This window comes from Cupressus sempervirens, chromosome 3 (assembly GCF_028749045.1).
Source record: "Cupressus sempervirens isolate cs-2001-9-10 chromosome 3, ASM2874904v1, whole genome shotgun sequence".
Classification (NCBI taxonomy): Eukaryota; Viridiplantae; Streptophyta; class Pinopsida; order Cupressales; family Cupressaceae; genus Cupressus; species Cupressus sempervirens.
Genome location: NC_143120.1, coordinates 450,348,565 through 450,420,653, shown reverse-complemented (window position 1 = coordinate 450,420,653; position 72,089 = coordinate 450,348,565).

Genomic DNA, 72,089 nt, shown 5'->3' with positions numbered 1-72,089 from the left:
ATCTATGATAAACTTGGAGTATTTATAACAAAAATATTACAATAATAATATGTTGCTCTAATCCAAGAATCACAAATCAGCAGATAGTGTTAATGATTATTTAGCAATCAGTAAGTAAGAAATTCAATTCAAATGCACCTGAAAACAAAGTCTCAAAATGATTCTGAATAGAAAAATAGATTTTTGAAATATAAAACCATAAATCAAATTCCAAAATGTAAACAATAAAAATAGGTCACAAATATCTTTTGTTTACCTGACAAAGAGCTTTCATTTTTATCTAAAAATGATATGAAAACCACCTATTCACGAACCTCATTTAAAAGTTGGAAACAACAAAAACTGCTATAAATTATTTTATAGTTATATGTTATATCTGTACAGATTGTACAACTTTTGCATATTATCATATGAACAAATGCAAAATAAAAATGTATATAGGCATAAATCAACAACAATTTGAGCTGCAAACTCTTCCCACTTTCTAAATCGCTTCTCTTACAAAAGAAACCTTTTTAAAAATGCAAGTTTTTGTAAAAAAAAATTGTTTCACAAACCTTCCAATATTCAAAACCCATTTTCCTTCAGGCATATCAACCAACAAAGTCACTCAAATTTTCTTCCACAAAACCTCTATGGATTCGAAACTACTTCCTCTTAGCCAAAATTTCCTTTAAAAATCTTAGTGAATTCGCAAATTTTCTTCACAAACCCCCTGGAATTCACAAAACCCTTGGGATTCACAAATTTCTATTTACAAATCCCTCAAAGCTCACAAATTTGCATTTATAAATCACTTGAAATTCAAAAAAAATCTTCACAAACCCCCTATAATTCACAAATTTTCTTCACAAACCCCCTAGAATTCACAAAACCTTTGGGATTCACAAATTTTTGTTTACAAATCCCTTAGAGCTCAAAATTTTTTGTTTACAAATCCCCTGAGATTCACAAATTTTATTTTATGAACCCTTGGCATATCCACCAATAGATCAACCACTATATTCTGGATAGCATGACAAACTAGAACCATCACCATGAACTTGATCCCTTCTAGTAATCCAATGTGGTTGAGGTAGTCGAGAAGCAGGGCTTCAAGAAAAAGACCTCAAAATAGCCAAGGGATTCATACTTACAATTCTGCCTCAGTGCTTAGATCTTGACCACAACTCTTACATACTACACCCTACATCGTGGCCTGATCTGTCATCTCGACCTTTGAGCTTGAAGAAACTTCCTGAGACCTTGAATGGTGCATGCCAACAGAACTGCAACTCTAGTACAGGTCAGGAGTTAATTCGTAGGCCATGGTGATGTATCATTCCATCAACTTCTCTAAATCTTTGCACACACAAACCATAGAATGCCTTGTCAAATGTGATCACTGCACCTTTTCATTTCCTCTTAGATCCTCAACCATCGAGCTCTTGTCTATGTCTATAATCCTAACGACTTGAGCAGATTCATAATTAACTGCGACCAAAGATTCATCATTTTCACGATCTACAATAATGACAACTTTTGGCTTGGGAAAAGATTCAACATTTCCAAATGGAACTCATCCTTCAATAGGGATTAGATCCACTCTGCAGACAAGACAAGTAATGTGAGAACACACCCACATGTCAATGCACTTAGGATGAAAAGCATGACTGCATTTTAGAAGCAGACAAAGCATTTCTTTGTCTTGGAAATCAATTACACATATAGTGCACTCTGATCCTTTAGCTAGAGCATTCAATAATGGCTTTATCTAGTCCATAGGTTACTTCTCTAATCAAACCCTTGACATTATTTTGATCTCCACCAAACCGCACTCGGGCCAACCTTCTTGCACCATCCCTGAGAAGTGATGTATGTAGATCAAGAAGTTTTGTCACAACTATTTTCTTAGTGTGAGTCAATTTTTGATTAGAGGCAACTCTAAAGGGAAATCCTATCAACTAATTATATTTTCTTCTTTATACTAACTTGCAATACCATTATCTTCATGAGCTTCTTTTAATTTTTTGTATGAGGTTGCCAACCTTCTAATTATAATCTTTTGATCTTGTAGCTCCTTGTCATGAAATTCCTCATGTGCTCTCAATTTCCTTTCAAAAAATTCTTCATACTTTTGCCTTTATACCTCATACTATTGTTCCTTCCTAGCAATAAGGTCTCCATAGTGTCTTGTTTCTTTAGCCAATTGATTTCCAAAACTTTTATGCATTTCTTCAACTTCCTGCTCATGAATATGGGCTTGATGAGCTAACTCATCTTGCTCTTGAAGATAAGCTTGATAAGAGCACTCATCTAGTTGTGTTTGAAAGTCCTGCTACCTCTTAAGCCCATTTATCTAATTGTTAAAATCCTGCAACATATCTTTTAATTTGTCATGTTGTTTTTAGTCTCTTTAAATTATTGGATTTCATGTTGAATCTTAGAGTCTTGAGTCTGATAACAACTTTGAGCATTTTGATAAACTGTTGTTGGAGTAAAACCAACATTTTGACTATGTGTATATGATTGATAAGGATCTTGATATACATTTTTGTCATAATATGGAGATGGGTACACTGACTTACCATAATAATTTGACATATCTACTCACAGTGTAAGTTAGAAATATGAATATAAAATTGTTATGAACATACCAACAATTGATCCTATGAAACCAGTGAATTCGTCCTTTGTCAAGTCACCAAGTGTGTGTAGATTATGCCTCCAAAGGCTATAATACTTATCTTCACACCAAAAACCAGTAAAATTATGTGACTCAACAAACTGAGGATTGGTTTGTGTCCCACTAGGTGTACAAGAAAGTATTGTCAATCAAGATTGCACCTGCAATAAGATGAAAAATCTAGCTATCCTATTGAAATATGGAAACTCTATCAGGTGGTGGGTTGTCCTAAAATGAGAGATGAATCTCTAGATCTGACCAGTTCCTAAATAGTGATCACCTAAAAACTTAATTGTCTGTGGGAAAAGGGATGAGAAGAAAATGATAAAATGAATACTAAATCCTAAATGAGGTTATACACCAATGATTTGTATGTAACTTGAATTTAATTAACACTAATTACCAAAGATACTAATGATTCACAATACCTAGACAAGCATGCAACTATAAAAGTGATTCTATGCAAGGACCTGAAATCTTTTGCTTTGAAAGGAATACCTAAGCTTTACCAATTTTATATGAAAAAGAATAAGGACACAAACAAAGACCTCTAATTACAAGTATCAAGATTCTAACATGCAATAAGGAATATAGCTTGAATGAAGGATGAACACAACATTAAAAAAAGAACCCACAATATTGCACAAGAATCAATGAAAAGGAACCATTGAATTAGTATAATCAATGCTGAAAAAATATCTGCTACAAAGTGCTCCTATAATCAACTCAAAAATTTGCAATATGCAAAAAATCTGAGCAAGAGAGAAGAGACCTCATAATGAGGTGAAAATACAATAAATAGAGCTCAAAAACCTAACTTGTGTATGAGAAATGTGCATGAAAATAAGTCTCAAAATTGCTCCAATCTATGAAGAAACCCATTAAATCTGCTCTCTAACTCATGTGCAATTGATTGCTAACTAAAATTTACCTCCATCTACTCAAAAATCCATGCAAAACCATTTTATGCTTGAAATTTGAAACACCTCTATCTAAAATCTCTAATAACCTCTTTATGTTGTTAAACCTTCAACCTTGGCTCCTCCTATTACATTATGCTAAGACAATTTCTCTGTGTAGAAACTTATAATGCATATATGAATATGACTAGTTCCTATAAAACTGTTCCTGTAAAACTATTCATGTAGCAATAAAAAATCTTGTAGCAATTTCAATTGAGCTGAAAGGTTTCATGACAAATTTTCATGTTCCTTAAACAGCTAGTCATCCATTATGTGCTACATTAATTTAGCTGGAACGTCCCATACCTATAGTGTATGTATGCCTCCTCTACAACCTCCTTAATCAATATTTGCCTCTATATGACTCCAGTCAGAAAGTTTCACACCTGTATGTATGTGTGTCCCTTCAACAACCTACTTGGTCTTCATACTCGAATCTGCACATGAAGCAAACAAAAATAACATAAAACAAATTTTCTTTATATTTATTTCTTCTCCTTCTTGCATATGAAAAATGTTGATTGATTGCTCATGTACGAATGATAGTTGTAAATGTAGATCTTTGGCTTTCTTGAGCTTAGTAATTTCTTGTGACTGACATCATTCTTCATTTCTATATAGGTTGTAGTAAGGATGCAGGAACTTGAGTACTTCATCACATTCAACATTACTACTTCTCTACCAGGCAATAACGAAACTGTTGATCTCTTTCAATGTTTTTTGTTCTTTGCTGAATGATCAATGTTCATTGGTCATTTGCAGATTTTTCACTTTTTTGAGTATGTATTCAAAAGAATCTAAAGTTCAAATAGAACTTGTTTTGTTTCAAATAGTTACCACAACTTGTGTGGAATAAACAATATATACTTTCCTTTAATGAAATACAAATATATTTGTACATGTATTCTTTTTTGGATAATTCTGCAAACTTTGAGGCTTTTGAATACTTTGAAATTAACAATGTTCAAAACCATTTAATAATTCAACTCAACATGCAATTGTGATTCGTTAATTTTTTTACTTAACTAGCAGTGGTGTATGAAATCAATCTAAACTTATTTTCACATAGGCAATCAAATTTGGAAAACTTTAGAAAATTTTGCATATGTAGTGAAAATAGTTAGCACTAATTTTTACTTTGGAATCTAGTCTTGCCCATTTTTCCAATCTAACATTGTTTCCACATGGCTAATTCATGTTTCTTTATATTTGGAATACCTCTTACTCTTTTGTTCTTACTTATGGTAACCAGATTATCAAATTTTACATGACACATTCTTTTATGCCATAGCCAACTTTCTTCTATTTGTGCCAAAAAAAAGAAGCTATCAGAAAGATCTAGATAGAATAAATTACCTTTAGTCTGACTGCTAGTCCCAACCAGGTTTCCTTTGCCATCCAGTAATTTAGTTTTTTCATTCATGAATTCTACCTTGTATCCAATGTTGTTTAGATGTGCCACGCTTAGAAGATTGTGTCTTAGTCCTTCAACCCAGTAAGCATTGTCACATTGAGTTCATCAGTTAATGCAATTCATCCTTTTCCTTTCACATAGCATGGTTCATTGTTTCCAAATCTAACACTTCCACCATCATAATGTTCCAAGTGTTCAAACTTAGTTTTGTCACCAATCATGTGATGAGAACAACCACTATCTATTATCCATGTGTCAGTCTTGCTAACATGAGGAATGAGTGCCATCTTTTCATTATCTTTGTCATCTAATTCATCTTTAATAGAAATGTGTACCATTTCCTCTTCGTCATCACTATCCGAATTTTTAGCAATATAACAGGATTTCTTACCTTTTTCTTTGTAGTCTTTGTAGCTCTTGAAATCTTTCTTGCCTTCGAACTTGTTGAATTTTGTGTCATCTTTTTTTTCTTTATTTGGACATCTTGCAACAACGTGACCAACTCCTTCACAAGAGAAACAAATCAAAGGTATTTTACCTTTATATTTACCTTTGTCTTTTGGTAGCTTTCTTGCAAGTGGGGCTTCAATAGCTTCAAGGTCATCATATGAATCTTTATCTTCTTCACTGTTAATCTATTTGCCTTTTGAGTTTCCTCCTATTCTACCAAGAGTTAGTTTGGCTTTGAATTTTGATTCTATGTTGCGAGAGCTGGGAAGATAGTTATCAAAGTTTTCCAACTCAAAAGTTGTTATTCTTCACACTAGTGCATTCAAAATTATATCATTTTTGGGATAACATCTCATTTCTTGAATAGATGAAACTCTAATTGTGTAAATAGGAAGAAGAGTACTTAATACCTTGCTAACTATTGTTATATCATCTATTTTTCCTCTTGTAGTTCTGATTGCACTCACATCACTATATTTAGCAATGTTTTCATCTTCTTTCATCTTCATTTGATCAAACTAGCCTCTTAGATTCTTCACTTTGGCTCTTTCCACATTGTCATCTCATCCATAGGTTTTTGCTATCTTGTTCCACATATCATATGTAGTAGGACAATCTTTGACTTCATCAAATTTAGAATAATTGAAAGCAAAAGCAATATCAATCATCATTGTGTTGTGATTCTTCATGTTCATCATCTGATCCATAGTTAAAGGCTTTGGAGGTGCCACATATTGATTCTCTAAGAAGTGTAGATTTGTTTCTTCAATGGTTCCTAGATGTAGCATTCGGCTCTCGAAAGTCAAGGAGATGGTAAGGTTGGGGATAGGAATTGGGTAGATATGACCTCTCGATCATGAGTTCTTGCCATGCTGTAAAGTTATCTCTATTAAGCTTAGAGATCTCACTTTTGTAAGACATTTTTATCTCTAACTTAAGTATTCAAAACCTATCCTGCAAGCACCAATAACTCTGATACCAATTGTTGGAAATATAAGAGGAATAACTAAGAGGAAAGGGGTGAATGAGTTACCACAAAAATAATCCCAAGTCCCTTGAATGTCTTTAAAAACTTCTTACTAAGTGAAGATCTTACACTACTTGGTTAGAACTTGATATATACTGTAACTCAATTTACAAAGCAATCTTGTGATATTTATGTGTATTAACCTTTACTAACTTCGTTGCAAAAACATAAAGCAATAAAAAAAAAATGTGAACACATGAGACACCAAGATTTAACATCAAAATCAAATTTGGGAAAACCACCAATGCAACTAGTTAAAACTTTTTACTCTCTTAAAATGAGCCCTATTAGGAACCAACCCCATTGAAGGTTACAAAATACACAGTTAAGTGTGACCCTATTAAATGATTTGAATCATCTTATTAGGAGTGGCCTTGTTAGAGGTCTTAAGACAATTCAATCTATAAATGCCACCTTGTTAGAGGATTTACAAAAATGACTATTTAGTCAACTTTGTTAAGGTATTTTTCATTGCTACAATTATTAGAGAGTAACAATGATTGACTTGATTGATGAAACAATTAATTTGTAGATTCAGATCACTATTCTGGTTTATCCTTTGAATCCTCCTTGATCATAATTTTCTTTGTGGATCCCTAGAAACTCTTTCCTTAATCAAATATCCTTCTTAATTCATATCATGTATTTTTCTACAAAGCTACATTCTTTAATCCACAACTTGACCTTCTATATATATGAAATCCCATGTCAAGTCGTCTTGAATAGCCTTATCAAATAAACAATTAACATCCACTAAGTCGGCTTGAATCAACCTTTTAATTAACAAAAGTGTTTTGTTGAAGGTCACTTGATAGTGGACTGAATCACTTAGTTAACACTGAGTTCCTTTCGTAACTAATCTAACTTGGTTTACACTAAGCTCCTGTGGTAACCGATTAGACTTGATTTATACTAAAATCCTTCATTGACTGACTTAACTTGATTAAAATTAGTTCTTCAAACTAGGATCCTTCTTAATTATGCTCATTTGATACTGGAGTCTTCTTCAGTGCCTAACCGAGCTTGGTTATTACTAGTTGTGCTTGGTTAGAGTGTGACATTTGTATAACATCAGTGATAATATAAAATTAAATAATTGTTTTCAATAGGAGTAAGACATCATTTAATTCCTCATCTATCAGGCAAAGAAACTGACAAGGAGATGTGGGATACACTCACAAAACTCTATCAGAGTGACTACCAGAGTCATAAGATGATTCTCAGGGACAAATTGCATAATACCAAGATGTCCAAAGGTGAGAGTGTGACCTCTTATTTGTCCAAGTGGACACAAGTAAAAGATGAGTTGGCTTCTATTGGAGAGACAATTGCTAAAGATGAGTTGGTGCATATAGCCTTAAATGATTTTTCGGTAATGGGAAGTTTTTGTCAAGTGTGTGGTTGGTAGAGATTGACTACCTAATTGGGAAAGACTTGTTGAAGTTGACAAAAGATCAACCTCACAGCTCCCAAGAATCACCTGCATGCAAACACCTATCATAGAAAGAGAGAAGCAAAAGCTATGGAGGCTAGAATTGCTAGATCCATAGATGAGACATTCTTGATGAGAAAAAAGAGAAATTTCTATAATCAAAAGTGAATCAATAAATAATTATAAAGAGAGATCATCCTTATAAAGGAGATCAAACCCTAAAAAGGTCTAACCTAGGTTGCATCATAATAATTAATAAAAGAATTAATTATTAGATGCCTAAATTTTAGCTTAAGTAAACTAGACTTAATTAGGAAATATCTAATTACTTTAACACCCCCCCTTAAGATAAACTTAGGGAGTAGCTAAAAACCTAGAAACTACTACTAAAAGTAATTTTGGGTCTTGGCAAATAAAGGCCTAATGAGGTACCCAAGCAAAACCAAATTTATGAAAATAGGAGAAATAGAGAAGACCACATGGGAAAAACCCTACTCTAAAAACAGATGGAAAACACTCTAAAAGAAAATAGTGAAGGACTAGAGAAAACTCCAAATTAGGAAATGTCCTAGAAGATAAGAACAAAATATGATCATGAAAAACACCACTGAAGCATGTAGAAGCTGCAAAGTTATGTCAAAGTAACTGTTGATTTGAAGAACCTCCATTGAAATAGAACTTGACTAGGTAGAGAAGACTGTAATCTGCATTGAATCAAGAGGCACATGAAGGAAAACAACTAAACTCAAAGATATAGACGGCATGAAAAAGCAAAGCTTGAAGAGCTAATCAATCGATTATGGAAGGTTGCAACTAGAGTAGGAACACAAATAAGAGTGTCTATATGGTAAATGATCCATCTCACTGAAATTCATAGGTACCTAGCCATTGTATCCACCTAGTACATAAGAACAAAAACTAAATACATAGCTCAGTCCATCAAACCAAGGAAGCATGAGAAACAACAAACAATGAAAGAACCTCCCTAATGCAGACAAGGGTGAGGTGACATACAACTAGAAAAGTGGGCCAAAAGAATTACAAGTCAAGAAACCATGATCAATATGCATAAAAGAGTACATGTGTGTGTATTGAGGTGATCAATCTAAAACACACCATGAGGCTAATGTCACTAAAGGGAAGCTCACTAGACAAAGGAAGATGGCAAACAAAGGCAAAAGATCAACCCCCCATGGTATTTTAATCAGAGTAGTGCATGTACAATAAGGCATAAGATATGATGAATTCTAAGAATACTCTAATCTTCATGAGTGTCCTTAGATGTCACTAATTGAATCAGAAGGCAAAACAAGGCAAAACTACTGAAATGCAAATACAGATGGAATATGACACTTTATCTCAGTGTGTTTCCAAGAATGCATCCAAATGATGTCTAAATAGGCCAGAAGAGACATACAACTAATATAATAGATAGTACAAGTCATGATGAGTCATTTGAAGCAACGAAATTGATCCCCTAACCTGAATCAACCAAGATATCCACTAGAATTCAAAAATGCAAAAGACTGAATAAAATGTGTCTAGAGTAGAATCTAGAAAAACAACCAACATTACTAGAAAGATCTTAGAAAGACCTTTCCAATGATATAAATAATTCCCAAATTAGATATTAGATTCTCAAGATATGTCTCACAAAGTGCAAAATTGTACCCCTGACTTTGACAACAAAAAAGCCCATAAAAAACATCAAAATTGAAAACTAACTATACCACTATGACAAGCTTGGAACCATCTTTCTGGTGATATCTCATTTACAAAAAATGGAGTTCATATTCCTAAGATATGATAAAAAATACAAAGGTAGGTCCAAGCAGAGCCTAAAGAGGTGACAAGATATGTTAATGCAGTGTTGACATGATGCTAATGTCAATAAGTGACAAGCCCAAATTTGATAGTCAAATCATCATTGAGGCAAAAAAATTCCTAAAAAATATAATCCCTACTAGAAAAAAAATCTAGTCACTGGAAACAAAATAGGATGTCGAAAAAAGTCATATTCCTTGGATCAAAGAGCTAGTGCCAGAAAAAAATTCAATGGCCAAGATAATAAAAAGACACCAGAGAAAAATAAGATCATTGGAAAAAATCATGTCAGTAGCAAAGAGTCGAAGCCAATGAAAAAATAACTGGTGGCCATGATGATTTATCTCCTTCTAAAAATACTTCTTAAGATATATTACTGTTACCTCACCAATCAACATACAAGAGAAGATTAATTATTAATAATGATATATGTACTGGGTAGTTGCCTGATATATTATTTTTCTTTCTGGCACTTTTTCTGGATAAAAAACTAGAGCTATAATGAAGAAGTTATGCCTCCCGGAAAATAAAAGACATAAATAGATTTCAAGCACAAAAATAGGTACCAAAATAGAAAAAAAATCCTAAAAATACTTGCACCATTATCTCTATCTCTGATCCACCATTATTAGCTTCTTCCTCACTACCAAGTACTTCCTCTACTCCTCCACATGATTATGCATCCTCTGAGGAAAATCTTGATATTGATTCTCCTTCACCACCTCCACTAGTTGTTTAATAGGTACCCAAGTGGGCTTGTGATACTGTTTATGCAACCAGACCTCTGGCAGGTGATCCTATTGATGCTCGTCGTACATGTGCTTAGACTGCAAGTATTGGCCTCTTGGGTTATGCCATTTTAGATGATCCACAATTTTTTTCACAAGTGACATGACACTTAGAATGGGATAGGGCTATGGATGAGGGAGTGCTCTTTTTTGATGAAGAACCACACGTGGGATCTTTGTCCTCTTCTAAAAGGAACAAAGTTGGTTTAGAAGCAAAAGCTATGTAGGTTGGAATTGCCACATCCATAGATGAGACATTCTTGATGAGAAAAGAGAGAAATTGATATAATCAAAAGTGGATCAATTAATAATTACAAAGAGAGATCATCCTTATAAAGGAGATCAAAAATCTAAAAAGGTCTAATCTAGGTTGAATCATTATAATTAATAAAAGAATTAATTATTAGATGCCTAAAGTTTAGCTTAAGTAAACTAGAGTTAATTAGGAAATATCTGATTACTCTATCAAGACTTTGGGATGATTTTGTTCAAGAGGAAATCGAAGAAGGTGCTCATCAAGGAGACCAAACAAAGAAGGGTCAAGATGAAGAAAATCTTGCTCTTGCAAGCAAGGGTAAGAAGAATTCTAATAAAGGGAAAATAAAAATTTCTTCTAAGAGTGGGTAGGGGAAAGATCTGAGTATGATAAAAAAATTTTGCTACCATCAAACGGGTTACTATGCCAGAATATATCTGAATAGGAATAAGAAAATAGGGACAATCAAAAGAACCAAGTTGTTGCTATAGCCGAGGTTAAGGAGTTTGAATCACAATTTGAGAATGAGTTTTCACTCATTGCCTATCTTTGAAGCTTAGTTGCCAACAAGGTTTGGTATATTAACAGTGGGGCTTCTTGTTACATTATGGGACTCAAAGAAGTTGGATTTCTTTATTGAACTTGATGATAATGCCAAGTACCATGCAATTGGTATTGGCGCTATCAAGTTTCAGAAGGTGTCTAGCAAACCATTGTTTGTGGAGGATGTGTTTTATGTTCTTGGCATGACAAAGAATATAATTTCAATTTCTACTTCAGAAGACTAGGGTTATATTGTAACCTTTGAAAGGGGAAAATTTTATATTCGTTCCTAGGTTTCTAAAGTTGCAAAAGTGATTGGAGTTAAACATGGCAGCTTGTTTTAGTTACAGTTTGAGCCTGCACAAGCATTGGTAAGTAGTTGTAAAGGGCAAGGAGAATTGTGGCATAGGAGGATGACTCATCTTCATGATGGAGAACTTAATGTGCTCAAGGAAATAGTGATAGGGTTGCATGAGATGAAGACATAAAACTATGAGGCGTATAAGGGTTGGGCTCTTAGGAAATATGCCAAGACCAATTTCCTAAGTAGTGACAGTAAATTTGAAGGGATTTTTGTTCTCATACACTCAAATGTGTATGAGTATTATGTTACTTTCATTGATGATTTCTCTAAGAAGACATGGATATATTTTATTAAGAACAAGGATGAGGTCTTTGGTAAATTCAAAGTGTTTAAGGCTCTTGTGGAAAACTAGACATGGAAAAAGAGCAAGATATTGAGGTCTGATGATGGAGGCACGTATACCTCGAATGCCTTCAAATATTTTTGTATTTAGGAAGGTGTTAAGAAAGAGTTGATAGTTTCATACAACTCTCAACAAACTAGGGTTGTTGAGCAGAAAAATAGGGCTATAGTTTAAGCAACCAAGGCCATGCTTCAGGATCAAGACTTGCCTTAGTTCTTATGGGTAGAAGCTTGCAATACAACTATGTATTTGTAGAATAGGAGTCCTCACTAAGTGTTGGGAAAATTGACTCCATAAGAGGTGTTTAGTGGTAAGAAACCAAATTTGGGCCATATTTGCATTTTTGGATGCTTTGTGTATTGTCAAGTTCCTATGGAGAAAATAACAAATCTAGAATCAACTGCATAGAAGGGTATCCTTGTTGGCTATAGTAAGTATTTTAAGGCTTATCGGGTTTACATTCCTTCCCTTAGGGGTTTTTTTTTTTCCTGTGAGATGTAATGTTTGAGGAGGAGAAATTTCTTCAAAATTCTAGTAGATTGATAAATAAGGAGAAATCATCCACAGTTGAGGTAGTACAAATTCCTCAAACTTTGGTCACTTAAGCTGGAGAGAAAGACAAGCAAACTGAACGAGATGATTATAAGGTTCAAAGGAATCCTCAAGCTCATATCACCTATTATAGAGAAGAGAAAATTAGGGCACCTGAGTAAACTTTGAGAGAGGCTCAAGAATATGAGGGTGATCCACAAGATTTAGTCAAACAAACAAAGATTCTCATTATATGGAACTTATGATTGAATTAATTGAAGTAGAGTCATCTAGCTTTCAAGAGGCAACCAAGCACCAATTTTGGAAGGATGCTATAGTGAAGAGTATTCTTCCATCATGAAAAATAATGTGTGGGAGATAATACCACAACCAAAAGAGAAGTCTGTGTTGGGCTCAAGATGGTTGTATAAGATTAAGCATGTTGTAGATGGTTGTGTGGAAAAGATCAAAGCTTGTTTTGTGGCTAAGGTGTTTTCTCAAAAGGAAGGAATTGACTATGATGAGACATTTGCTCCAAACCATATACCCTTCCATAAGGCTCCGTTTGGTTGGAGGAATTAGGCAAGAATAAGAAAAGTTGTATGCTCGCATTGACCAATTTCATATTTGTTTACAAAAGTCAAAATTGGAATAAGGATTCACGTCTCCTAATTTTACCCAAAAATAGCATAGTGGGCTTCCTAAAAAAGATGGAATAAGAAAATCCACTTTTTCATAAACCTATTTTGATTCTTTGTCAAGTCTGTGATGCTCATGCATTTTGCCACTCGATTGAAATAGACTATTTCCATCCATTGTTGTTGATCATTTCCTCCATTTCTAGAGTGACACACAAATCTTGTGTAGAGTAAATATCATTCTTTGGTTTTTTCGTTGGTTTATATAGTAGGTATCTATCTTGCTAAGCCATTTCATAATTTCCTGGGTTTGCATTTGATGGATTTAGGGTTTTCTAAATTTTTGTAGGATTTTGCTAACATTTCTAAATGCATCACAATTTTACAGGTATTTTTACATCGATTTTATTAGGGCATCCTGTGTTATTTTCCTCCAGTCTTTTTGACAAGAATTTTCATCAACTAGTAGTAGTGCAGTGTGTTCTTCATCTATTCCAAAAAATACCATTGATAACAATAGTAGCATGGCTGGTGTTGGTGTAGTTATTGGTAGATCAAATGGGTCTTCTTTTGCTTTGTCATTTTGATGCCATTGAAAGAGGGTATTGGCACAACTTGCCGATCTAGAGAAAAACACCTGATAAATTAAACTAATTAGAACACATAATAAAGGAATCTTATGGTTTTATAGCTCTGGAGTTTTCCTTGACAAGGGGATGGACAATATGGGCCAATGCAAAATGAGTTTGAATCTTGCATTGTTACAAATTCTCATAACACCTTGGTCATAAGGTTGGTAGGTGCATGGTATATGAGCCTATGTTAGATACAACAACATAGCCAAAACCACTACCTCGCTACCCCTTAGAATAATAGGGGCATCCCTACCTATTTGAGAAGCAGAGTCAGGAGTTTAAGGTAGTCTTGAACAATTATACCATTTAGTCATGGATCAAGATGGAGATTGAGTGGCATCAAAGCAAGCACCAAATTGACATTTGTGGCCCTTCACACCCACCCCTACATGTGTCTTCACCAACTTCAACAAACTAAGATTTACTGATTTCCAAGACTTTAAATGCCCATCTCCATACTCGCTCACTTCATGTGCTTCTTAATTGCAAGCTAATGGGGAGTAAATGTCTCTGACTATTTTATTCTTGAACAAAGAGTATAAACATATTGGGGGTTTATTATTTCAACTCCATTGACCTCATATCCATATTAGGTTTGTTGGTGAGGGTGGAATGAAGAGAAGCACAATCTTTTTTTTTTTTGGCAAAAGTTGACGAGCCACTGAATATATTTTTATTAAAATTTCAAATAAACTAATTCAAAAAGGCTCAACTGGGAAAGAATCAGGAAGAAAACCCAACATCATCACATAAAATATAAAGATCATTGATATTTACAACTATTTATATCGACAATAAGTTTCTCAATCATTTAAGCAGAGCATATCCTTCCTCCCTTATTTACAAAATTTTGAGCAATTAAGATGAAGAGACGTCAGATTTTAGCTTTGTTTAAACATATTTTAAAAAAAATCAAAATTTTTGTTTTCAATCGTACTCCTCCATATCCTCCATATCTACACATACCTCCCCATGTGCATTGCCTGGATCATTTGATGTACATCCCCAGTCATCAAAAGAAGGAATGATAGGAGATTTCTCCCATCCTAACCTATTCTTTAAACCCAAATTGGGAGGAGACTGACTAGCATTTTCATTTTCCCATTGACATATTTGGTCGATAGGGTGAGTCAGTTCCCAGCCTTTTCCATTGGTCGTCTCCCCACTAGTAGCTGCCTCCCATGTCATGGTCGATACTCCATGCTTGTGCTCCTAGTTAGTAACCACATAATCATCTTGTGAACCATGCCATATCTCTTGAAATAACCCTGAGGAAGGCCCTTCATGATTCTGAGAAACATAGTCAATATTGGACAGGCTCAACATATCCAAAATGGCATAACCAATACACTTAACTCTTTCTTTCGACTGATAACTCAGTGCCCTTGCAGTGGTTTGGAGAAAAAATTCCATAAGGCAAGGATTCTACCTTTCAAAAGCTTTCTGAAGAGCATCAACCATGACCATGTACTCATGTCACCGTAATAGCTAAGACCTTTGAAATAGACCACCAATTAACACATTACCAGACCATAAATCATACTACTACATAGCATTTGCAAGTTTATTTTCATTCCAAAATTGGGGAAGAACAACTTTTCTCACCAAAATTTGTAGCAGGTGGATCGATTGTAACAAATCCATGGCATTCAAAAGAAAATGGATATAACATTTGATGGAAATAGGAAGTGTCTCATAGAAGGGCATAAAATTTCTTCACCAATTACTTGTCAAAGACCCCATCGAATCTTTTGAGAATTAAAAGAGAACGTCTCATCCATGACCCTATCATCAATTTGCAGGGGTAGAACTATTTCATTAACATTCAGATTAATCCATATTCGATAATTTTTGGGCAATAAGGACTAGTGAAATTTATTACAAGATTCACACTTAACACATGACTCCAAAAGCAATGACATTTTTGAATAGGGTATAACCAAGATCACTCTTCTCTGCTGGTATGTGAAAATGGAGAGGCCAATGTCACCATTTATAAAACAATTATTAGAGACCTTATGTAATATACACCACGTGACCATTTTGAGAGCTAATCATATCCAAGTGATGTCAATTGTCATGACGCTTGGCACTAAAAAAGTAAGTTGGCAAGAAATTCACTAACTTCACCAAGTACTGACATAATAATTTTGATTAGGGGCAATAAGTAGTAATTAGTTCTGACGATCCACTAACTCATTGATAATTAATATTTGTAAATCTTTATATTTCTCAATGAGAATTGATGGTTGCATTGTAAAATTGGTAAACCAATTGCAGCTTAAATTGGAAAGATAATCTGCGACTTTATTCTCCTCTTTGCATGCGTGTGATATTGTCACACCAGATAATTGATCAATTAGGGTCCATATTTGCTGCATAACATACTGAAGCTACCAAGAAGACATTTGTCTCTTGATGCAAGCTATTATTATAACTTGAGAGTCACCTTCTATCTGAACATGCTAAAATTTCCCTTTCTTGGCAAGAATTAATCCTAATAGTAATGATTAAGCCTTGGCTATATTGTTAGTTCCTAATGGTAAGGGTGTCATTGTAATTGCAAGAACTTTACCTTTGCAGTCTTTAAGGCATGCCCCTAATCTTGATTGAACTGGGTTTCCTCTGGATGCCCCATCAAAATTGAGCTTGACAAAACCAAACTGAGGAGGTTGCTATTGTACTGTAGACTTGTCTATGCTTGTTTGAATTCTTCTGCTTGGGCTAGATCCTAATGGAATAAATATTGATTTCCATTCCTGAATGATACCTCCATCTCAAGAGGTAATAATTGGATTAAATTTACATCTACTAACACTTTCATTAGTAACTTCTGAAATTGATTTTTCAATATTTTCTTGCACTTTGTCTAGGGATATTCTATAATGGAGTAGGATAATTTAATTGGTTTAGAACAAACATCCAACACTGATATGCAAAATGACACCTTACAAAAAGATGATCTACTAATTCATACTCTTCATCACATAATACACATTTTAATGCAGGAGCAATACATAGCCTTTCCAACCGATCACTTGTTAGAATCCTATGTTTAATTGCTAGCCATGCAAAGCAACCAACCTTAGATAACACTACCTTATTCCAGCAAAACATATAGGCTCGATATGGAGTTTTGTTTGATGCAACTCATTGTAAAAATTTATATCCTTCCTTGATTGAATATTTACCATTCTTAGCTAAAATCCACAGTAGTCAGTCCTCATACTTTGATACAAATGCTTGTCTTTCTGAAAGAATAGATTAAAATCACTCTTTAAACTGGATATTAAAGGGAGTTGATTTGGATTTTTCCATATTACTTTCCTTGAAAAAATACATACTGCATCCATAAAATGAATAAGAAGATTACCCCACTTTGCTTCTAAAACTGACACAATTTCTTGAATATTTGGCATTGTGATTAATAGAGGTTGCCCATTCCAAGAGTCTCTCCAAAAACTAATCTTGTCATCACAATTTAATTCCTAGGAAATGTATTTAAGAACAATGTCTCTGGATGCAATCATAAAATCCCAAGTAACAAAACCCTTAGGAGGATCCAACATGGAGAATATTCTACGTGGATCATTATTATCTAAATATTGCTATTGCATTATTTGAAACCATGTTGATTGTGATTTAGTGTACATTTGCTAGACCAACTTATCACCAAACACTTTGTTTCTTGTTGTCAAATCATGAACTCCAACTCCTCCTAAAGCAGGAATATGTGCCATGTTTTAGAGAGAGATAAGTGGAATTTTCTTTTCATTTTTCATATTTCCTACCCATAGAAAGCCTTTAATAAGTTTCTAAATATGTGATGTGATTGATGATGGGGCTTGCATGACAGCCAAATAATAATTTGGAATTGCTAAAAGTACTGACTTAATAAGTAAGATAAATAGGGATAACCATCTTACTTTCCAAGAGACAACTTTGATCTTAATTCTTTGGAGGACACCATCCCAAAATCTTGTCTTATTGGATCCCATAAAAAAAGGAATCCCAAGATAGGTGGAAGGTAGGAAATCCTCAGAAAATCCCAATATATGCACTATCTTGTTTGATATAACTTTGTTTGTGTTAAATAAGATTTATTTTTATTTTTGAGAATTAATTTTCTGCCCTGAAACATCTAAATATAATTTTAATATTTTCTTGATCTGTTTGGCTTCTGAAATTTGTGAAACACCAAAAAGTAATGTGTCTTCAACAAATAAAGAGTGCGTGATGGAAATTGGCATGCCCTTAATTTTTGCTCCTTTCCACTTGTCAATTAAGTGATGATGCTTAATATTCCTACTAAAAGCTTCAGCCATGATAATGAATAAAGCTAGGGAAAGTGGATCACCTTGCCAGACACCTCGCATGGAAGAGACGAAATCTGATGCTGATCCATTAATAATAATTAAAAACCAAGCCCTAGAAATGCAAGCTTTTATCCACTTACACCAACATTTAGAGAAACCCATTTTCTAGAGAACTTGGAAAAGAAAATTCTAGCATACTCTTTCATATGCCTTTTGCATATCTAGCTTGATTACAAAATTGGAGGACTAACTAATATTAATGGAATGAAGAACTTCATGAGCTACCATTGCTCCCTCCATTATTTCTCTGCCTAAAACAAAGCCACCTTGTTCAAGAGAAATTATGATTGGAAGAATTCGTTGAAGATGCAAATATATAGCTTTAGTGATGATCTTGTATGTCAAATTACAAAGTGAAATTGGGCAGAAGTTTGCGAAAGTTTTAGGCTCCTTAATTTTTAGAATGATTGTAATGTTTGTAGAATTAAAGTACTTGAGCATAGATTTGAATTTTCTGGATTCCTCAATAGCTACTAATAAATCCCAACCAATAAAATCCCAACAACTATGAAAAAAGAGCACAGTAAAACCATCTAGCCTCGGAGCTTTATCTAGGGTAAAGGAGAAGACTACCTTTCTAACTTCTTGAATAATGAAAGGGGCCATGAGCTTATTATTCTTAGTGTGAGATACCATTGTTGGTATATTCTAAATGAAATCCTCCACTTGGGAAGGCAAGGGCATTGGATATTCTGCTGGTGCAAGAAGGTTCTTAAAAAACTTGACACCTTTGTCTCTAATTTGTGTGCATTACTTAAAATAGTACCCAAATTTGAGTCTGTTATTTGAAATATCGATTTAGCTACTCACTTTTGTTGAGTTGAGGCGTGAATTTTTTTTGTGTTTTTATCTCCTTGTTGTAACCATACTTCTCTAGGATTTTGTCTCCAATATTCTTCCTCCCTACTACATAATTCTTCCCACTCCTGCTAAAGATTTTTTTGCTTTACATAAGTATCATTATCCATCCCATGCTGAATTATGTTACTATAAATTTCATCCAATTGTAATTTGACAACTTCTTTCTTCTTAAATACATTCTTAAAAATGTGCTAGTTCCAATTTTTGATTTTCTCTTTAACATGTTTCAATTTCATGGAAAATTGATGCATCTTAGAACCTAGGACAAATGGAGCATTGATCCACCATTGTTTTAGAAGTGGAAGAAAGTGTGGATGTCACAACCACATACTTTCAAATATAAAAGAGAACTTATGCTGAATACAATCAAGAGATATAGAATGATTTATATTTAGGGAGATTGGAAAATGATCAGATTCTAATAATGACAAGATCTTAGATTTAATGCGATAATTGCCTAGTTTCCATTCATGCAAAAGAAGAAACCTGTCCAACCTGACTAAAATTCGAGCAAAGCCATACCTCCTGTTTGTCCATGTAAACTTACCATTAGAAGGTTGAATGTCCATTAAATCATTGTTCTCCACAAATTGTGCAAAATCTTGAATAGTTTTAGGAGTTGGGCAAATGCCACCAACTTTCTCATTTTGTTTCAAAATTGCATTGAAGTCACCCCCAAGGATAGTTTGGTGAGAGTTTTGAAATCGAATTAACTCTAATAATTTATCCCAAATTTTAAGTTTATCTTGAGTAGAAGTAGGACCATAAACATTGATCAAAATGAAAGAAACATCAAACTCTAACATCTGTAGCAATTGCCAATTTGTATGTTGCTAAGTAAGATGTCCCTATACTATTAATGGATTCCATAGAACAAAAAGACTACTAGAAGCTCCAATGCTAGGAGAATATGATGAAGACCACCTTGGCCATTTAGCTATGGTTTTTTGAAATGCATCTTGTGATAATTTTGTCTCCTATAACATCACAATATCAGCTTTCATGGATTCAATTAACTAATGAATCCTACTTCTCTTATCAAAGGCATTTATGCCTTTGACATTCCATGAGATTTTTTTTTTTTTGAAAAAAGGGGTAAAAATTTATTTGATCAAATCTAGACTACAAACAAAGACCAGAGGCCCACAAAAACACTATATATTCCTATCTTCCAATATCAACTGATCAACAATCTTACAGTATTCCCAAGGTAACTCATCCCTCCCATTAATATCCCAACTGTCCACATTCTCTGAAGCCCACTTCGCCAAACAATCTGCAACTCTGTTCCATTCACGAGGGATATAACAAAAGGAGACAGAGTCCAAGGAACTACATAAGCTTAGAATTTTTCTATCCAAAGAGGCTAATCTCTAATTAACATTCTCCAAGCTCTGATTGTTTAACATATCAACAACATCCTGCGAGTCAAACTCACATATGATCTTCTTCTAGCCTAAAGAGCACCCTCTCTCCACAACCATCTTAATAGCAAGGGACTCCATCAGATTATTAGAATGTTGACCCTTATCAATGGACAACATAAAAACCTCACCCCCATCATTACCTCTGCCTATAGCTCTAATACCAACATGCCCAGGATTTCCCCAGGAAGACCAATCAGTATTAATCTTCAAGATCCTAGCTGGGGGAGGGGTCCATTGCCCATCCCTATAAACATGTTGCTTGCCATGGCACGACCATTTCCCAAGGGTGCATCCCTGATTATTGTTGTCTAGGTTCAAATTCCTCACAATAGTTTGTTCCCCAGGATCTATACTTTCAAACATGTCACACTTAGCAAAAATAGTCTCCTATAGCTTACTAAGAATCTTCCTCCACAACTGTAGGCTATCTAACTTAGAGTCACAAAAAATCCTGCAATTTCTCTCCAACCAAAGGTTCTATAGAATAAAAATTGGCCCAATCATCTAGGCACTTTGCAAGAAAGAAGTCTTTGTTGGAGGTCTGCCCAAGCTTTCCCAAAAGTCAATGAGAGAAATTGCATGAATACAACCATGACTCCAAGCCTCCCACCATCTACGCCAAATTTCCTTCAAAAAGGGGCAAAGAAAAAAAAAGTGAGAGATACACTCATTATGTGAACATAAGAAACAAATAGAAGGTCCCTGAAAGCCTCTTTTGCGAAGATTCTCCCATGTAAGACATTTCTTTTGGGCTAACAGCCATATGAAGAAATTAAATTTGAGCCAAGAAAAGTACCATGTAGGTTCTTGTCCAGCATAGCATAACCTTGAGCCATAGAGAATTTTACTTTTGGGCTAGGATCCCAAGCCAAAACATCCCTCCCCTTAAGAGAGCTACAAAACCTATTTTCCAATACATGAGCAAGAAGAGCACAATCCTCATCAGAGCCCTGACAGGCCACTCCTAAGGATCCTTCCAATAAGTCACTTCCACCTATCCCAAATGTTTGATAGTCTTAAAATGCTCCACCTTAAACTAGCCAGCATTAGTGAAAGTGTGACAAAGAGGCTGAAGCTGGGGAAAGCTAGAGATTATGGGCGGATGGCCATCCCAAGAATCCTACCAGAATAGAGCATCCCAACCTCCATTACAAATCCAAAAGAGGCCTTCCTTGATCAGTTGAGCACCCTTCTTAAGGGTATTCCAAACACAAGAATCTTTACCCAACAAAGCAAGGCGTGGCACATCTGAACTATCTGCCCTAGGAAAATACTTGTGAGTAAGAATCTTGGCCCAATTTGAGTCTGATTGTTACGCCACCTCTAATATAGCTTAGCATCTAGATCCATAAAAACAAGTGCCATAGACCTAAGACCCAGGACCCCAACATAATTTGACTTGTAGATGCACTCCCACTTTACTAAACTCCACTTGGATGAGAGAAGGGTACTAGACCAAAGAAACTGCTGAGAAAGAGTGTCAAAGTCCCTTATAAAGGTGGAAGGGGGAACTTGCACACAACACCTATAAATAGGGAGAGATTACACCATAGTCTTAAGAAGAATCACTCTGCTAGCAGAAGAAAGCCACCTATAAGTCCAATGACTGACTTTACTCCATAATTTATCCAAAATCCCCTACCAATACACTCTAAACTGTGATCCCAAAACCAAGGGGAATCTAAGGTATAATAGGGGAAGAGAACCAATTTGAAATCTAAGGATTCTTGCAATCCTATTTTGAATAGGCTGAGGGCTATTGAAGAAGAAAATGGAAGATTTGTCATCATTAATACACTAACCTAAAGCTTTCAGATAAATGTCTAAGGCTCTCCTGAAATTTATAGCTTCACTAACTTTGGCCATGCCCATCAACACAATATCATCCACAAATTGAAGGTGAGAATAGGAAGGGAGAGAGTCATTCCAACTCCAACCTTGAATAAGGCCCCGCCCCACTTGAGATTTAATAAATCTTCCAAGACCCTCTGCCATGATAATGAATAAATAAGGAGATAAAGGATCAACTTGCCAAAGTCCTCAAGAAGCACTAAACAAACTTGATCATTCCCCATTTATAATGACAGAAAAAGAAGAGGAGGTCACACAACTTAGAGTCCAATTAACCCATTCCTTAGCAAAGCCAAATGCTAAGAGAACATTCTGTAAGAATTCCTAGCTCACCTGATCATAAGCTTTAGCCATGTCAAGCTTCATGAACATAGCCCTCTCCTTCAAATTAGCCATAGAATGAATAGCTTCCATTGCAACCAAAACATCATCCAAAATTTGTCTTCCCTCAACAAAACCCCCCTGCTTTGGGGAGATCAGAGTGCTGAGGAGCAACTTAAGTCTCTCTGCAATTAGCTTGGTGATGATCTTGTAGACAACATTACAAAGTGCAATAGGTGTAAAATGAGCCAACTGATTAGCCCCCTCCTACTTAGGTATGAGAACCAAAAAAGTAGAATTCATGGACTTGAGCATCTACTTATTCCTATGAGACTCTTGTACCACCTCAAGAAGATCTAACTTAATAATTTCCCAAAATTCCTGGAAGAACTCAATTGGAAATCCATCAAGGCCTGGATCCTTACCTTTGTTCATGTCAAACACCACTTTCTCCACTTCAGACAGTAGAACAAGATGTAGAAGGGCCTCATTCATCTCCATAGAGACTAGATGAGGATTGCAATCCAAGATTGCCCTCTCCTCAGCCCTAACATCAAGCTCCTCCTTAGAAACAGATTTGAAAAGTAGTTGACTGCTGACCTGGAGATATCAACATTAGAAGAAAGATGAATCCCTTCAAGCGAGATCAAGGAGGATAATAAATTCCCCTATCTTCATGCCTTGATTGAGTTATGAAAAAATGTCGTGTTCGTGTCCCCCTCCTGAAGCCATTCAATACGATATTTTTGCTTCCAAAAGATCTCCTCTCAATTCTCCCACTCTTGTAATCCTTTGAGATCCAAGGACTTTGCTTCACTTAGATCAAAGGTCCTCCCTTGATCCTGAATCATCTGAGTGATGTTGTCTAACTTAGCCTGAGCATCTATCCTTTGAGCCTGTAGGTTCCCAAAACATTGTTTATTCCACTTCTTAAGCCTGTACTTAATATGCTGAAGCCTCTTACAGGAAGTAAATATTGTTGTCCCATGAGTATGCATCCCCTCATACCACCAATCCATCATAAGATCTTGCAAGGACTGGTCTCTTAACCACATTAACTAAAATTTAAAGGAAGGGTTCTTGGTGACTCCATAAGCAGTAATCAAGAGCTTGATAGGTCAATGATTAGAGCCTCTCCAATCAAGAATTTTTGAATTAGTGATCAACCTGCTATTCATCCAATAATAGGAAACCAAAAATCTATCTAGCCTTTCAGAGATAGCCTCAACACCACACCTCCTATTATTCCATGTAAAGACACCATTAGTTGGCTTCAAATCAATGAGATTCAAGGAGTCAATCATATATCTGAAAATATTTGTAGAGGGGTCCAACCTAGCAACTCCTCCACATTTTTCATCTATGCTAGTAATAGAGTTAAAATCACCAACTAAGATCCATGGGAGAAATGGGTCCATGGCCCGAATGTAGCTGATATGAGCCCAAATATTTGAATTTCCTAAAATATTAGTAGGAGCATACATATTAGATAGCAGGCACCTTTCACCAGTCACCAAATAGGATGCAACAAAAGAAATAGAGGATCTACTAGAAATCCACTATAAGGGAAGAACTTTTCTTGGGTTCTAGAAACAAGCAACCCCACCTGAACTGCTCTGAGGTCCCACCCCCTGCCAATTGCCCTAAGGCTAGATATGTGAAGCACATTTGGCCAAGCCATCCACAATAAGCTTAGTTTCCTGAATAAAAACCACATCATGTAACTAAGAATCAATTAATCTACGAACAACCTTTTGTCTAGGGATGTTGTTTAACCCCTATACATTCCATGATAAAAAAATCATTTATGAGGGTGGGTGAAATGGGAATCAATGGGTTTTACAGACCCAGACTCAACCAAAGTATCCCCCATAATCTTGACCCTCTCTTGATCAGTCTTTTTGCCACTCCTTGACAGTTTCTCTAGTGACCCCTTTTTAAAAGATTTATGCTATAACCCTTGAGTAGGATGGGTTTTGCCACCCTTAGCCAAATTTGAGGCCCCCTTAGGTGTAGGGGGATCTAGAACTACCACACATGAACTCATCAGAACCTGTGATCCTTGGGGCTCCCTGGTATCCTGAACCTGAGGAGGCAGATCCATATCAATCTGTACACTTTGAGGATCCTCTGGCGATAGTAATTGATCCTCCCCCTTTTCCTCTTCTTCCTGAACTTCATGCAGACCCTTATCCCTAGAAAAAAGCTCAATCGAAATACCTTCCTCATGTACTAGATCTTCAAGTACATCGAATCTGTTAAAAGTACCATCATTGTGTCTCTCATGCTAGGTTCTCTTCTTACCCTTGCCTTTGCTCTGAGTCTTAACCTGAGTAAAGCCCCCATTATCCATAGGTCCAGTAGATGCAAGACCCTTCCCCTTGTCCCCCTCAAGAGGTCTAGAGGCAACCAAAGTAGCAGGCTTAAATCTAGGACATTTGCAAAGCAAGTGACCATATTCATGGAAAATTTGACATCTGAAAGGGAGAGTCTCATAATCCAGCTATTGGATCTAGGAAGAGGATCCCAAGCATATTTCCATAGAATTTGGTAATGGATTAGTTAAATCTACCTCAACACAAATACGAGCATAAGAAATTACCTTACAATCTTGAGTTTGTGTAGCCGCTCCCATAGGTTTTCCAAGAAGTAGTGAGATTGAATGAAGAATATCATCCCTCCAAAACTCCAAAGGAAGCCTTAGCAAATGAACCCATACAGGGACTTGTGATGGAATCTCTTTGACTAAATTGAAGCCCATGTGCTAAGGCTTGATGAAAAGCCCCACTTGGTTAAAGAAGTAAGGGCCTTGTTCAAATGCCCTATTCCTATCTGCCATGCAAGAGAAGATAACCAAAAAATAATTATTCACTGCCAAAATGATTTCCATATCACCGTCAAGATTCCAAACCCAATGAGCCTAGGAATCCAACGTAAGTAAGGAGAGATGAACGCCCAAAAATTTGCAAATCAGAGCATGATTCTACTAGCATTCAACATCCTTTAAAATATACTCAAGTTGAATAACCAGAATAGGTTGGTCCTCAGATCTTTCCAAACATCCATTTACTTTTTTAATTCGAGGCACCCCTTTTGAGATGGAGACCCCATCTCCCATTGTAGGTATACTCCTCTGATCTTCACCATTGGCATGTGCTGAAGATGATGGATCAGCCATCACCATATCCTCAGATGCAACCTGAGATAAAACTATACCTTGATTCGCCATAGGGTAAGCTCAACAATCCCACCAACAAAATATTGGATAGGAGACCCATAGTCTCCGATCCCAAGAATAAAACCCCGAACCAAAACTAGTAGTCTTGTAGTCACAACAAAATGCAAACATCTTGCCATCAAAAGGAAGTATGGGCTCACAAGCCTGATCAAACACCCTTGAGCATAGAAAGTGACCCCCGAGCAAGCCAAACACGCAAACCTTAGTCGCAAGGAGGGTCAAAAATAGTCACTAGGGCATGCAAGCCCTAGCATGCAATGACCATTGCCTGCAACCAGGTCTCTTGCAATGCCATCACTCCCATATCATCAATCCTTTCATGTATCATTCCATGAGATAATTTTCATTGTTGACAAGGACAACAATTTGTTCTCTTTGTCACTCTCTTAGTAACTACAAACTTGTCATCTAATATCGATTGGATACCTAAAGAAACCTTAATTCTGGTCTTTGATCCCTTAGGTCAACCTCTCAATTTGGGTGTCTTGAGAGTTTGTTGACGAAGAGAGGGAGACAAAACAATTGATAAAGATTGGTGAGGATCAAACAGGCTTAGAATATTCTAAGGTTGTGAATCAGATTGTTCCCTACTAATCTTAGGTTCCCCCAAGTTTGTGTCCTCATATTGGGAATCTAAATTTACAGCCACTTGTTGATATATGCAATCCTTAACTCCTAATGGATCTTGACTAGTGCAAGATTCAAAAAATGAATCTGTTTTATCAGCTTGGCATGCAGTTTCTTCAAGCTCTAAAGTCTTACAACTAGTAGCTTTCTATGGGGCAATTTGACTATTCCAAAATTGAAAATCTTTAAGCAGCTCATCAAGATCATTATTTGTCTAATTACCTTAATTGAATCCTTCTTCCTATGCTATACCAAAAATTATATTAGTAGCAATTATAGAAACAATCTAGTCTCTAATTTGATGAGTTTTCTGTTAGAAATGCTTTAGAATAACTGGTGGGGGGGAGAAGGGTGAATTAGTTATTCAAGGTCCAAATGTCCTAATAAAACTTTTTCACTTAAGTATAGCGAGCCCATTTAACTAATCATGCATCCAAGCTAAACATTTATCTTAGCAAGTTATTGAAAGATCAACATGCAAGAATAATGCATGAGAAATCAACACATGACACAATGATTTACGTGGAAACCCAATTTGGGAAAAACCACTAGTAACATGCTACTCAATTCTCACTCTTATGAGTGATGCCCTATGAAAGGCTTGCCTTGTTAAAGGCTACAACACACTGTTAAATGTGACTTGGTTAAATGATTTCAGCCACCTTATTAGAAGTGGGCCTGGTTAAAGGACTTTAGAACATTCACTTGGAATGTCACCTTATTGAAGGATTTACAAATGGCTGTTAAACCAACCTAAGTCCATAGGATTTTACCTAACTAATACAATTGCAAGAGAGTAACAATAAAGGCTTTTAACCCGATACAACTCACAACTTCACTTGCAGATTTTAGATCTCAATTCAGCTCACAAATTTTTTTGGCTTTCTGTCTCTGTAGCTTTGACAACTTGTCCTCCTTTCAAGTTTTGTCTCCCTGAGTCTCCATGCTTGTTGTGCCAATGTAATCACCTCTGTGGTCACCTATCGAAGCAGAGTCTCTGTACTTTGTTCCTTCCTCTCTATGTTTTCTCCTCAACACCACATATTATTTCCAACCAACCACTTAACCACTTGGCAACCTCAACAACTCTTGCTTCTTGACCTGTAACTCCTTAAATAGAAGTTTGGAATACTTTTGCTTCTTGATTCTTCCCGCTTTTGCTTTTGGTTTGAATGGATTAGGTAAGATTCAATGAATCTACCCCTTATCTTGTTTCTTTTAGAAAAATCATGTAGAATCCTCCTAAATTTTCCCAAAAATGGTTTACCTAAAATTCTGTGCCACCAACTCATCATCCCTATCTTCCATCTGGTTCACAAAATTCAAGGTAACAAACTTGTCGGCTTAGATTTGGTGAATCTTTGACTTTTCAAATAATGTAGTAGATCGACACTATTGAATTTCTGATGCTCAACACATAATATGTTACTTGGCACCATGTTTTACTGATGCTCGACACTTACTGTAGATTCACTCGGCATTAACTAAGTTTTTTTGATGGTCGACACCTATAACTTACTTGGCACCTGAACTTGCTTGGCTCCTTCTGTTTCACTTGGCACACACTAGATTTTACATTTTCTCAGCACTAACTAAAAATTTGCTCAGCATGAACTAGCTTGCTCGACACCCACTAATGAATTTAGTTAAGCTTGTAGACAACTTTATTACAACTTATCATTCTAGAGTTTCTAAGTGTGGCCAACCTCTGTATCTTCAAGTGTATTGTCAATACATCATTTTACCATTGTCTTAACTAATCCTTGTACTTCATTACAAAACCATAAATCATCCTTTCCCTTAGGTGCTTTTGTTATATCTTATTGATTAAATCCTCTTCATCAATCAACTAAGTGATAGTACTTGGATCTTATAAGAAATTATCATTCTAGCAAATAGCAGGTTTGACATCAGTGACAAAACATTGATTGAAAACATTCTTTATCAACAATCTTCCTTCTTCTCAACAATCTCCCTCTTTGATAATGATTTTTTTCAATTAGATTTCAACAATCTCCCTCTTTGACATTGATGGCAAACCAAACTGATCAACCAAGTTATCAAAATGCTAACTAGGTTAAAACAATAAGTCACATGCCAAAAATAAATTTCTTACCATTACTATTTTCATCAACTTTCATATCTCCCTCTTTGCTGATACATTGTCTTCCCTTTTTGTTCTACTCCCTTTTTGATCTACTATCTTGATTTCTTTGCTTCTTCTTCTCCCTCTTGGCTACTATTTCCTTTCTCCTTCCTTTCTTCTATTTCTCTACTAATTGTCCCTCTATATGTTTGATTAGTTTCTGTATGACTCCCTCTTTTCTATAGCTTACCACTTTGATAAATTTTTCTCTTCCTCTTAGTTTCCATTTCTCCCTTTACACATCTGATTTTGTAGATTTGATCAGTTTTTGCTATTTCTCCCTCTTTGACAACAATTCCAAAGACATACTATTTCAGCATCTTGTCATGCAAGTGTAGCATTTACAGGAACTCCAATTTCTTCCTCTGTCACCTTGCTTATGACTTGTTTGGAATTTTAGTACTTTAATTACTTCAGGCAATACCTAAAGTAAGCATCCTCTGCATCAATTTATAAGATTTCAGCAATCAACTCATTTGATGTAGGGTAATCTTGCTATTGCTTAAATAGCCTTGGATTGGGGTATCACCCCTAACTTACCTCTTAGATGTTCAAATGCATCTTTAGGTAATGGTTTTGTGCAGATGTCAACAATTTGTTCCTTAGAGTTGACATATTCCATCTTCACTTGCTTGTCTTCCACCAATTCTCTTACATAGTGATACTTAAGTGCAATGTGCTATGTTTTGGCATGCATCATAGGATTCTTTGATATGTTTATGGCACTTGTATTATCACAATAGAGTATCAGAGGTTCAGTCATCTCTTCCTTCATACCTTGCAACAGATGTTTGATCCATACAATATTGGTACAATTGATAGCAATATCAACATACTTAGCTTCAGTTATGGACTGTGAGGTATAGCTTTGCGTTTTTCTAGTCCAAGTGACTAATCTTTTACCTAAGAAGAGTGCTCCTCCACTAGGGCTTTTTATGTCATAAATATTACCTCCCCAATCTACATTAGTGTAGGCTTTCAACTCAAACTTTTCACTCTTCTTGTAGTATAAGCCAAACTCCTCTGTTCCTTTTAGGTACCTCATTATTCTTTTTACTGCCATAAGATGATTTTCTCTTGGGTTTGCAAAAAATCTTGCCACTATACCAACAACTAATGCAATGTGTGGTCTACTATGTACAATATATTGCAACTTTCCATTCATTGATCTGTACATTGTTTGATTTACTTCAGCTGACTCATCATTCTTAGATAACTTATGTACTATTACCATTGGTGTACTGACTAGTTTTGAATCCTCTAAACTGAATGTTTTGAGTATCTCCTTGATGCATTTTGATTGAGTCACAAATATGCTATGTTTGAGTTGATGTACTTCCAATCCAACAAAGAATTTGATTTCTCCAAACATTGACATCTCAAACTCATTTTTCATCTTATCAAAAAACTTTACATAGTGCATCTTTTCCTCCAAATATTATATCATTGAAAAAGATTTCAAATATTAGAATATCGTTACCTTTTTCTGTCTTGATATACAAGTTGTTGTTGTCATTTGTTCTCTCAAATCCTATCTTCACTAGATATTTGTGAAGTGTCTCATACCATGCTCTAGGTGCTTGCTTCAAACCATAGAGTGCTTTATGCAGTTGATACTGAAACTTTTTGCTGATTCCCAACTTGATTGGTAGATTCTTCTTTAGTAGGCATTCCTTTGTAGAAGTATACAAAGGATCTGTACTCTTCTAGTTTCTTGGTTTCATCAACTTGAACTCCTGCATGCACATCAAAATTTACATTTGCACTGTCCATAATTTTATGAGTGTTAGTATTCAAACACTTATATGCTTTACTTCTAGTGGAGTATCCAAGGAATATGCCTTCATCACTCTTTGCATAAAACTTTTAATTTCTAGAATCTTTAAGAATATAACACTTACAAACAAACACTTTGAAATGTTTTACATTGGGTGAGTGACCATGCCATAATTCAAAAGGTGTTGCATTTGTACCTTTCTTTACTTGTACTTGATTCGAGGTGTAGACAACTATACAAACAACTTCCCTCTAATACTTTAGAGCAACATTCTTCTCCATCATTAATGTTTTGGCATAGTCTATCATTGATCTATTCCTTATTTCTACAATGCCATTCCAGGGTGGAGTTCTAGGTGCTAATGTTTCTCTCTTGATTCCTTTATCATTGCAAAATGTCTCAAATTCTTTTGATGTGAACTCTCCTCCTTTGTTTGATCTTAGAAACTTCAAACTCTTTCTTGTTTCTTTCTCAACCCTGGCCAAATAGCACTTAAACATTTGAAATGCATCAGATTTTTCTTTAAGAACATGACAGTCATTGTCCTAGAGTAGTCATCCACAAAAAACATTATATATCTATCTCCTTTGTAGCTTTACACTTCTATTGGGTCACATAAATCTGTATGGAATAACTCTAATAATTCTTTGGAAGTGTAGGTTTTGCTTTTGAAACTTGACTTGGTCATCTTTCTTAGCAGACACTATTTTCACATTGTATTGTCAGGCTTTTTCAGTTTAGGCAAGCCTCTGACTTTCTTCATTTTGCTGATGCTAATCAAATTATCAAAGTTGACATGACATAGCCTTTTATGCCATAGCCACACATCATCAAGTTTTACAATAAGATAGGTTACATCTTCCATATCTAGGTAAAACATATTACTCCTAGTTTGGTCTCCTTTTCCTTCCAGATTTCCATCAGTGTCATAGATTTTGACAGTTTTGTTTTCAAACTCTACTTTGCAACCTACATTGCTTAACTATGACACACTCAGTAGATTGTAGTTCAATCCTTCAACATAATGTGCATTATCACATGAAATTTTCTCTGTAAGTTTAATGGAACCTTTTCCTTTGATTAGACATGGAGCATCATTTCCAAATCTAACACTATTTCCATCATACTGAGTAAACGTAATAAACTTACTTTTGTCTCCTGTCATGTGATGTGAGCATCCACTGTCTATGATCCACTTGTCATTTTTGTTCACACTGGTTACTAGTGTTGGTTCCTCATCTTCATCTAACTCATCCTTCATGGCTACATAGACTACCTCGTCATCATTTTCATTAGAATCCTCTTCTTCAACAATGTAGCACTTTTTGCCTTTGTCTCCATAATCTCCACTATCATCTTCTCTTTAGTTCTTGTTCTTGTTGCCTTCTTTGTAATTATTTTTCTATGTGCATCTTGTAGCAATATGTCCTACTTCATTACAATTAAAACAAATGATAGGTAGCATACCTTTGAATTTACCTTTGCTTCTGTGAAATCTTCTGGCCAGCAATGCTTCCAATTGTTCCACATCTTCTTCATTTGTGTTGCTATCACTAGATGCATATTTTGTCTTTCTTTTCTTCTTCTTTGGTTTCACCTCCTTAGTGTCTTTTAATGATAGCTTGGCCTTAAAAGAAAATTCAAGATTCTCAGGTCTATAGTTATCAAAGTTGGTTAACTCAAATGCAGTAAGTCTTCCCACTATACCTTCAAGAGTTAACTTGTTTCCTAGTACACATCTTAACTCTTGGATGGTTGAAACTCTAATAGCATAGATGTGGAGTAGAGTCCTTAAGAATTTTCTATTAACAATTTCATCATCTAGATGACCACCCAAATATCTTATTGCACTTACTACTTCCTTTATTCTAGAGGCATACTAAGCAATATTCTCACCTTCCTCCATTCTCATGCCATCAAACTTTCCTTTGAGGCTTTCTCTCTTTTCTCTTTGGAAATTCTGATCTCCTCCATAAATATCTATCAAGGCTTTCCACATCTTGAATGGAGAGTCACATCCCTTGATGTCATCAAATTCAGCATAGTTGAGGGCAGAGGAAATCTCCAACATTGCTTGATTGTGCTCCTTCTTTTTCTTCATATCTTCTGTAGTGGGGATAGCTGGATCAACATGTTCCACTTCAATTGAGGTATGTGCATGATCACTTATTGATCCTCACCCCCCCTCTTAGTTATTCTAAAGCATTTCTAACAATTCATATAAGAGCCATCTACTAATTTAGTTTAAAGGTACTAGAAGTAGGAAGATCAAGATGTCTAAGAGAGAAGTCCCCAAGCTCAATAAAGATAATTTCACTGCATAGCAAAGCTTAATGAAGTTTCTTGGAGACTTCTCTCTTGGACATTTTGATCTTCCCACTTCTAGTACCTTTAAACTAAATTAGTAGATGGCTCTGATATGAATTGTTAGAAATGCTTTAGAATAATCGAGAGTGGGGGGTGAATTAGTTATTCAAGGTCCAAATGTCCTAATAATACTTTTTAACATAAGTATAGTGAGCCCATTTAACTAATCATGCATCCAAGCTAAACATTTATCTTAGCAAGTTATTGAAAAATCCACATGCAAGAATAACACACAAGAAATCAACACATAACACAATGATTTACGTGAAAACCCAATTTGAGAAAAACCACCAGTAGCATGCTACTCAATTCTCACTCTTTTGAAGTGATGCCTTGTGAAAGGCCTGCCCTGTTAAAGGCTACAACACACTATTAAATGTGACCTGGTTAAAGGATTTCAATCACCTTATTAGAAGTGGACTAGGTTAAAGAATTTTATAACATTCACTTGGAATGTCACCCTATTAGAGGATTTACAAATGGCTGTTAAACCAACCTAAGTCCATAGGATTTTACCCTAACTAATACAATTGCAAGAGAGTAACAATAAGGGCTTTTGACCTGATACAACTCACAACTTAACTTGCAGATTTCAAATCTCAATTCAACTCACAAAATTGCTTGGCTTTTTGTCTCTGTAGCTTTGACAACTTGTTCTCCTTTCAAGATTTGTCTCCCTGAGTCTCCATGCTTGTTGTGCCAATGCAATCACCTGTGTGGTCACCTATCAAATAAGAGTCTCTGTACTCTGTTCCTTCCTCTCTATGTTTTCTCCTTAACACCGTATATTATTTCCAACCAACCACTTAACCACTTGGCAACCTCAACAACTCTTGCTTCTTGACCTGTAACTCCTTAAGTAGAAGTCTGGAATACTTTTTCTGCTCAATTCTTCCCACTTTTACTTTTTGTTCAAATGGATTAGGTAAGATTCAATGAATCTACACCTTATCTTGTTTCTTCTAGAAACATCCTGTAGAATCCTCCTGAATTTGCCCAAAAATGGTTTACCTAAAATTCTGTGCCATCAGCTCATCATCCTTATCTTCCATTTGGTTCACAAAATTCAAGGTAAAAAACTTGTCAGCTCATATCTGGCGAATCTTTAACTTTTCAAATAATGTAGTAGCTTGACACTATTGAATTTTTGATGCTCAACACATACTGTGTTACTCAACACCAACTATGTTTTAATGATGCTCGACACTTACTGTGGATTCACTCGACATCAACTAAGTTTTTTTGATGCTCAACACCTATTCATCGTTTAGCACTTAAACTTGCTTGGCTTCTTCTATTTCACTTGGCACACACTAGATTTTACATTTTCTCGGCATTAACTGGAAAATCTGCTTAGCATGAACTAGCTTGCTTACCACCCACTAATGAATTTGCTCAAGCTTTGTAGACAACTTTGTTACAACTTATCCTTCTATAGTTTCTAAGTGTGGCCAACCTCTGTATCTTCAAGTGTATTGTCAATACATCATTTTACCATTGTCTTAACTGATCTTTGTACTTCATTACAAAACCATAACTCAACCTTTCTCTTAGGTGCTTTTGCTATATCTTATTGATTAAATCCTCTTCATCAATCAACTAAGTGATAGTACTTGGATCTTATAAGCAATTGTCATTCCAAAAAATAGTAGGTTTGACATCAATGACAAAACAACGATTGAAAACATTCTTTATCAACAATCTTCCTTCTTCTCAACAATCTCCCTCTTTGATAATGATCTTTTTCAATTAGATTTCAACATTTTCCAATCTTCATACTGAATCTTGGAAAGAACATCCCTTATTTTATGGAAAACTAGTGACACTTCTAAATGTGACTGCTTACTCTCTGTTGCATCCAAATCCAAATAATGCAAAGAAGGTTTCAATGATAGAGAATCATGAAAATCCTTTAGCCCAACTAAAAAGCATTGGATAAAAGGTAAAATCAATTTTAAAAACATATAAAAATTAACTTCTATGGGATTGTGAATAACCAAACTCTTATTTTTCGCTGAAGGATTAGCAAACTATAAGGAAACCATAATATCCATGTTGCAAATTGGTTCTGATGAAACTTTATGAGCACATAAATTGGGACTTGTGTTATGATCTAAGCATACTTCTTGTAAGCCATGAACTGAATATTGACATTGAGTATTAAAGTAACCCAACCTTTCTTGAAATTTATGAACTATTTGCTCATCCTGAATTTTGAGTGGCTAGTCCCATAAGCCCCATTAATTAATTGCCAAGTGAGAAGGGAAAGGCTTCCGCAAGTCTAAAAGCAAGCAAACTCTCACTTCCAAATGTGGCCAATCATAGGGTATAAGATCATGCTTAAAGAAGATTCCCAATTTATTAGCAAAAATTTTGATAATTTGAGGATCCCAACACTCAAGAGGTAATGAGGGGAAATAAATCTAGTGAGGAAAAATGGGGGTTTTGTCAGGGTGAGGTTTGAAGTTAGGTGTCCAAATCATAGTAAAAAGCCTAGACTCACATCAAAACCAACTTTTTTTCTTATAAACCAAATCCCTAGAAACTTTCAAATCAAAGATAGCTACAAAATATTTTGATTCTAAATCAATATAGAAGATATCCTTTAAGTCTGGCCAAGACAAAAATGCCTAATCTTTAACAATAGAAAAGAGCAGAGAACTAGATGAAAACTTACCAATTAATGCATATTATTGAAGCAATCCAATTGAGTTTTGTAGCAAATGACTTGGGAGTGTAATTATCAGTCAATCTATAAGTTGCACATGGGGATCACTTGGATTAAAATCAACCACTTTCTTCTTTATCCACACCTACTAAAATTTATTTGGTTTGAGGGGAGCCCTAGGTGGATCTTGAATAAAATTCTTGGGAATCTTAGCAATAGGCACTGATTTAGAGCCTTTTGTGCCATGAGCCTCATCTAAAGATTGATTCACTTTTTCATCTCCCTAGCTCAGAACCTTATCCATGACCTTCAGATGCTAAACTAGAGAACCTGACAAAAACCCCTGACAAATATCAAATACAAGTTGTTTGTCTGTGTGACAATGCTTGGTATTTCCATTAAGCCCATTCTTCTAGCCATGAGTAGAATGATAAAAGCTCTTGTTCTCTAAAACTTTAGGAAACTTTGAATTGTTCCCATCCTGCCAATTTTTTTTAAAAAGTTGTTTTGATGCATGCTTTGATGATTCCCCTTTTTCAAAAGTCAAACCTTGCTAAGGTCATGATTTATCTTTGATCTCCAACTGCGAATGTCTAGCATTGGCTATTTCTCGACAATCATGGAAATGGGGGTTAACAAAAAGGGGTTTTGCAAACTGGAATATTACTTTTCCTCAAAATATTGAATTCTCCCCTTTATAGAAATGTGTTTCCCAGAAATGACAATGTAGAAATCATAGATTATCATGATCTATCTTAGCTGACTGTACAATGAGTGTTGATGAGGAAATACTAGAAAAATCATCAAAATCAGTGGGTTTATTTTTGAAAAAAGCCCTTAATTGTGTTAATCCCCTTTGAGTAGTTGCTACTAGATTAGATCCACCATCTGAGTCTTGATATTACATCTGAATGAAATCTTGCTTGCATGCTTGCTCCTACATCTTTACCTACTTGCACACCTGTGCCTACTCCTGCACTTATCACCATTCCCTTTTTAAAACTAAATCTAATCTTAATACCAAAAGAAGCACAATCTTATAAAGACATGCATAGCAAGGAGTGAAGGCCAATGTGAAGAACACAGAAAAACTACATTTGTGGGAATAATTTTGAGATTTCATGTCTATAACAGTGACATAGTGAGGTAAAAGGTTAAAAAAATGGTTCTTTATAGTTTTTGGCACATTTCCCACCCACACTATCTATGATTTGTAAATTTACACTTCAAATTGTTGAAATTGCATATAAACAATACAAAGAGTTAGAATATAAATAAAACCCATAAAACAACAATTGGTTTCAAAAGACGGTCATTCAAATCACAATATGCAATGAAGCAAGCCCAAGTGCCAAACCCTAGTGAAAAAAAAAATACACAACTATAAAGACAATACACACTGGTTTAAAGACTTCCACAAAACAAATATTGGTAGAATAGATCAACTAGAGAGCAAGGACTCAAATTTGCTTGTTCTTAGGATTGAATGCAAAATAGTGCAGGGCTAAAGTGGCTATTCCAAAATCATCTAAATAGCGCCAGGCTATCATGCCATTACACCAACAACAACACATTAAGCTTGTTGATAGCATTGCATTGTTATTAATCATCAATGTCTCATGGTACTTCTTTCCCCTTGATCCAACATATAACTTGAATGAGTATCAGATAGAGGGGATATCATTGGCTTAAGGGAGGAGGTTGTGTTAATCTCTAACTCAAAGCCTTAGACTTAAACTAACAATTGTCTTTCTCTTTGATGCAAGGAATTTTATAGAGCCACTTGCCACATGAACTTCTTGCTACATGCCTTAATTGTGCTTCCATGCCTTTCCAAAAGGTTATGTACAATAACTAATATTTCTACATTTTGCAAACTCTCAGAAAACAATAGTCCATGTGCCTTGTCATTTTAATATTCTGACATGCATTTAGAAAAAAAATAGTCTGCATAATCTATGAAGATATCTTGCTACCTAGTATCAATCATATGCGCATGTATGTCCACATCAATAATGACTAGTATATGGGTTCCATCTATTGCTCCAATAAAATCCTACATATTACAAATTTGTATTACTTCAATTTATAATCAACATAAAAATGTTGTAATAGGAAAATTACCTTGAAGTAGGGACCAAAATGATCCTTCCCAAGAATATCAGGAGTGTTTGGGGTAGTGGGAAACATATAGTTAGCATGGAGTGTTAAGATAGCCCTCAAGACCTTGTGGAAGTAGATGTTAACCATTTCTTGTGAGTGACCAAAATTATGAGCAATCTTACAATTCCTCAAGCTATGCCCAAGGGTATGGAGGAACATCACTAATTGTTCTTCTAATGTGATGTTGCAAGAATCTCCAATGCTTCCTTTTTGTCTAAGAATAAAGGTTAGACAAAAGAAGGTGATTCTACTCATGTGAAGTTGGTCATGGAAATCAATCACATTTGAATGAATAATACTCTTATAAAATGGGATTTCATCTCTTCTACGCTTATGCCTCTCTCTTCTAGATTCTTGTATGAATGCTACAATGGATATTGCAAAGGTGACAAGAACAACTACAAGAGCAAGCATGATTCTAGTCCTCCTAGAAATGAGACCGTGAATCCTTTGATCATTAACAAGATCCATCAATGACCTATATATGAATCAGAAATAAATATTAGTAATAAAATCTAAAACCAAAATTAGTTTGGAAAAATGAGTGCCTAAATCACTCATTTGATACTATTTATACTTTTCTAAAAGAAACTAGAGTAATAATGCTGATTTTTAATAAACTTGAAAACTGAATTCTAGTATTTAAGCTTCAAAAGTCATGTTTTTGGTGCCAATCAATACATCTTAGGGATTTAAAAAATGATGGTTTCTAGCTGAAGCTAACTTTTTTTAGTTTCAAAGTTTCAAGGGATTCCCAAACCACATTTAAATTTATTTAGTTTTATACATTATTTATAAACTTTCTTATAATGAAAAATTATGTGTACAAATAAAAAGAATATATATACAATGTTTTCAAAAGAATTCATAAACAAGAGTTATTATCATTCCTATTATTGATTCTATTTCAAGATTCTCTGAGCATTCTATACATGTTCTATAAATTGTCGAAAGAAATCCTTTTGTACACTTACCCAAATTGGCATTGTGAGATTTCTCTACATAATTTTTTTAAATATATGATTTATCACTTTGTCATTTCTATTTTAGATATTTATTATCGTTTGATATTCATTAGAGTTTCATGTTGTTGTGGTTTTTGAATAGACTCTCGAAGCCACCTTCAATGTAAGCACGCTTGTTACTTTCATAGAGTGGAAGATTTTAGTAGTGTGTTTGTTTGTTTTATTTAAATTTGTTTTTAAGTGTGGAAATTTTCAATGAATGTTTAATTTATTGGGATGTCACTAGCATGACATAAACCTTTATCCCATAAAATAAATTGATGCTAAATCTAACATTAACATAGGATTGATACTAGGTAGTAGACTATCATCATAGATTATACAAACCATTTGTTTTTCTAAATGCATGTCAAAATGTTAAAATGACAGGGCACATGGATTATTACTTGCTGAGAGTTTGTAAAATGTAGAAATATAAATATGGTACATAGGCTTTTGGAAATGCATGGAAGCACAACCAAGGCATGCAACAAGAAGTTCATGTGGTAAGTTGCTCAATAAAATTCCCCACATCAAAGAGAAAGACAATCATTAGTTTAAGTCTAAGGCTTCAAGTTGGAGATGAACATGGTCTCCTCCCTCAAGTTGGTGATATCCCCTCTGCTTGATACTCAATGAAGTTGTATGTTGGATTAGGGGACATAAGTGTCATAGGACATTGATGATTAATAATAATGCAATGCTATGAATAGGCTTAATGTGCTACTGTTAGTGTAATGGCATGGTAACTTGGTGTTGTTTAGATGATTTTGAAACAACCACTACAACCTTGCACTATTTTGCATTCATGCTTGAGAAAAGATGAATTTGAGTCTCTTTTTTTTCAATTGATCTATTCTATCATTATTTATATTGTGGAAGTGTTTAAACTAGTGTGTATTTCCTTTATAGTTGTGTATGGTTTTTTCCCTAGGGTTTGGCATTTGGGCATGCTTCATTTCATATCATGATTTGAATGACCGTCTTTTGAAACCAGTTGTTGTTTTGTGGGTTTTATTCATATTTGAACTCTTTGTATTGTTTATATGCAATTTCAACAATCTGAAGTGTAAATTTACAAATCATAGACAGTGTGGGTGGGTAATGTGACAAAAACTATAAAGAATAATGTTTTAACCTTTTACCTCACTATGGCACCATCATATACACCAAATCTCAAAAATCTACCCACAAATGCAACTTTTTTGTGTACTTCACATCAACCTTCGCTCCTTATTATGCATGTCTTTATAAGGTTGTGCTTCTCCTCATTCAACCCTCACTAACAAACCCAATACATATATGAAGTCAATGGATTCAAAACAATAAACCCCCAATATGTTTATAGTTTTTGTTGAAGTGGAAAATAGCTAGAAACATTTACTCCTCATTAGGTTGCAATTAAGCAACACATGAAGTCAGCAGCTATGGAGATGGGCATTGAAAGGCTTGGAAATTAGTAAAGCTTAGTTTATCAGAGTTGGTGAAGACACCTTATGGCCAGGGGTTTATGACAATCCGTAACACAACAAGATTCAAACTCATTTTGTGCAGGCCCATCTTGTCCATCCTCTTTTTGGGGAAAACTCTAGAGCTATAAAACCATAAGATTCCTTTATTTTGTGTTCTAATCAGTTTAATTTATCATTCATTTTTCTCCAAATGGGAAATTTGTACCAATGCCCTCTCTCAATGACATTAGAATGACAAAACAAAAGAAGACCCACTTGATCTACCAATAACTACACCAACACTAGCCATGCTACCGCTATTATCAATGGTATTGTTTGGAATAGATGAAGAACACACTACACTACTACTAGTTGAAGAAAGTTCTTGTCGAAAGGATTGGAGGACAATAGCACAAAGGAGGCCCTAACAAAACAAATGTAAAAATACCTATAAAATCATGATGTATTTTGAAACACTAGTAAAATCTTGCAAAAATTTAGAAAACCCTAAATCCATCAGATGCACAACATAAAACCCAATAAATTATGAAAATGCTTGGCAAGATGGATACCTATTGTATAAACTAATGGAAAAACTAGAGAATGATTTTTTTTGCAAAATATTTATATGTTGCTCTACAAATGGAGGAAATGATCAACAACAATGGAGGGAAATAGTCTCTTTCAATCGAGCGGCAAAATGCATAAGCAACACAAACACGATAAAGAATCAAATTGGGTTTATTAAATAGCAGATATTCTTATTCCATCTCTTTTTAGGGAGCCTACTATGCTCATTTTAGGTTAAAATTAGGAGACACGAATCCTTATTCCAATTTTGACTTTTCCAAACAAACATGAAATTAGCCAATGCGAGTATACAACTTTTCTTATTCTCGCCCAATTCTTGCAACCAAACGAGGCCTTATGGAAGAGTACCTAGTTTGGAGAAAATGTCTTATCATAGTCAATTCCTTCCTTTTTAGAAAACCCATTAGCCACAAAATGAGCTTTGAACTTTTCCACACTACCATCTATAGCATGCTTAATCTTATACAACCATCTTGAGCCCACCACAAGCTTCTCTTTTGGTCATGGTACTATCCATCTTGAGCCCACATCATACTTCTCTTTTGGTCATGGTACTATCTCCCACACACTATTTTTCATGATGGAAGAATACTCTTCCATCATAATATCCTTCCAAACTTGGTGCTTGGTTGCCTCTTGAAAGCCACATGGCTCTACTTCAATTAATTCACTCATAAGTGCTATATAATCACAATCTTTCTTTGTCTAATTGAATCTTGTGGATCATCCACATATTCCTGAGCCTCTCTCAAAGTTTTCTGAGATGTTCTAATTTTCTTTTCTCTATAATAGGGATATGAGGTTAAGCATTCCTTTGATCCTCATAATCATCCTATTTGGTTTGCTTGTCTTTCTCTCTAGCTTGAGTGACTGAAGTTTGAGGAATTTGTGCTACCTTAACTGTAGATGATTGCTCCTCATTCATCAATCTACTAGACTTTTGAAGAAATTTCTCTTCCTCAAACCTTACGTCTCGGTGAACAATTGTTTTCCTTAGGGAAGGAATGTAAACCCAATAATCCTTAAATTTTTTACTATAGCCAACAAGGATACCCTTCTATGCAGTGGATTTTAACTTTGTTCTTTTATCCATAGGAATGTGACAATACACAAGGCATCCAAAAATGCAAATATGGCCAAAATTTGGTTTCTTAACACTAAATGCCTCTTTTGAAGTCAATTTTCCCAACTTTGTGAGGACTCTTATTTTACAAATATAAAGTTGTATTAAAAGCTTCTACCCATAGGAACTACGGCAAGTCCTAATACTAAAGCATGGCCTTGGTTGCTCTAACTATAGCCCAATTTTTCTGCTCAACAACCTCATTTTGTTGAGAGTTGTACAAAACTATCAAATCTTTCTTGATACCTTCTCGAATACAAAAATCTTTGAAGGAATTCGAGGTATACTTGCCTCCATTATCAAATCTCAGTATCTTGCTCTTGCTCCCTATCTAGTTTTCCACAAGAGCCTTAAACTCTTTGAATTACCCAAAGACCTCATTTTTGTTCTTAATAAAATATATCCATGTCTTCCTAGAGAAATCATCAATGAATGTAACATAATACTCATACCCGTTTGAGGATCTTATTGACATAGGTCCACACACATTGAGTGTATGTGATCCTTTATCCCTTCAAATCTATTGCCATTACTTGGAAAATTAATCTTGGCATATTTCCCAAGAACACAACCCTTACACACCTCGTACTTTTTTGTCTTCATCTCAGGCAACCTCGTCACTATTTCCTTAAGCACATCAACTGCTCCATGGTAAAGATGAGTCATCCTCTTGTGCCAAAATTTTCCTTGCCCTTTAGAACTACTTACCAATGCTTGTGCAAGCTCAAACTATAACAAAAACAAGTTTCCATGTCTAACTCCAATCACTTATGCAACTTTGGAATCCTTGGGACGAACATAAATTTTGCCTCTTTCAAAGGTTACAATGTAAACCTTGTCTTCCAAAGTAGAAATTGAAATTAATTTTTTTTTCATGCCAGAAACATACAACACATTCTCCACCTACAAGGGTTTTCTAGACTCCCTCTGAAACTTGACAGTGCCGATACTAGTTACATGGTACTTGGCATTGTCATTGAGTTCAATAAAGAAATTTAACTTCTTTTCCTCCAACTTGGTGAAACAATTTTTGACTCATTTCATGTGGTAAGAAGCCCCACTATCAATATACCAAACCTTGTTGGCAACTGGGCTTGAGAGACAGGCGATGAGTGAAAACTCATTCTCAAATCATGATGCAAACTCCTCCACCTTGGCTGTAGCAACAAGTTGGTCCTTTTGATTGTCCTTAATTTAATTATTCCTATTTAGAGGACATCTACTAGCATAGTGACCCATTTGATGACAGTAAAAACATTTTATCCTGCTTAGATCTTTGCTCCACTCATCTTAGAAGAACTTTACATTTGACCTTTATTAGACTTCTTCTTACCCTTGCTTGCAAGAGCAATATTTTCTTCGTCTTGACTCTTCTTTTTCTAGTATCGTCAATGAGAAACTTCTTGGATTTCATCTTCAACAAAATCATCCCAAAGTCTACCAAATCAAGCAGTCGATCTCTACCAACTACACACTTGATAAAAACTTCCCATTGCGAAAAAACCATTTAAGGCTATATACACCAATTTATCTTCAACAATCGTCTCTCCAATAGAAACCAACTTATATCTAACTTGTGTCCACTTGGACCAATAAGAGATCACACTGTTGCCTTTGAACATCTTGGTATTATGTAATTTTTCCTCGAGCATCATCTTACAACTCTGGTAGTCACTCTGATAGAGTCTTGTGAGCATCTCCTACATCTCCTTGGTAGTGTCTTTCCCTGATAGATGAGGAATTAAATGATGTCTTACTCTATCAAGAATGAATCTTTGAGCTTTAGCCTCCTTGACTTTATCCAAATCCAAAGCAATAGGATCATTCATAAGTGGAATCACTACTATACTAGCATAAATCCACAAGCTATTCTCCTTGATAACAAATGTAATTTGAACCTTCCATTGCAAGAAGTTAGATGCACCCTCAAGTCTGTCCTCATACCAAAGAATGGTTGGAATAGCCACAAGAAAACCTAGAGAGAAAAAACTAGTTTCTTTTCTCTCAAATTGACATCACAAATCTTGGCTTTGTATTTAGTGTTTAAAGCTCAGATACCATGTTAAACTCTCATAGCTCTAATACCATGTTAATTTCTCATAACCTAGTTATAGATCAATTGCACAATAAATTCACAAAAAGAAGCTCTATCTGATTTATAATAATTAATACTCTGGGTTAACTAACTAAAGCTAAATAGCAGAAGTGAAATAACAAAAGCCAAACACAATTAGATAAAAAAAAAAAAACCCAAGAAACCTTAGCTTGGGGAAAAATCTGCAACAGTTGGATCTTCTATTTAACCTAACAACAAACTTTCTCTTCTAGAATACTATAGAGTTTGCTACAACAACTTTACATATATAGAGCCCGCTTGCTTTACTTAGAAAGCAAGGAAAGAAAATTTCCTTTCTTTCTTTGGCTTTAACACACATAAAATCACTGTTGCTTTATGCAACCTCACAGACTCATAATTATCCAATTTAAAGAAAAAGGAAAAAAACTAAAGTTGTTGCTAAACATCCAACTTGAGGTGCTTTTAAAGCAACTCCACCTTCCAAGCTACACAGAAAAACAAAAATCAATATTTGCAAACTATTTCTTTCAATGAAAAATACTGGAACATTTAACTAGAAAGTTGAAAGCTCATTCTATTGATCTCTAAAATCATTTTTCTAAGCATGCTCGAGCTTACAACTCTATGTTGAAATGATTGATAACAATGAATAAATTCAAATGGAACTTTCACATCTTGTATTGTAATATTTTGTATTTAAAGAAATTTAACAATAGCTTGTAGAGTTGAATAGTATGGAGAGAGAGAGAGAGCAAGATAAAAAAGGCATTAACAAAGATTAAATGTTGCAAATTATTTTCAAAAATTGAATTCTAATTGCAAGATGAACAAAAATTCAGTGTTCTCAATTACTCTCAAATTCTACCTAAATTTCATAATTTCATTTAGCTCATTTACAAATTATTAGAGTACAATAAGCTAATAACATCCAAGGTTGCCACTACTACAAATTTGAAATAAAGTTTGATGCCCTTACATTCCTATTGTCATCCTTGTCCACTTCAGCAATTGTATACTCCTTATCCTTGATCTATTTTGATTTGCAATCAATCTTATTGAGATCAATAGGTTGACCCTCTTTGTTAGAAACTTGATAATAGCAATGACAAACGTGTAAATTCTCCAACTAGTCCATGCTAGAAAATTAGAAAATTACTAAAATTCATTATTGTTGAGTTTCTAACTTGGATTGTGTTTCTAGTGCATGTTAAGGTTGTGGTCAATAAAAACCAATAATTTATTGTTAGCTGAATCAATTGTATTTCTTTAAGTGTGTTGGGATTAAGGTGTCTCAACCGTAGAGTCTTAACATGATGATTTATTTAATTTATTGATTTGTCTTAATCTATTAACTTCCTAAGTTGTCATTCACTTTGTGGAACCACTTGGTGAGGTGGTATCATACATGACAGATTATGACATGGCATATTCCTTATTTTCTAGGAAGGTGGCATCCGCTTGGAAGATGTTATGCAAAGTTATCATCATATATTTTTATTTGGCATCGAAATTGTTTTGGTAATTTCCTATGTTGATTAAAGAGTATTGGCTGGCAATTTCTACTATACACTGGACTTGTATCTTCGCAATTGACATTTATAATGAGTTCATTGCTGACAAATGGTGTAAGGTAAGGAAGGTGCTCATTCTTGGTCATGGCAATTTCTATGTTGTACTTGAATTGTATTCAACAAGATGATCGTTATGGATGAGATAGGTGTTGTTGCCTTAGAAGTCGATATGAGCAATGTGCCATGGAATTATCAAAAAATAAAAGATTTATTAAGGATGAATTTATCTCTCTTTTTAGTACTTGTCGTAGGTATAATACTATTCTAATTGCTATTTGTTATCTAGTGATTAATAATAATCTCTTTAACCAATCAAAATCAATAATTTTAATAATTTGTTAGACAATTAATATTTTATATAGTATAGATGCATATTTTTTAATTTATAATTTCAAAAAATTAGTTTTCAGCTATCTTGTTGGCCAAAAATCTTGGGGTCTTACACATAAATTTTTCGGAAGCACTATGTATGTGTAATTTTGTAGGTAATATTCATAAGATGTTAATTGCCCTAATCAAAATTATATTATTCTTATTGGTTACCTGCATAGTTAGCTTATGATAAGGTATAATGTTTATATAAAATATATATCCTTTAGACATACAAGTAAAATCTATTTTACATTCTATTTGTGGTAAATTCACAAAATATCATAAAAATAAATAAATAAACCAATAGCTCATTCATAGTGAAGAAAAATATCTACAACAAATTAAAACTTTATCTACTACGATTGTTCAAAAAAAATTAAAATCTTTTAAATACAATTCGAAAATATTCGAAAGGAGAACTTTTTCATAATCAAATTGTAATGGACTAACAATACTAGACTAGTAATTTTGAGAAAAACTACCATAGGTGATAAATTTATATTATTTTTAAAAGCAACTATTGAATTGCATAGGGTGGTTTATGTACAATTACAAAATGTTAACTATTAGATTTTATACTATAAAGAATGTGTTAATTTTCTAATGAAAATAAAATTCCACTATATATGAATCTATAATTTATTAGGAATATTGGACTTTATAATTATTTTTTTTCCAAACATTTTTCAACAATATTTCATCCTTAAAAGTCTCGTATAAATATACAAACAGAATATCCACTTATATAATCTTCATCAAACTTCGATATACAACTCTAGAAAAGCACCAACAATATTGAAATTTTCATTATTATTTTCTTTTGTTTACTTATATTGTACAAAGTGCATTCAAGAATGGCCAATATTTCTTATGATTAATGCACCTTTAAATGAATTTTTTTTTTATTTGTTGGTCCCTTCTCTCCTTCCATTTTATCCAAGGTGAATAACACACATTTTCCCAAAAATAAAAAAAACTATAAAATATATTATACTTGTTCATTGAGTTTTATAAAACATTAATCTAATCAAACAAAATATATATCAATTGATATTAATAGATAATTTTACAATATTTTGACAAAAGAACAATAATACCTTGCACTTTATAATTAGATCTTTTTTTCAAGAGTTTTGCAACAATATTCACCCTTAAAGGTCTTATAAAAATACCACAAATAGAAAGTCCACTTATATAATCTTCATCAAACCTTGAATATACAACTCTAAAAACACACTACTAATATTGAAAATTATTTTATTATTTTCTTATATATACATATATGATACAAAATGCATTCCAAAATGACTAATGCTCCTTCTCATGGAAGCATTTTTAAATTCCTCAATTTTCTATAATTAAATATTGTATTATGATTGAAAGCCTTTTAAATGCCCAACCCCTTCTCTCCCACCATCATCAAGGTGAATAACATGGTTTTCTCAACAATAAGAAATTGTTAAATACATTAATCACTTGTCCAAATAGTTTGGTGAACTTTACAATACAATCAAGCACAAATCATAATTACAATATTAATACATTTTAAAATTATAATAAATAAAATTAAATAATAATTACATTTACATGCAAAATTAAAATTATTATTAACTATATTTAACTATGGAAATGGTAGAGGCGAAGGAGATAAATGATGTGAATATTGTTGAAAGAGAAATTTCAGGAGTTAGTGGCAAGAATGCTAGTAATACAAAGGAAACATGTTTCAAGATGCACAAGATTGTATTATTTTGGGATTGGGGTTATTTGAATGCTCTTAGATGAATGTCAAGGATACTAGGAACTCACCTCTTATGGTTGGAATGTTAATAGTAATAGAAGATAGAATACCCAATTGAGGGGATGCCGAAGATATTGATAGAGCTTTGTAGGGTGGGGGTAAAAGTAATGAAGAAGGATGGGTAGATGTGGAGAATAAGAAAAAAGTGAGGATTGAGAAAACATAGAATAATGTAAAAAATAACAAAGAAAATCAATTTTTTATTAGAAGCACAAGGAGTAGAAAAACAAGGGATGTCAGTTATACACATACACCAATAGGGAGGCCTTCAAACCAACAAAAAAAAAATATGGAGGCCAATAGAAGTATAGCCGATGGTAGTCAAAGGACTATCTTGGATTCAAAAGAATTCCTTAAGAAATGAAGATCATTTAATGGAATATCAGAGAATTAAGCAATCCTCATAAGAAAGACATGGTGAGGAATATGATTAGAGATAATAAACCAAATATTGTGCTCCATTAGAAAACTAAGATGCCAAAGGATAAAGTAGAAAGTTTGTTTTTCTTTAGTAGTGGTAAGATCTTAGGTGGTGATGCAAATGGGACCTTTGGTGGCATGGTAGTTATATGGAATGATAAAAATATGCATGGGGAACTTTTATCTCAGAATAGGAATATGATCAATGTCAGATTTTTGAATACTAAGGACAACACCTCGTGGGTTCAAACTAATGTCTATGCACCCAATACCAAATGGGGAAGGAACACTTGTTGGATAGAAATTACTAACCATAGGAGTGACTTTGCGAATGAGGATTAGGTAACTATGAGGGATTTCAACACTCCTTTGAAAGAAAATTAGAAGATGGGGGGAAGTTAGACCAATTTGGACAACATAATGAATTTGATGGAGTTTATTGATAATCATTTGCTACATGCCATTGACCTACAAGGTATAGAGTATACTTGGATGAACAAAAGAACGAGTAAGGATCTTATACAAGTTAGACTTGATAGAGATATTATTAGTAATGATTGGTTTCAAAGTTATAAATGTTTCTTAATGACTCATGTCAGAGCGGGATCTAATCATTATCCCATTTTTCTCTTCGCTGACCCTGTCTCCATGAAAAAGAACTTTCCTTTCCATTTTGAATAAATGTGGACTTTACACTCTGGGCTGGAAAACCTTATGAAATAATGGTGGAGAGTTAAGGTTGAGGGAGCTGCTATGTTTAAAGTTGCTAAAAAGATGAGAAATGTAAAGGATAAAATTAAAATATGGAATAGAGAAAATTTTGGGAATACCTTTGAAAGAAAAAATAAGATTCTTGAGGAAGTAAAAGAGATACAAGATAACATTCAGATTGAGGGATATGAGAAAGTTACTAGAGATGATAGGGACTCAAAGTTGATTGAGTTACATGACATCATCACCGAGGAGATTTACTAGAGGCAGTGATCTAGGAAAGACTTTATTAAAGAAGGGGACAGGAACACAAAGTATTTGTATTTGACCACTCTGAAACACAAAATGGGTAACAAAATTTCTAGATTAAAAGTGAATGATGTTATCACTAACGATGATGAGGCTATCAAAAGAGAAGCTATGAGATTTTTTAATGGTCTTCTAGGGAGAGAACCTCATCTTGATAAGGAAAAACATAAGGAGTTCCTGAACTATATTCTCAAGAGCATAATAGATGATCATAACAAGGACCTCACAGATATTCCTTCTAAAGAGGAAATAACAAAGGCTATTTTTTCCTTCTATGGAGATAAGACACCTAACCTGGATGGCTTCCCCTTTCTATTTTTCCAAACTTATTGGCATATCATACAAGAGGACGTTATCAAAGGGGTTAAAGAGTTCTTTGGATCTAGAAAACTTCTTAAAGAACTGAATGGTACTTTTTTGGCCCTAATACCGAAAAAGAAAAAGGCAGGTAGTATGGATCAATTTAGACCCATCAGTTTGTGTAATTCTTTTTACAAAATAATTTCCAAAGTCCTCACTCTTAGGATTTTGACTTTATTACCTTCTTTGATTTCAAGACAACAAAATGGGTTCATTCTAAGAAGAAAAATTATGGACTCTATTATCTTAGTTCATGAAAATATTCACTCCCTTACTAAATCAAACAAAGAAGGGTTCTTACTTAAGCTAGATTTGTCTAAGGCTTATGATAGGGTGGATTGGGATTTTTTGAGGTGTGGATTGGAAGCCTTTGGATTCAATAATAGATTCTTGGATATGGTTCATATGTTGGTCTCCTCTAGCATTTTTTTAAATTTTGATTAATGGGTCTTTGACTACTTTTTTCCATGCTTCCCAAGGTTTAAGACAAGGGGACCCTTTATCCCCTATCTTATTTGTTTCAATGGTTGAATGTTTGGGAAGATTTGTGGAGAAAATGGTTCAAAAGGGGGATTTTGTGGGGTTAAGACCTTTTTCAAAGGAGCAAATGTGTTCACACCAAAAATTTGTGGATGACTCGACTGTGATGGGAGAAGCTTTAGTAAAAAATGCTACGAACATCAAAAAGGCACTTGATGATTATGGGCAGGCCACATGATAGATTATAAATTAGAATAAAAGCTTTATTTATTTCATAAATGTAATGTGAGAAGACAAGCTAAAGTATAAAGAATTGTGGGATGTGAGGTGGGCAGCCTTTCAGGGTTGTATCTTGGCTTACCTCTTTGCCTTGACCTTCCTGAGTCTTATTGGAGTTCTCTGATTGATTAAATCCATACAAAGTTAGCTAGATAGAAATGATCCCTCCTTAGTTAGGCGAGTAAGATAACTATTCTAAAATCTATAGTTCAAGGTATCCCCTTGTATGCTCTGAGGGTTTTTAAGATACCCAAAAAATATGCTATGGCTATTGAAAGAATTCAAAGTAACTTCTTATGGATTGGTATGGAAAATAAGAAAAGAATGGCACTAATTGCTTGGGACAAGGTTTGTAAGCCCATTAAAAAAGGAGGACTAGGGTTAACAAAGATAAAAAATATGAATGATTTCTTACTTGTTAAGCTCATTTAGAGACCCTATAATGATATTGGAGAATGGAAAGACATATGGAATAACAAATATAATATGGAGAATAAAAGATTCACTTTTTTCCTCAGCAGTGATGATATTCAAGGGGGCTTAGTTATTTGGAAGCAGGCTCAGAAAAATAAGCATATTATTAATAAAGGGGTGAGATGGAAGGTTGGAAATGGTAGTATTCATTTCTGGGATGATATATGGATTCTTGATCATGCCTTGAGTTTGGATCAGTAGTGGAATGGTTATATTATGCAATGCAAGACTACTTTTGGGACTTCTATTGCTGATTATTGGGAAGGAGATAAGTGCGTGGATCTTACTAGAGTGGATGATTCTCTAAATGACCTTAAGAAAATGTTGAATGTTGTCTTTTTAGTTAATGAGAAGGACTCTTTAATTTGGAAGTTTAATCCTAATGGTTTGTTTTTTGTTTCTTCTTTGTATAGTAATACCTTTGAAGAATGTCATGAACCTTGCTGGGCTAAAGCCTGGTTCAAAGGCCTGACACCTAAAGTTAACATCTTTTTTTGGATCTTATTGCAAGATAAAATCCTCACTATTGACAATTCAAAGAAAAAAGGTCTTTGTCTTCTTAACAAATGTTATCTTTGCAAGGAAGAGGAAGAGTCAGTTAATCATTTGACCATTCATTGTTCCTACACTAGAATATTTTGGGAAAAGATTTTAAGACTATTGGATATGGAGTGGGTTCTCCCTTATACTATCCAAGATATTTTCTTATCTTGGAAGTAACCTTCTCGTAATGCCTTGATCAACAACTTATGGAATTACATTCTACCTTATTTATGATGTGGTGTTTGGAAGGAAAGGAATGATAGGGTATTCAGGGGTAAGGAGTCAAATTCCAATCGTATCTTTCATAAGATCAAGAGTATGGTGACAGAGAATGTTAGGTTGAGTGGGAAAGTCCAAAAGCCTCATGATGAGTAGGAAGCCAAAGTCATTAAGAATTGGAAAGTGGAAGGGGCTAGTTACCCTCCAAGTGAGAGAAGTCTTAGAAGCTTGGCTAGATGGGATTGCCCACCTACAAGCTAGTATAAGGTTAATTTTGATGGGTCCTCAAAGGAAAACCCAAGTATTGTTGGGTGTGGTATTATAATTAGAAATGAAAAAGGGTATAGTATTGGAGCAATGGTAGTCCCTATTGGAAAGTAGACCAATCACATAATAGAAGCTAGTGTGACCCTTTATGGATTAGTATATGCTAAGAGTATGAATTTGAAGAAATTTTTGCCAGAAGGAGATTCCTTAAATATCATTAATTGTATTAACAAGGTTACTACCCCCTAATGGACTATTCATAAAATTACATGCAAAGACATAAATTTGATTAATTCCTCTGCGGAATGTGTTGTTACTCATAATTATAGAGAAACTAACAAAGTGGCACATTGGAGAACAAACGTGGCTTGTAAAGTTCACATGAAGATGACTTGGAATAATGGCAATGACATCCCAATTGATGGGCTATCTATGATAGAGTACGAAAGAATTAGAAGCAAACAAAAATGTTTTAATAATGATGACAATGGTGATTAGGAGTAATTATATGATGTGTTGGAGAGGGGGTTTGTGGATTATGATTGTATATGACATGACTACCCATTTATTACCACATGGATTGTGGGTGTTTTTGCAAAAAAGGAAAGTCTGCTATGACTTTGAAACATAGATTTTTAACTTGCTCAAGCTCACTAGTTAGAATAAAAAATTCTATAGAACTAGTAATATGGGAGGTAGGAGGAAGAGGTGTCAGCTAGGGAAGTGCAAGGAGTGGAAGTAAAAATAGGAGATATGGGATATATTGGAGCAGGGAAAGTTTATGGGATTTTTGGAGAAACTAAAGGGAAACAACCCACCTATTACTAGGTAGTTTATCAAAACTTGGAAGAACAAAAACATTCTGGTTGGAAATAAGAGAATGGAAGTCATGGAGGATATCAATGTTGAAGCCATTGGTTTGGACATGGAAGGGATTAACTTCTACAGAGATAGGAAGGTGTTTGATATGAGCTTGCGGAGTCAACCAAGGAGAGAAAAAGGTTGGTCAAAATTGACAATTATTACTTTAGCCCTCATTCTATTTGTAGACCTTGGAGGTTTATTATGTTGGTTATGATTGAGTATATTACCCTAGATGGCCGTTTTACTAAGATTTATGGCCACCACTTCATGCTGGGTAATTAATTTAGGCACAACGTTAGGATAAACTTCCCCTTCTACCTTTGGAAATATCTGGATAGTACCATTTTAACCCTTTACAATGATCCAAAAGGGGATCATGCTTGTTGTGAGGTTTTGATGGCATTGATTATGAATTTTCTTAAGTTAAAAAAAGTGGAAAGACCTTGTTTTAGTAGAAAGACATTGGAATGCAATATTGAGGGGAGTGATTCAGATGGGGCCTGTGATGAGGAAATAGAGGAGGAGGAAGAAGAGCCAGTGGAAAATAAGAGAAATCATCATACCCCTGGGGGCTTTTCATCTAAGAGAAGGAAAATAAATGAGGTGGATTAGGAGATAGATATTGGGACAGATGAGGAGACCGAAGAGGAAAAAGGGAAGAAGAGTAAGGGTAAAACTAGCACCATAGTTAAAACTAGAAATAATATGAAGAAAAATGAGAGATGCATGAATATTCCTTCAGATGATGATCCCTTGATCTAAAAAATTGAGAAGGATCTGAAAGACAAGAAGATTATGCCTCAAGGGAAGGCCGAGGATAAATATTTTAAGGATGCTGATGTAGGGAAAGATAATCTAGACCTAGATGAGGACAATCTAAATTAGAGTAGTTCCTAGAATGATCAAAGGTATATGAAGGGTTCCTGTGGCAACCTTGGTGTAATGAGAAGGGATATTAACATTATGAAGGAGCAAATGTAGGATATTAGAAGGGAGTTTGATTATCTTAACAAAACAAATAGAGGTGAGAAGACCTTAGGCCAACATCTAGATAGGCTCTTGAATATGATTGGGAATGCTAAAGAAGTTAAGAATTTGATGAAGAGAGTCCCACCTCTTGAAGCTAAAATCAAAGATATGTATCAAGTGGTGAAGGAAATGTAGAAAAAGATGGAAATTTTGGAGAACAGAGTTGAGGGTACTGGAAATTTTATGAAAAAACTTGTTGATAAGAGTTGTTCCATATTGAAAGTTGTTGTAGAGAATATCAAGAATATGTTGGATAAGCTAGAGCAGGGGAGAAATTAGGGTGCAAAGGAGATGAATGATGATCAAGGTCCTAAAAAATGCACAAGGGAAAACTTGAAGAAGATAGAGGTTATGGATGATAAAGAGATCAATGAGCCAAGGGCCTCTACTATGAACATGAATATTTTAGTTGATCAGGCAACTAACTTGCTAAAGGCTATTTAGCTATCCTATTGCTATCTTTCTACTATCTGTTTGTTGTCTTTTTGTTAGCTTGATGTTTTAGGGCCTTCTATTTTGGCTTGTTTGGTTTTTTGGTGTTGGTGTACAATTTCTCATAGGCTTTTAGTGCTTCTTTTCTTGGTTCTTTGTAAAAGGTTTTGGGTCCTTTCAAAACTTGTTTTTACTTAATCAAAACTATAGGCAAGTACTAAGCTACTATGTAGCACTTTTTTATCATATAAATAATCTCTCTTTTTAATTTTTGTATTGAATTTAGACAAATTTCTCAAGGTTTGGTAGATATATATCTTCTATCTTTAATAACAAATCTTATGCTTTTCCTTGATATCAAAGGCATATCTCAGCATCTTTTTTTTCCCCTATTATGTTGCTCTCCATTATTTAAATTTAGTAGCTTACATCATTGGGGGCTCTTTTCTTTGCATAACTTACATTATGCACATCATAATAGGTTGTTTTCATTGTTTCCTTGCATGGGGGAAAATTCTTTCTGTTTCATCTATTTATCCTTTTGAATGATCCATTGTCTCTTTGTTGATCAAATCTTTTGTACTAGGATGTCCTTTCATACATGGACTTGTGTTTTAGGATATATCTCTCTAATGGTATTTCTATCTGTTGGTGTTTTAAAATGCACTAAAACTGCTAAGCAACAAAATGCTTAATACCAAGATGATAATACTCATACAATCTAAAGGTCAGCCAATTCTTGTTAACAATTGCATGTGTAAAACATTTGGATCCAACTTCTACAAAACTAAAGGTGGCTTTCTACTCTTTTGGCTTTGCAAACCCAGGGTGGGTATGCCCAGGGATGATTCAAAACTGGAACAACTGTATGAGGATTATTCTTAGTTTCATTCTGATTCTCATTTCAAAATCCTCAAACATATACATAATTCTTACTAACTTGATAAACACATCCCATAAAATAGATATGGCCAAGAATTCTTCTATAGATCTGTAGATGTTCTTAACAATAGTGGCTAACTGAAGCTAAAACATTCCATGCAGACAAGTGCTGGCCAGCTTTGAAGATCTACAGGAAATAAAAGTAAAATTTGATTTGATGCTGCATTTTGATAATCATTTATGATATATTTCTCCTTCAGCTGAATCAATTTGATCAGTGCCTAATCCATTGGGGTTCAGAGTCTATAAAAAGTTCTTAGATCTAGTTTGTTGCCTTACAACAAATTCTATTAGCAATTCTTATCAGAATTCATCATTCAAAACCCTTTCTACTACTAAAGAAACCTTATCACATTCATCAAAGCTTTTATTTAATCCATTGAATTAACAACAGTGATAAACAGATATACAACCTAACTAGATTGCTTTCAATTGCAAAAGCCTTTACTTATACAATATCAAGACAACCAAATAATTGGAAGGAGACAAGATTCAGAAAGAACTGATATGGGGACAGTTCACAATTTGTATTCATTTTCTTTGAAAATGGTATATCATTTGCAATAGACTCAGAATGACCTTCAGAAAAGAAACACAGCTCATTCTATATTCATGTATTCTTAGAGAATTGACAGAGAAAATACATCATAAACTTGCTTTCAAAATTTGGACCAAAAACAGACTAAGCATATTACTTAGAAAAATAGAATTCAGACCAATCTTTAGCCTTGGAATCTCACTTAAATAGTGTGAGATGCAACAAGCTTCAGGCTAAAAGAAAGTGACAGGTGTCCTTTACAAAGAATATTTACATACACCTACCACAAAATGACAAAATGTGGGTAACAGAAGATATCTAGATCAAAACATTCTTTTAAGTGAGTCAGCTTCTGTTATATGTTCAAGTGTTGCTTATTGGTTATTGATCTGTTTTCCCTGCATAAGTAACTGCCAAATTAGCCAACGATGAAGCCTGTTTTGATGATGGCACATTAACTTCCACCTGTAGGCTTTCTTCATCTTTATCTTGAGTGGTAGGAACAACTTCTATCTTGTCCTTTTCTCTAGCCGTATCAGCATCCTGTGGTCTCGGGTTTGTAATTGAAAATGACAGATTTTTCTTGTCTTCTTCTTCTGATTGGGTTTGAGAAATGATAGTATCAGTGATTTGGACTTCCTCATCCTGCACGTTATCACTGTCAGTTTCATCTGCATCCAACTGTTCACTAGAAGCCATTTCTGCCATCCACCTGTCAAATAATGCATCATCTGGCCAATTGAATTGCAAAATATCCTTCTATTTTTTATTATATAATCAACCACATTATTAATATCAATGAAATCCTATTTTAAAGAATCAAAGAATATTTTGGCTTTCACCATCTCTTTTGTTGTGGTGGCCCACCATGCATGCCCGGTTTCATTTACTACTTGATTCATTCTTAAACAGAATGCATCATCAAGTTCTTTCACCCATTCCTCTTTGGTTTTTAAATTATTTTTCTTATCTAGGGCATGAGGAAATAATTTGAAATTTTGACTCTTATATTTGTCTAAGTGGCTTATTGTTATCTTTTGTAAATGTGTCCTTTTACTATCAAAGTTAGCAAGGTCAGAAATAATATCAAAGATTTTTTCAATCTGATCATGAGAATTATCTATAACAGATAAACACAAAAAGGTTACTGCTTTTTCCCTTCTTACCCATTTGTTCACAATAGGCTTTAGAGCCTCATCATTTGCTTTTAACTCCTCCCAAATGTTAATCACCCTGACCAATTGATGATGGATTAATGGCCATTCAACTTTGTCTCCCAGATATGTAAGAAATTTTCTTAGTTCATCTTCATACTTAGATTCCAACTCTATATGTAAGGCCCATAGTTTAGCCTTTTCTTCTTCAAATTCCTCACCAGTGTAATATCGTGGCCCCTGGGGTGTATTTGGCATTTCAATGAGGGGGGTAGACTTAAAAGGTTCTATTAGGGGATGAGGATACGTTATTCTAGGCTTGGTGGATTGTTCCAAAAGCTTATTTTCAAGCTCAATCCTCCTCTTTACCTCTTTGTTGTATGCATCCACCACTATCTCATACTTGCTTTGTAATTCAAGCATGACCTATTCCTCCTTCTTAGCAGTGGCCAAAGAAAACTGGGAAGAATCCACATTCCAATAGGCTGCTTGTACATGGGAGGTGTCAACAACCATTCTTACAAGTATGTTGCCCATCAATCCAGACTCATCTAGTTGCGATGATGTAGCTCTAGATCCTCTTTTCAACGACCAACTGACCAATGCAGCTTGATCCTTAATAAATGCAGTTCCTTGGAAATCCTTTTTATTTGGGTCTTGCAATTCCAATTTACTTGAAAAAAAATTGAAAATTAAGGCATCTGCAATATCCCAATTTGGAAACAATAATATGTTAGAGGTCTTTACCATTTGCCTTCCTTCTTTAGGAGTAATGTTCTAGAATTCCTTCATCATTTCTTCTTTAATTTGGTTTTGTATGGAAGTTTCATCCATTTTTGGATGCTCTGTCTTCATCCTTTTACATTTCTCCTCAAAGATGTTCATGTTTGTCCTCCATGCAAATTACTGAAAAGCTCTTGATTTTACAAAATTGTTATTAGTCAAAAATTGATGACTTGCTTGTTCTAATACAAGGTCCAATTCCCTGCCTCTTTAATTAGCTCTTGTTAGATCCAAACTTGGGAGAGGAGGCTCTCGAGGGTTACCTTCATCCAATTCTGCTTGGGTAATAAAAACACCTCCCTGTGATCCAATCTCTTTAACTTGCTCACCTGTGAGCTACTCTTCTCCAATTCTCAAAGGAGATTGGGTGGGTGAATATTCCTTAGTTTGAGGTCTCCCTTCTCTTATTACCTTCTACCTCTTTGGGCTAGGCTCATCAGGTCTCTCCTCTAGAGCTATGCTGGTGGATCCCATTATTTGTTTGCCCTTATCTATAGGAACCCTTTTATTCTGAATTATAGTGTAACCAGGTTTTTTCTGTACAATTATTTGACCAACCCCTATATTAGGAGTGAAAACTAACCTCTTCATGACTTCTCTAGCCTTATCAGGAGAAGAATTAATAAAAAATTGTTTCTTCTCATTCATGGTTTCCATTATTGTAGGGAAGTTATTTATGAGCGTGTTTATTCTGTCAGCCTCTGTATTGGCATTGTCTAAAGGACTATAATTCTGATCAAAATAATGAATAAATTCTAGGATGCTAGAGTAAACTCTCCATTTTTCTTTTTTAGTTTCTTGTTCTTGTAAAGAAAATTCATTTCTTATAATGTCTTTTGGGTAATATGAATCATGCTTTACCGGTCCCAGCTTGATCCTATGCCTCAGAGCCTGATTGAAAAATCCCTTAGAATCACAAAAATGGGGGTGGGAGACAACCATCATATACTAATCCAAAATTTTGTACAAAAAGAGCCATCCTCCTTTAGTAATCACAAACTGATGGGCCACTATGTAGGTAGGGAAAATCGACCCTAGTTGCCTTTTTGACAAGAACATTTCCTCTACTCCTCCTAGTTGCCATAAGATTTTTGCCATTCCTACCTTTAGGGGCACTTGGTAAGGCAAGACATGAGGACTCCCTTTAAAACCATAAATTCTGAAAACTATAGAAACATGGTAAGGAATAATATCTCCCCAATTGTGTGAAACTTTCAAATTATGGGGGCTATCCATAAGTCTAATGAGATTCATCAATACTTTAGGGATCCTGGGATTATCACTCAAAAATAGACATCTCAATTTAGAAGCAAAATATCTACCAAATCTGACAAAACTAGCTTTATTTGCATCCTAAGTCATATCTGCACTCCACAACTGGACTGGCAGTGTTTCCCCATTTTCCTCTCTCTTCAATTTCATCTCATTACCAAAATATGTTACCCCTTTGAACAAGAACATATGCATTAATAAGGAATAGTGGCCAAAAGTTTTCTCCACCTTACCTCTCGCAATTCCAACCAAACCGATGTGAATTTCTTTAGCTAGAAAGGAGGAAAAATCAAAAATGACATCTACACCGAAAGAGGCAATTTGAATCATCATATACATAAGGTCAATGGGCATGAAATCCTGCTCATCTTCACCAAGAACACGACACAGGGTCTTGTATATCTCTACAGCCCAGGAAGTGAAAAGGCTCTTCTTAAAAGGTTCTTTAGAGGCTGCAGTTATTACTGGCAGAGTTCCTATGGTACCAATGTGTGCCCTCAATGCACCTCCCCTAATTATATCTCTCTTAGCTTTGTATTCCTTTTCTAATTCCAGCAAATTGATTGGCACGTGGAAATTTGATAATGGTTCTAAGTGAAAAACCTCTCTAATTTCTTCAGGGCTAATTAACACTAGAGGCACACCATCATTTCTTCTCACAACCCTAATGGCTTGGTCCTAGTTCTTGGCAATGTCTTCTAGCAAGTCATAGTCCATGAAAACACTAGGAACTACTAACTTTCCCAAGTCAAAATTCCATATATTAGTGTGAGGGGCAAACAGATTCCTCTTTGAAAACCACTTTTTAAATAGAACAAGGCCAGTCTGATTGGTTATTGCATCCCTTACCCAGTTCCCCTTGTCATATAAGCCATCAACAGTTTTAAGCCTAGGATTTAATGAAATTAATCTTTTGACCTGTGTAGACTCTGTAGTGGATCCTGGGAGTAATTCTAAAAAATTATTGTGGATATTCCTATTCGTATAGTTAACTTGCCCAGAGAATGATTTCTTAGGAGGCATCTTGATTGTAATAATGGGAATTGGAATGCTACAGAGGTTATGATCGAGTACTTACTTGATTTTACCAAAATTATCCTCCTTTGAACTTCTGCAACTGCTTTCAAATAGATATGGAATTGTTTTCGCATCTTCACCAATGCTTAATCACAACATGATCGACGGGTGCTTATGCTCAGGGAAAATGAAATCTTTGCTGGAGTGGACTGTAATGAATAATAAAAGAAAATCTTACAGATTATACTCTACTTTTTTCTCACACACGAAGTCTCCGTTCATCATAAATGCACGGGATAGAATGTCACCACACTTCCCTTTTTTTTTTTAAAAATGCGCCGTCAATTCTTGGAAAATCTTACGATCTGGTAATGACAACTAAGCTAGCTCATTTTCTTATTAACATATTTGCAATCAAACCAATAGAATAGCTCCACCTACACCTTTCCTTCAATGCTGGCACTTTAGACTAGGCCCACAGATGACCACAGACACGTGTCATCATGTTGCTAACTCGCTATACTTATACCTCGAGCATCTTTCCATGGCGAGCTAGCAATAACCTTTGATCTTATGTCAATCGTGTGGTAGACATTTGGAATGACTTTTCAAGGAATCAATGGTGGGCCATCACTCGCTAACTCACCATGCTTAACTTCTGAGCACTTCTTCATAGCGAGCTAACAACAACCCTTGATCTTGGCCCAATCTCACGGTCAGAAATCCTTGTATTACATTCTTGGGAAGTGGGTCCACGGTATCGCTGTTGCTGAGCTGGCGCAATGCACTGGCATACATATATATTTTAATCATCCTCTATCTTAGGTTCTGCGATGTTTTTGACTTTAGGGTCAGTCGTTATGTCGCTACCGACAAAACACAAAAATACCCAGCTAGCGATGCAACGACCCATTGAAAAATAGACACCGAGAAAAGTAGCACAACCTGTATAGAATTTTTTTGGGACTTTCCAAATCATTTCTAGTCATAAAAAAATGTCGCTTTTGGTGATGATTGTGTCCTCGCTATGTCGCTACCGGCAACTCGCTTGTATATTCTGATAGTGACTTAGCGACTTGCCGAAGTTATTTGGATGCCAGATTTACTATTCCCGATTGTCACAGACACATGTCATCACGTTGCTAATTCGCTACACATATATCTCGAGTATTTTTCTTTAGCGAATCAATGACAACCGTAGATTTAAAGGAAATTTGATGGTGAGGTAAAACATTTTCACAAGGATTAAGACAATGATTTCAACAAAGGTGAATAAAGATCAAATGCTTAACTCCCTTCCCCCTTTTTAAAGAATTTTCGCGCCAAGGAAAATTTAAAAGGAAAAAAGGGACTAGCCAAAAAATAACACAAACTTAGTTGGAAACCTAGTCACCATTAAGGGATCACAATCTGAAATTTTTTTATTTGGTCAAGATGAAACCTATTATACAAAAATTCAAGCCAACACTATCCTTCTTTAATAGCTCTTCCTTGTTTCGAAGTGTGTACCTTGTATAATTATTAATCCACTAAGTTTTCATAATGTGGTATTCCTCCATTTCTCTTTATTATTTCTTTACCAATTTGTATTATCTTATGTTAGTACATATTTTTTGGAGTGAGTTTATTTGTTTCATGCAAGGTATTTTCATTTTTTCTCAATAATATATTTCACACTTCAAAGGGAATGTCTATCATAAAATGATCTTCCATCTAGGGACTAAATATTTTTTATTTTGTAAATCATTCATTCCCCATTTGTTGACTTGTTTATCTTACACTATGACATCCTTTTTTGCATAAATGTGTTTTTTTTACATTGGGATATTTTATTTTTTAGAAGATATGCATCTTGATTTACAACTAATTTTTGCTTAAAAGTCCATGTCTGTAAAAGATCTATTACTTGGGGTGTAAAATATATTATATTTTTCATTGTTCTCACACTTGGGGGTTAAGATTTCATGTTTTATCCTTCCTCTTACTTCTAAGGATCCATTTTCATTAGTTATATGCTAACATTTTTATCATGTAAAATTCTTTTCCTATAAGGAATTGTTCTATTTTGATTTGGGATTCTCTCTTATACAAGAAGCATGCATCCTAAGCCACAACCTCTTCCTTATTTTTAAAAATGTACCATCTTAAAATGGAAGCACTTAATTTTATACTTTTTAGCACTCCTCAATGTGGTTTTGGTCCCTTTATTTTCTTCCAATATTTCCTAAATATCTAGGTCATCTCTTATTTTATGCATTCGCCTCATAGGTGATATTTTATCACCTTTTTGGTGATATCTTCCAACACTTTCATCATCATTTCTTTATACACTTTACTCAAGACCTTAGGATCAAATTCCCTAAGGGCATCCTTACGTATAGGTCGACCAAGTCAACCTATACCTAGAGTGATTTTGGTCCCATGACTCGTGTTGCCTTGGGTATTTAAATTGTTTTATTTTATGCTTTGATCAACTTACTTTGTTTTCAATATTGAAAACTAGTATATATGGGAGCTTAGTCATTTAACTTTCACACATGAAGTAATCAAGATTAAACATACACTCACACATGAGATATTAAGAAAGCACTTCAAGACATACATCAAGTATTCTTCAAGTAATCAATTAGATCTGGTATTTCCTTCTTGCATCAAGCTTCTTCTGCCAAGGTGGTAGTGAAATTTTTCTTCTAAGGAAGAGATATTCCATCTATTCATTCAACTTCTTCCATTCTTAATCAAGACATATCACAAACATTACCATTCATGAGGTCAAGGCTATTACATTAACATACTTGGTTACATACTACATTCAATTGCATCTATAAAGGTAATTATATTCATTAGTATTAGATTTAACTCTACTACTTGTTAGCATTCATTATCATTTACATTTCAATTTCAAGGTTGATTCCTCAATCTAGGGTTTGACCAAGGCAAGCACTCCACTGAGAAATAAAATCATTTTTTCTTGTGGCAGGGGTAGTTTATTAGAATCACCAATCCAAATCTAGAAATATACTATTGGGAGCTATCTGCAAGAACATGATTGACTATACTTTTTTTTCTTTCTTTTGGACCATGATCGTTAGGCATATCATATACCTATATAGATAAACTAGGTTTCCATGTACTTGGAGATTTGAGATCTCTAGGGTTTTCTTGGTATTGTATTCAAATTCCATATCAATACTCATAATTTTTGTGACATTTTTTTATCAACTTTTCCCATAGAAAGGTGTCTTATTGTATTTCTTTTTAAGATGAGACAACTTCTCTCTTCTTCTCTTGTACCCTAGATCTGATTTCTTATTTCATGAGGATTTCATATGTGTTTGAACCTATTAACCTAAGGTAATTTGATCAATTTATTCAATTCATTCGCATTTTCAAATCTTAAGGTTAATGAACATTTCATAAAAGATGACTTTCTTGCATACTTCCTTAGTATAATCTTGGTTTAGTCTTGGAATTCTTTCATCTTATTTTGGTTTTTCCAACCTAACTTGAGTTGTATTGAGACTTATGTTTGGAAACTCCTCTTTCTCTAGTACCTGAATATTTGGGAAGTGGAAGTCTTACTTGACATACACATCTTATCGGGTGATTCCTTTTTCCCTCTAAATATTTTTGTGAATCTAACATGAACCCCTTTCTTTTTTGATGGAGTTGGATTGATTCTTTGTGCATCTAGATCTACTTTGTATGCTCTTGTTTGTATTAGTGTTATTGAAGTCTCCTTTTATATTACCTTCTTACAATGTTTGCATGTAGATATCTATAACTAAAATTTTCCATTTTGTATATTTACAATGTGAAAATTAAAATCAAATTACATCCTACATTCTTGAATTGAATTGCATTTTGTTTAAAATAGTATAAAAACACAAAAATATTTCTTTCATAGTCATTGCATTTCATTTCAATGGGGTTCTTATCTTTTTTCATGCATTCTTCATGATCTTCAAGATATTCCATTTTATGCATATGATGACGCTTTAATGTTTCCTTTCATTGATTCCCATATTTCTTCAAAGCATCCCATCCAAAGGGTAGGCTCTTCAATGATGACATTGACCAATGTTTAATGACTCATGATGTTCCTAACCTTGATAATACTACTATTTGGAGTGAGCCCTATTCACATTGTGATTAATTTTGGTGATTGGTCATAGAAAATTGTGTTTTTGATTGTCAACAATGGAAACATAACCACTACACATGGTTTGATCAATCAATAAGGATATAGTCTAATTAGTAAATAGAAAATAACTATGTATAATAATTGGTGTACAAGAAGAACTACTATAGATGGTTATTTTTTTACTAGTTGTGATATAATTGGAATTAAATGGAGAGGTCTTAGAAACTGAATGTATATTTTTACTAGAGATTGTGATTCTAACCACAACTAATGAGGATGAAAGGTTTACATGCATTTCAATTAAAGGCGTTACAAGATAGAAAACTTATGTTCTTGTGACCTTGGTGGTAGATCTTTCATCGGTGGTTGATATGGATTACGTGGTAAGTACATTTGTTATGGTTACATGTCTTAATTGATAAAGATATGTATAGTTTTCAATTATAGTCAAAGTAAGAGTAAAGAAAATATTCCAAAATATTATTGAGATTATCAAACATAGTTTGTGGAATAGTTAGGAAAAAGCAGATTAAGTTTCTCAAGAGCTTCATCCAGGTTCTTCTATAACTAATCCATATCCATAGAGATCTTACTCAAGTTATTAGGCCTTCTCTAAGTAACTATGCTCTGATACCAATTGTTAGAAATAGGAAATACTGAAAGGAGAAGCGGGGGGGTGGGGGGTGAATCAATATTCCACAAGCTTTTGCCTAACTATGGATATTATTCACAATATTGCAACTTGTATAAAAAATTGAACTGATTAAGTTCAATAGTAAACACAACTATAAATTAATGCAACATAGAACACCATTATTTGTTTAAAACTAGGAAAACCCTAGCCAAGGAAAAACCCTGGTGGGGATGGTACCCACAAAATCACCCACTAATCAAAAGTATATTGTGAAAGATATTGAACCTATTAGGAGTCTATTACATCCATATAATGTTTGGGTCCTTGTTAGAAGCCTCAACCCTATTAGGAGTTGTTATTACAATTACAAAATATATGCAAGATGAGCCAATTGCCTAAACATGCAATATACAATGATATTCGGTATACAAAAGCAATAGATATAAAAACCTCTTTCTCAATGCTAATATCTTTAATATTGTTGATATTTTATTGAAAAGATCATTTGATTAGAAAGATTACTAAATAAGACTGTGTGTTTCAATCATTATTTTGTCACTAATGTCAAACCTGCTACATGCTAGTAAGACAATTGCTTATATGTTTCAAGTACTATCACTTAGTTGATTGTTGAGGATGATTTGATCAACAAGATGTAACAAAAGTACCTAGAGGAAAGGTTGAGTTATGATTATGTATTGAAGTACAAGAATTAGTTAATAAAGTGATAACATAATGTATTGATGATCTACTTGAGGTTACAAAATGACTAGCTACACTTAGAAAGTTTAGAAGAATAAAGTTAAACAAAATTTATTTGCCAAGCTTGACCAAGTGGACAATAGGTGCCGAGCAAAGTTAGTGCAAGCCAAGCAAAAAGTCAGTTGAAGCCGAGTAAAAGCAAATTCTAGTGGATGTCGAGCAAGTTAGTAGATGCTGAGTAATTTTTAGTTGATGCCAAGCACTAGTAAAATCCAGTTGATGCTGAGTGATTTTACAATTGATGTCGAGTAATGCAGTATGTGTCAAACATCAGAAGGTTGATAATGTCAAGCTATTGCATTATGAAAAAGATCAAAGATTTGCCAAATAAAAGATGGCAAGTTTATTTTCTTGGAACTTGTGAATTAGGAGGAAGATAAGATTAATGAGTTGGTGGCACAAAATCTTACGTGAACCATTTTGGAGGCAAATTCAAATGGATTCTAAGAGAAGTTTCTAGAAAAGACAAGATATGGGGTAGATACATTGTATCCTACCTAATCTATCGAAAACCCTAATTTTGGTGATGGATAATAAGCAAGAAAAGTGTTCTAATTTTCAATTTGTAGGAATGTCTAGTCATGAAGCAAAGTGTTAGAGAGTTTAATGCAAAAATTTGATAAGGAGAAGGAAAGGGATTTTGCTTCATCAAGTGACCCAAGTGAAGAAGTCTACAATGACATACTAAGATAGAAGGCTTAAAGAGGATGAATGCTTAAAGGGTGAACAAGGTGTCAGAGCTACAAAGAATGGAAGCCAAGTAGAGTTGAGGACTAAATAGTGATCTATGATCTGCAAGGAAGGCTGTAAGTTGTATCAGATCGAAGCTCTACTATTACTTTCTAACAATTGTATCAACCTAGGGGAAATCCTTTGGAGTAAGGTTGACTTAATAGTCATTGAAAAATCCTTTAATAGGGTGGCATTCCAAGTGAATGGCCTAAAGTCCTCTAACAAGGCTCACTTTTGATAGGGTGACTAAAATCCCTTAACTAGGTCACATTTAACAGTGTGTATTGTAACCTTTAGTAGGGTTGGCCTTTAATAGGGCATCACTTTAGAAGAGTGAAAAAGGAGTAGCATATTACTAGTGGTTTTTACCAAATTGGGTTTCCACGTTAAATCATTGTGTCAAATGTTCTGATGGATATGTTGTGTTTCATGCTTTACATTTTTGCAAGTTGATTTAACAATAACATATTAGTTTTAGTTAACATGCAATGAATGCATGCATGGTTGATGGGTTCAATAAATTGTGAAAAGTTTTATTTGTTTATCTAGACCTTGAATAACCGATTCACCCCCCTCTTAGTTATTCTAAAAGAATTCCAACAATTGGTATTAGAGCCATTTGCTTAAGAGGATTAGTTTTAAGGTACTAGAAGCACAAAGATCAACATGTCAAAAAGAGAGGTACCCAAGCTCAATAAATATAACTTTCCTACATGGAAAAGTTTGATGAAGCTACACCTTAGAGGACTTGGAGATTATGCACAATCTTGCATTACAATAGAACATGCTGAACCAACAAGAGCCCTAATTGCTAAAGATTTTGAAGAAAAAGAAAGAACACAATTAGGTGATGTTGGATATTGCCTTTGCCCTAAGCTATGCCAAATTTGATGATATCAAAGGCCTTAATAGTGCAAAGAATATGTGGGATGTCCTAGACACCATCTATGAAGGAGAAAAAAAGTTCAAAGAGCCAAGTCAGAGAGCCTCATAGGTAATTTTGATGACACGAGAATGGAAGAAGCTGAGAATATTGCTCAATATGTTGCTAGAATAAAAGAAGTTGTTAGTGTAATAAAAGGTGCTACTGGTAAAATAGATGATGACACTGTGCTAAGTAAATTCTTGAGAACATTGTTGCCTATGTATGCCATTAGAGTATCTGCAATCCAAGAGTTAAGATGTATACTAGGAAATGATTTAACCCTTGAAAGTTTGGTAGGAAGACTCACTGCTTTTGAGCTATCTAATTTTGACAACTATAAACTAGAGAGTATTGAATCAACTTTCCAAGAAAAAATGTTATTGAAGGATTCTGAGGAGGTAAAACAAAAGAAAAAGAAAAGAAAGATAAAGTATGCATCCAACGATAGTAAAATAGATGAGGAAGACATTGAAAAATTGGAAGCATTGCTGGCAAGAAGATTTCATAGAGGAAAATGCAAGTTCAAAGGTAAGTTACTTATCATTTGTTTCAATTGCAATGAAGTTGGTCATATTGCAACAAGATGTACATAGAAGAAAAACTATAAAGAAGAAAACTAACACAAAAATAGAAGAGAAGATGATGGAAGAGACTATAAAGACAAAGGCAAGAAGTCATGCTACATTGCTAATGAACATGGCTCTGATGAAAATGATGATGAAGTGGTATATGTTGCAATAAAGGATGAATTTGATGAGGATGAGGCAACTGCACTTATGACTTGTGTGAACAAGAATGATAAATGGATCATTGACAGTGGATGCTCACATTACATGACTAGAGACAAAAGTAAGTTCATTACCTTAACCTGTTATGATGGAAATGGTGTAAGATTTGGTAATGATGCACCATGTTTGATAAAAGGAAAAGGGTCTATCAAACTCACAAAAAATATTTTATGTTACAATGTTTATTATGTTGAAGGATTGAATTATAACTTGTTAAGTGTGTCACAATTGAATAATTTGGGATGCAAAGTTGAGTTTGAAAATAAATCAGCCAAGATATATGATACAGATGGAAACATGATTGGAAGAGGTGATCAAACTAGAAGTAATCTATTCTATTTGGATATAGAAGATGCTACTTGTCTTATTGCAAAATTTGATGATGTATGGCTTTGGCACAAGAGATTATGTCATGTTAATTTTGATAATCTGATTAGTATTAGTAACATGAAAAGAGTTAGAGGTTTGGTTAAATTGAAGAAACCAAAAAATATAATGTGCAAACAATGTTAGCTAGGCAAGATGACAAAGTCAAGCTTTAAAAGTAAAGCTTATACCTCTAAGGAAATACTTGAAATAGTTCATACTAACTTGTGTGGACCTATTGAAGTGCAAAGCTACAACGGAGGTGAGTATATAATGCTTTTTGTTTATGATTAGTCTAGGATGATGACAATCATGTTTTTAAAACAAAAATCAGATGCTTTTCAAATGTTTAAATGGTACATCACAAAAGTGGAAAAAGAAATAGGTAAGAATTTGAAATGCTTGAGATTAGACAGAGGAGGAGAATTCACTTCAAATTAGGAATCAAGAGACAAAAATCTGCACCTAGGACCCCTCCACAAAATAGAATTGCTGAAAGAAGAAACATGTCTATAATGGACTGTGCTAGAATACTCATGATGGAAAAGAATGTTGCTCTAAAATAATGGAGAGAAGTTGTAAGTACTATTGTATACACCTTGAACCATGTGCAAGTAAAGAAAGGTACTCATTCAACACCTTTTGAACTATGGTATGGATATCCACCAAATGTGAAATATTTTAAGTTATTTGGAAGCAAATGCTATATTCTTAAAGATATTAGGAGTGGAAAGTTTGATGCAAAAAGCAAAGAAGGTATATTCCTTAGTTACTCCACAAGAAGTAAAGATTATAAGTGTTTAAATACTAACACTAACAAAATTGTGGAAAATGCAAATGTGAATTTTGATGAGTTTATAGAAGTACATGAGGCTGAACCTACAAAAGAACTAGAAGAATACAAATCATTTGTATACTATTATGAAGGAATGCCTACTGAAGAAGATGCTACAAATAATGCTACAAACCAACAGCAAGTCTCAACAACTGTCAAGACACAACCTGTGAATGTCGAGTTGCATTCAAATGCCGAGTTGCAGAATGAGGAAAGTGCACAATCTAACTCTGAGATTATTACACATGAAAGAGATGTTGAAACACCTGATAGAGATGTATACAGTGACACTAAAGTTGAGAGACAGAATGTAGTTACAAGAACTAAGCCTAGACTGTCCAAATATGTCAAAAAAATCATCTTGCAGATCAAATTATTGGAGACAAAGATGCAAGGCCAATGACAAGAAATAGATTGAGAAGTGAATCATGTTTGTTAAGCATGAAGGAGCCTAAGATAGTGAAAGATGCATTGGAAGATGATGATTGGTACAAGGCTATCGAAGAAGAAATTTAGCAGATAGAAAATAACAAGACTTGGAGTCTAGCTCCTAACTAGAAGATAATAATGTGATTGGCACAAAATGGGTATTTAGAAACAAGTTAGATGAGAATGGTGAAGTGACAAAAAACAAAGGAAGACTAGTTTGCAAAGGGTATGTACAAGAAGAAGGAATTGACTATGGTGAAACATTTGCCCCTCTTGCAAGAATGGAAGGAGCAAAAATTGTACTTACTTATGCTGCATACAAAGGTTTCAAAGTTTATCAGATGGATGTCAAGTCTACATTTCTGAAAAACATATTAGAAGAAGAAGTCTACATAGAATAGCTTGAAGGTTTTGTTGATAAAAATAATAAAAACATGGTACATAGATTGCACAAAGCCCTATATGGATTGAAACAAGCACCAAGATTATAGTATGAGAGACTTCATACTTATCTTGTTAAGATTGGATTTGAAAGAATAGATGATAACAACAACTTGTACATGAAGACAAATAAAGAAAAAGGTATAAATATTATCTAAAATATTTGTTGATGATATCATATTTGGAGGACAAGATGCTTTGTGTAAGGATTTTGCAAATAAGATGAAACAAGAATTTGAAATGTCAATATTTGGTGAGATCAAATTCTTTGTGGGATTACAAGTATATTAGATGAAATATGGTGTATATAACACTTAGTCAAAATATGTCAAAGACATATTGAAGACATTTGGACTAGAGGATTCAAAACTAGTAAGTACACCTATGGCAAAAACACTCAAGCTATCAAAGAATGATGATTCAACTGAGGTAAATCAAACATTATATAGATCCATGATTGGAAAATTACAATATGTAGCACACAAAAGACCTGATATTGCATTAGCTATAGGGATAGTTGCAAGATTCTTTGCTAATCCCAAAGACAATCACTTGATGGCTGTGAAAAGGATAATGAGATACTTGAAAGGAATAGAAGAGTTTGGTTTATACTATAAGAAGAATGAAAAAATTGAACTGAAAGCCTACACTAATGGTGATTGGGTTGGCAATATTGATGATAGAAAGAGCACCAGTGGAGGAGCATTCTTCTTGGGCAAAAGACTTGTTACACAGAGTAGCAAGAAGTAGAGTTGTACTTGCCAATCTATTGTTGAAGCAGAGTATGTTGCTACTACTATTAATTGCACAAACATTGTATGGATCAAACAACTACTTGAGGGAATGAAGGAAGAAATCACAGAACTAGAGACACTTTATTGTGATAATCAAAGTGCTATTAATATATCAAAGAATCTTGTGATGCATACAAAGACAAAGCACATTGCAATCAAGTACCACTATCTAAGGGAATTGGTTCAAGATAAAGAGGTGAAGATGGAATATATTAACACAAAGGAGAAAATTGCTGATATCTTCACAAAAACATTACCTAAGGATGCATATGAGTATCTGAGAGGTAAACTAGGGGTGATACCCCTATCAAAGGCTATATAAAAGATAGAGGGAGTACCTTGCATCAAACAAGCTGACATTCATTTCATACAAATTGATGCAGTGGATCTTACTTTAGGAGTTTCCTAAAGTAATTACAGAACTAGAATTACAAATTAGTCACAAGCAAGGTGACAGAGGGAGAAAATTGAATAACCTGCAAAAGCCTATATTTGCATATATTAAAGATGCCAAGTGTTGAGTATATGTCTTTGGCATTGTTGTCAAAGAGGGAGAAAGCACATTAAACTGATCAAGTGCAAAAGGAAAAATGAAGAGAGTACATCATTAGAAGATTAGATCAAAAGACCAAAAAAAAAGAAAGAGGGAGAAAGTAGAAAGTAATCAGATCAAGAAGGATCATAATAAAAAGAGGGAGATATTCTGATATTCTGTTGATCCATGAAAGAAGAGAAAAAGATATAGAAGGAACTTAGAGGGAGTTATATTTTGTAACCTAATCAGAAGGAGTTGCTGATAGAGGAAGAAAATACAAGTTTTCTCTTTGGTATTGTCTTACTATTTCAACCTAGTTAGTTTGATGGAACAAGATGTTCATCATTTGTTTGATTGGTTGATTAGTTTGGTTTGCCATCAATGCCAAAGAGGGAGATATTTGATATTTGATTGAAAAGATCATTTGATTAGAAAGATTTCTGAATAAGACAATGTGTTTCAATCATTATTTTGTCATTGATGTTAAACTTGCTATATGCTGGTAAGACAATTGCTTATATGTTTCAAGTACTATCACTTAGTTGATTAATGAGGAGGATTTGATCAACAAGATGTAGCAAAAATACCTAGAGGAAAGGTTGAGTTATGATTATGTATTGAAGTACAAGAATTAGTTAAGACAGTGATAACATAATGTATTGATGATCTACTCGAGGTTACAAAATGATTGGCTACACTTAGAAAGTTCAGAAGAATAAAGTTAAACAAAGTTCATTTTCCAACCTTGACCAAGTGGATAGTAGGTGCCGAGCAAAGCTAGTGCAAGCCAAGCAAAAAGTTAGTTGGAGCCAAGCAAATTTTGGTGGATGCCGACCAAGTTAGTAGATGCTGAGTAATTCTCAGTTGATGCCAAGCACCAGTAAAATCTAGTTGATACCAAGTGATTTTATAGTTGATGCCGAGTAA